Genomic DNA, 66,926 nt, shown 5'->3' with positions numbered 1-66,926 from the left:
GTTAGTTTGAATGGATAAGGTTAGGTTTTCAGATTCTTCATCAAGGAAAACAAAAGACAGTTTTCTAGCAAAGGTTTCAACAACTAGTGATTCATATCTGGAACAACATGTGTTGAGAAATGTGTTTCATCTGTGTTTCTTACAGTTTTAGGAGTTGTTTATATCTGAAACTGTTCTTTCCTCTTAAGACAAGTTTCACCTCCACTTATATTCTTGTCTTTTCAATTGAAAAAAAAATGAAAGACATAAATTTATTAGATTGATATATGCGCACACACACACACACACACACACACACACACACACACACACACACACACACACACACACACACACACACACACACACACACACACACACACACATCATTTCATTAAAACATTAAAAGGGAAATAAATTATGGTATGGCTGATTTGTCTAATATTTTATTGTAGTTGCTGGTCAACAAGTATTGATGAATAATTTTGTTTTTCGAGATGATTTAGTGTCATTATCTCTGGAGTTACTACTTCCCGTAACTATTTCTGCCATGGCGACTGAAAGAGCCACCGCCGATGGAGCCACCACCGAAGGAGCTGCCACCGTGGGAGCCACCACCGAAGGAGCTGCCACCGTGGGAGCCACCACCGAAGGAGCCGCCACCCAAGGAGTTGCCACCGAAGGAGCCGCCATAACCACCACCACCACCACTAGTTGATGAACCAACGAAGCCTCCATTGGCCCGGACGATGGTTGCTCCACCACCACCACGACCACCAGAATATCCCCTACCAGAGCCCTGGAAGGAGCTTCCTGAGGAGCCAAAGCCGCCTCCGATGGACCCTTGGGAGAAACCTCTACTTCCAGAGCCACGGTGGTAGCCACGATCTGCTCTGCACGACCCTACCAGGAGGAGGGCGCTCACGGTGATCATCAGCAGCTTCTTTTGATAAGAAAAAAAATAAATATGTTAGACTCTTAACACATTCATCAAACTCTTACATTATAACAATCATGACTGGCACTTTAGTCATGCATGAAAGGCATAATGATACTTTATTACAGTATATTTATGCAATATTGCCAACTGAACTAGTCTTACCATCGTATCAGTAGTGATAGACTGGATGTGGTCTGTGACTGCCATGGTGTCGACGTCTTATATACCCAGCCATTCCTCCTCCTCCTCACCTCTAGCCTCACCCGACACAAGGTCATCGTAGTGTTTCTCTCTTGATGACCATGAGTGAAATGCGTCATGATGAGTGTGTGATCATTTTGTTGAAACCTTTAAGGAGGTTTCCTCAGCACAGATCATGATAATTCTTTATATAATACTTCCTCTTCATCCATGACCTATAACATTATATATATATATATATATATATATATATATATATATATATATATATATATATATATATATATATATATATATATATATATATATATATACAGTATATATATCATCAGTCCATATGGCACGCAGACATAGTTGGCACGGGCAATCCCAATGGAGGTTCACGGCGCTTAACGAGCACGATGAACACTTGAACAGGCTTTGTGTGGAATATAACAAAGCTTAGGATTGCTTTTTTGACCTTGTGGAGCGGTGGTAGCGATCCCTGTTTACTTGCAGAGGTCCAGGGTTCGATTCCCGACTAATGAGGTATATTATATATAACGATGTAATTATACTATATATGTGCATCCACGATTTCATTGATAATTAATACTATGACTTTTATCTACATATACGTATAATGTAACTTAAAATGCGTATAGATATACCAACATTTTCGGCATCAATATAGCCTAAACACATTTGCCTTCAATTTTGACATTAAAGTTTATTTACCCAATGTCGTGATAGTTCTAAAACATAATAATTTTCTCTGCATTAGTGACATTATTGATTCATCTTCGTATCAAGCTCCTTCAACACCAGTGAGTTCAGTTAAACATAAACTTTTGACTGAAAATTAATAACACTTCATATTGTTTGCACTTTTTCAAATTTTTATTCGAAATACAATTGCGTTTAATTTTGGCTGGAAAAAACAAACAATGAGTAACACCGTCACGCATTTTAGGTATAATTACAACATAACAATAATGAAATATATCTTATTTTGGAGAAGTTTTGAAGTGGTCTCAACCGAGGGACTAACGGGTAAATTAATATAATGACAAACATAAATGACTAACCTTATTTAACCTCACCTTAAGTATACGTTAATCTTGTTTAGATAGGGAAGGGCGTCTTAAGTCATATAGAGTCACTTGCAAGATATGTGCATTATTTTTAAGGGAATTTAACAATATTTAGAGATTATTCCTTGGTCACAAAACAGTTCGTTGGCTCATATAAAGTATTAGACAATCATCCATAAAAAGTGTGAGAGAATTAATATTATTCACATAAAGAAACAAAACCTGGAATATACATAAAACATAAAAGATATTTTTTTTAAATAAAACATCAGAGAAATAAACAGGTTTCGTAGGAGGAAAAGTTGAGTCGCCAAGGCCAGAGTGAGCAGACCAAAGCAGGAGTCTTCTTCCTGGGATGCACTGACACTAAAACAGGTGTGGGTGTGTTACGGGGTTAAAGGGGGATAGAAACTGTATACAGTGAAGTTACATAATTACAGATAAACTAAGATATACACACATACACACGCTGGTTTGTCTCTTTGGAAAAAATAAACTATATAAACTTTGCGTCATCACTTAAAGTGGACACTTAGCTTACAAGCACTCAGTAGTATATGAAATAATATTATTCAACTTGACTGTGTCTATGAAAGGTTGTTCCATCATGACGTCGTCAGGTTTTTTATTTAATCTTCCTTACCCGACCACAAGGAGCTACCAATATTATTAACAGGTGTGGGTACCTCATCACTTATTAGGAGCAGTGTTGTTCTACATTCAACATCTGTCAAGAAGAGAAAGTAAACGAGTATCTGTGTTAATGTGTATCTTCGCGTATATTTGGGTGCGTACCGTCAACAAGCGGATGTTATGATGGGTGAGGGTAGTGATAAGAGAGGCGAAGCAGATAGCATGCAAGGCGTCTTCACCTGATACCATGGTAAGACTTCTGGTGCTTCGGACATGAAAGTCATATGAATAAAATACATGATAATGCCTCTCCTATATGATAGGGAATCGTTGGGTGTGTGGATGTACCCGCTGAGAGGCGTAGATTTATGTAGAAATTATATACTTTCTTGTAGTAAACTTGTGTCTCGCCCCAGGACAGAGTAAACAACATAGGCAGGAATCAAATTAATTACAGTTTATTTCAGGAAAGTTTCAGAAATTCAATAACCCGAACCAAGACCTATCAGGTTAACTCAAAACAGAGGCAGGGGCAGAATATGAAATTGAAAACAAATCGATTTTCAGTATTGCTAGAAGATGAACTTTGATGAACAAGGACCAAGACAACAATTTAAATATTACAAATAATTAATGTTAGAGACTGGGGAAAAACTTAAAGGACATAGGAGGAATGAGACTAAAAGTAAGTGGATGAAAAATTAATTAAGATAACGAAGGGAGGCTTAAATAAAAATTAACAAAGAAATTCAAAGGGAATGCAGACAAGATGATCTAGAAAGGAAATGCAAATAAATTGAAGATGATGACAGAAGGTATAATTATAGGGAAATGTACAGAAAATTTAAACAAACGAACCAGAGAAAATGGAAATGAATGGGGTAGGACAATTAAAGGCAGGAACAATAAGATCCTCCCAGCAGAATTTATCAAACAAATGGGCAAGGAAGGGATAAAATGTTGACTATAATATGTAATTCTATATACTTCAAAGTAGACCTTCCCAGTGATTTAAAAAAATAAATATTTGCATTATTACCTAATAAGTCATTCCTGCAAAGTTATATTAAACATAATTTTTAGTAGAATAAAGTTGAGAATAGAAAGTGAGTTATCTGAATAGTAAAATGGATTTAGACAAGGAAAAAGAACTAGAGAAACTACGGGGTGTCCATAAATGATTACACTAAAAACAGTATGATCTCATGTTTAAATCGGGGTAATCATTTATGGACGCCCTGTATATGTGGTTTGAGAATTTTGAGTGAAAGGTCTTTAGAGATCCAAAGAAATTTGTACATCTGCTTTGTTGATTTTGAAAAAAAGGTTTTAATAAGGTAAAGCAAAATAAACTTATGGAAATCTTGGAAAAAAATATGCATTAAGGAAGAGAAAGTTAGATTTTTAAAGAATCCTTACTGGCAACACGAAGTTACAGTGTTAGCAAACAATGAATTTACTAATTGGTTAACTGTTAGACAAGGAATAAGACAAGGCTGTGTTCTTTCACCAACATTGTATAATATATATTCAGAATTCTTAACGAGAAGAGTTATAAGTGTTAATGAAGGACTAAAAGTTAATGGTAAAGTAATATCAAACAAACACCATGCAGATGATACTGGTCTTATCACAGACAGTGAAGAGGCATTACAAAATCTCGTCAACAGATTGCTGGAAAAATGTGTAATATATGGTTTAAGAGTTAATGGTATAAAGACGAAATAGTTGTTTTCAAATTGGAAATAAATCCTAAAATAAAAATTATGGCAGGCAACAGGGAACATAAACACGCGTATTTTTTATTTTTTTTTGGTATTTGGGAAGTAACATTAGCTGTGATGGTAGATGTACGGAAGAAATCAAAACAAGAATAAGTCAAGCAAAAAATAATAATTTAATAATCTAAAAGACCTGCTGCTGAAATGCTTTATATGGCAAGGACTATTGTATGAGTCAGAAGCGTGGACACTTTCAGCAGACACCAGAAAGAGGTTGGAGGACTTTCAAATGTGATGTTACAGGCAGGCGAATGCTTAGAATAAGCTACACTGTCCGGAAAACAAGTGAAGAAGTACTAAGGTTAGCAAAATCTTCAAGAGAACCAGTTTAAATGAACAGAAAAATAAAATGAGATACTTTAGTCATGTAATTAATGAAGGGATAATAACACAAATATTAATAGGCAAAGTTGCAATTGTGTGTAAATGAGGCAGAAAGTCAGATCATCAACCTGGGACTTGGTCACATATGGCAGCAGGGTCTACCATTAGACAACACATTATGCTTCCAATATCTTCCCAGGCGGTAGTACCTCCCTGTTTGGTAGGTGCCTACTACCTGCTACCTGTAAGGTACTGAGATCCCATAGTTTGACAACCAATTGTCAGCAAAAAACTTGGTTTTATTATCACTACTACAGAGAGGGAATAAATACACTGGGAATACTATAAAACGTATCTTTTCCGAAAGCACCATCAGTATTTCTCATGGGAAATATTAAGGTCATGAGAGGAAAAAATGATTTTCCAAGGGCAGAATGAGTTGACCATATCTGGGACTTTCCAACCAGGTGATTTGCTTATACGGATAAAAAAAATTAAGCTGTAACATTATTGGAGGGAAATGTCACGTGTACGTAGTGCTGAATAGAAATTGGGTTATATAAGCACAGTGAATGAAACCAGAGGGATATATAAATACAATAAAACAGTATTAGGTAATAACAGTACTGCAACATTACCAAATAAATATAAAGAAAGAATAAATCATACGTAACTATATATTAGGCAAGAATTATAGGATCAGTATGACGTTACTAGAGGTAAGAAATATTGGTAATAGAATATGAGGGGGGAGGATAACATGTTGTGGGATAATTGATAAACAGGTGAGAAAGTTAAGAATGAATATACAGATTTACAACGAATTCCTTGACACAATTCTGAGTAAAGGACAGCTCATACACCAGTTGATGGTGGAACACTACACGGCCACCATAACTGATGTCTTCTCTACTCTTATTAAATTGTATATGGTGTCTTGGGACCTCTCTCCCTAATAATGTGAGAAACCCATAAAAGAAAAATTAGGGAAGAAAAATTCCAATTCAAAATGCACAGACCTTTCCTTGCAGACCTTTCCTTGGTTTAAATTATGTTGAAACCCTTGTGTTAGCGTCTGGAGTTTTAACCACGAAAATACATATAAAAATATGCTTATACTCAATTAGAAGCACAAAAATTTTACCATATAGGAAAAACTTTATTTTTATTGCAACAATTTAATGAAAATTAGAGTAGGATGGGTTTTATGGGGTTATATTAGGTCAGGTTAGGTTTTCATGAAATTCTACAATCATATCTATAAATATGAAGTATATGGTTGTTTATGGTCAGTCAGAAGTGTCCAAGAAAGATAAATACATAGAAGTGTAGAAGTGATTGCTAATCGGCAAACACTGACCTGACCCAGTTGGTAAGACTAAAATAGGATGGTACAATATTATTTGCCATGGTAGTAATTTTCCCTACTTAGATGTAACAAAAGTAGCCATAATAATAATAATATTAATATTAATAATAATAGTAGTTAATAGTAGTAGTAATAGTAGTAGTACTAGTAATGTCTTTATCAGTGAGGCTTAGGAAGGTATCTGCAACTGTTTTTGTGTGCATATCAGAAAAAGGACCAACACATTGTTGACCTTGTGTCGAGAGAGGGCAGGGGTGAGGAGGAAGCAAGACGGGCAGTATAAAAGGCGTCGACACCTGTACAGCAGCAGTCCACATCCAGACTACCATCAACTGATACCATGGTAAGACTTCTGTTAGTTGCACTCATGAATCACATATGATTACAGTACATGGTAATGCCTCCATTACATGAAAATAAAATTGAAACAAATATAATTAATATATGTGTGAGTATAATGACTTAATACATTATATAATATTTCTGTCCACAGAAGCTGCTAGTGATCACGGTGAGCGCCGCCCTCCTGGTTGGATCGTGCATGGCAGGTGGTTCCTACCATCATGGCACTAGAGGCGGATTTATCTCACACGGAGGTAACAGAGGCATCTCTGGTGGTATCGGGTTCGACTCCCATGAGTTCATTGGATCACCTGTGATCTCTTCAGGAGGTCATGGTGGTTCCTACTATGGCTCTGGTGGTCGCGGTGTCAATATCGTTCGGGCCATTGGTGGCTTCGTTGGTTCATCAACTATTGGTGGCGGTTATGGCTCCAGGGGCCTTGGTGGCTCCGTCGGTGGTGGCTCCTTCGGTGGATCCATTGGTCGTGGCTCCGTCGGTGGTGGCTTCGGTGGACCCATTGGTGGTGGCTCCATCGGTGGTGGCTCTTTCATTGGTCAGAGAGGTTCCATTGGTGGTGGCCGTAGTTACGGAAGATATTAAGTTACTGAACTAATTATACTGATGTATGATATTTGATATTTTTTTTACTCTACACGAAAAAATACAATAAAACTCTACACCTTAAATATTTTCTTATGTTATTTATCCATTTCCCATTGTGTGTGTGTGTGTGTGTCTGTGTGCGTGTGTGTGTGTGTGTGTGTGTGTGTAAAAGTACTGATTTATATGTATGTACTATGTGCCAGTGTTTTACAGAACACAACTAATCCCGCCACCCACACATTTATCTTCCTCTGTACCCTTTGTCACACCACTACGGCTGCGTGTGTCTATTATGTGTGTCTACCACACGGAGATGAGAGTGGGTGAGTGAATCCTTATGAAACACCAATATTGCAGGTGGTGCATCCACTTTTAACCTTCTCGTGTACAGAGAACGTCATAATTCAAACAATATCTAAAAAACAAAAACAAAAATGCTAACTTAGCTCGCGTTTTTCCATTGTAAAATACACGTTCTTGAATACCGTATAAATACTTTCTAAAAAAGTTATATGCGTGTGTCTATAATAGACATCATTTATGAAGTGAGTTCGATCCATTTAAATTAAAATTCAATTACAAAATTAAAGACGTTAATCTTTTAAATACTTGCATATGTTAAAGAGGTCTAAGACAATTGGTTGAAGGATACACAGAGTCCTTTATATGAGTAAAAAGGAAAAACATACAGGATAAAAATATTTATTGAATAATTGGTGTACTAAACTTTATTTATTCGAGGTATTCTATTCACTATATTACCTAATAATAGACCAGATGGACGCCAGCACCTTTCTCAACAATTGGTACAGACAGACATGAGTCAACACACAAATGGAAAGATATAATAATTATTTTTCAAGGAGAGAATCTCGTTACTCTGCACTTTCCATACAGCTGTTTAAAGCTAAGGTCACACTAGAATTTATACCCAAAATAAATCCACCGTTAGCATTGACTTTTCAACGAACTCCTAAAGTTGTCTCTACAGCAACAACTTATTTCTTGTCGAAAGTGGGACGATACGGAGCGTCTGAAAATCCATGTTACGGTGACTTGAACTTTCCTATGGGCAGTCGATTTTATTAATAAATTTTGCACAGTTCTTATTTTTTCTCATTAATGTTAAAATGTACACAAAAAATAAAAAGTGCATTTCAATAGCAAAATACGAGAAAAATGTCTTCGGAGAAATAAAAAAAAAATCATTATAATAACAATACATCACGACAGAAGTTTCATTTGACTCTTGAGTTCTTGCATCACTTTTGTAAACAAACATCGCTTGGACGCTGAAATTGTTTCTTTTTCGACTTGGTCTTCTTTAACAGGACCACATATCTCACTAAAGCGGACTGGACGCGAACTGGGCGCTTCGCCAATGGTTCTTTTCGCCATTGTGGCTAGTGTGCTTATCATACCGTTCACTTATTGCCTATGAATGAAATGCTATCGTCGATTTGTTGCAATGGGAACTCTAGTTTGACCGTAGCTTTTCGGTGGTGGTAGAACTAGATGTTCTGAAATTGTTTTGATATAAATAAGAAATAGTAATTAAGGGCACAGCTAGAGCCTACACTACATAATGTACATCGTACACATTAATATTCACAATGATAAATTCTTCGAAAATAATCAATTGTTTTCTCATTCGGGCAAAAAGACTTTCTAGTTGAGCTGGGAGATATCATGGCTCCCGAACTTTAAGGAAGAAGGAATTACAAACTTGAGGCTATTTTGGCACACAAAAATATTTCTTTTGGAAAATCATAAAATTTGACAATGATAACAAATAGACAACAATAACAGTGAGTCACTCATTTACACATTTGCTTTTAATTATGAAACAAAAGCACAATTTACATCCTTAAAGAATATTAAGAGGTTATATATCAAAAGATCAAATCACCTCCAAGTCAAGTGGATATTTACTCTACATTTTGTAGACAGTGAGGAACTAAAGAAGAAAATAAACACGAGTCATTATCCCGTTTTAGTGAGTTCACATATTCGTAATGTCATTGGCATTTCGCATTCTCCATCAACAAATTCCAGCAAAAATCACACACACATAAACACACACACACACACACACACACACACACACACACACACACACACACCTAAATAAAAAAAAAAAAAAATATATATATATATATATATATATATATATATATATATATAGGAAGAGATCCACCTGTTTAGAGACATAATTATCCTCTAAACATACATATATAACACAGTAAATATGGGAAATTCCTCATTAGCGATAACTTGTATGTATTTCTTTCTTTGGAAACTTCTGACTGGGCATAAACGATCAAGAACATCACCATTATATGTTAAAATGAATAGTTCCACACGACACTTAACCTAACATAACTTAGCCTATCACAACGTAACGTAACCTAATATGACCTAACCTTACTCTACCTAGTTTATAATTAATTTGCCTATATTACGATGGCAAACTACATCTTCGATTAGAAAATCATTTTGACATACACGAATTAAATAAAATTAAGTTATAGCAATAAAAACAAGTTATCTCTATTCAGCAAAATCATCAGTTGCTTTTGAAGGGCTAACCAGTGATATTGGTATTTACTGTAGAATCAAATATAATAATAATAATAATAATAATAATAATAATAATAATAATAATAATAATAATAATAATAATAATAATAATAATAATAATAATAATAATAATAATAATAATAATAATAATAATAATAATAATAATAATAATAATAATAATAATAATAGTAATAATAATAATAATAATAGTAATAATAATAATAGTAATAATAATAATAATAATAATAATAATAATAATAATAATAATAATAATAATAATAATAATAATAATAGTAACGAATGTCTGTATCAGTAAGGATAATGAAGGTATATACCCTGTATACCTGCTTCTCTTGTAAGCGTAACACAAAAAAGACCAACACGTTGTTGACCTTGTGTCGAGAGAGGGCACGGGTGAGGAGGAAGCGAGGCAGGCAGTATAAAAGGCGTCGACACCTGTACAGCAGCAGTCCACATCCAGACTACAATCAACTGATACCATGGTAAGACTTCTGTTAGTTGCACTCATGAATCACATATGATTACAGTACATGGTAATGCTTCCATTACATGAAAAAAATGAAACAAATATAATTAATATATGTGTGAGTATAATGACTTAATACATTATATAATATTTCTGTCCACAGAAGCTGCTAGTGATCACGGTGAGCGCCGCCCTCCTGGTTGGATCGTGCATGGCAGGTGGCTCCTACCATCATGGCACTAGAGGCGGATTTATCTCACACGGAGGTAACAGAGGCATCTCTGGTGGTATCGGGTTCGACTCCCATGAGTTCATTGGATCACCTGTGATCTCTTCAGGAGGTCATGGTGGTTCCTACTATGGCTCTGGTGGTCGCGGTGTCAATATCGTTCGGGCCATTGGTGGCTTCGTTGGTTCATCAACTATTGGTGGCGGTTATGGCTCCAGGGGCCTTGGTGGCTCCGTCGGTGGTGGCTCCTTCGGTGGATCCATTGGTCGTGGCTCCGTCGGTGGTGGCTTCGGTGGACCCATTGGTGGTGGCTCCATCGGTGGTGGCTCTTTCATTGGTCAGAGAGGTTCCATTGGTGGTGGCCGTAGTTACGGAAGATATTAAGTTACTGAAGTAATTATACTGATGCATGTTATTTGATATTTTTTTACTCTACACGAAAAAATACAATAAAACTCTAAACCTTAAATATTTTCTTATGATACCCTTTTCCCATTATATTACCATGTGTGTGTGTGTGTGTGTGTGTGTGTGCTTGCTCCCTCCTGGGGTTTTTTCCGTCGTTATCAGTTACTCGCCGGTATCTGACTGTATTTGTCCAACCTTTTCTCGCGTCTTAGTTTAATACATATAAAAGAATCCCTCGGGGTTTGACTTCGCCTCCCTTGCTACCTTCAGTTCATTATTCCTCTTTGCCTTTCTTATCTGGGCCCTAACCCTACTGGCCAATACTTTATAATAATCTCGGAGGTAACTTCGCCACTATTTATTCTTCTACTTATAACCTTCCTTTGTCCAATAATATTCCTTAAATAATTGTTTATCCATTTAGGGTTATTGTTGTCTGATCTAAGTTTTCTGTATGGTTTGTTCTGCCTTTGTGCATTAAGTAACTCATTATTTAAGTTGTTGTGGAACTCGTCAACCTCAGATCTCGTGATCAGGTCATCCTCAACCGTCATATTTTGTGAAGATATTGTTGTCAGGTCTCCAGGTAAACATACTGTATCTGTCAACATGAATTTGAGTAATGGCATGTACAAACTGGACAATTTTGTGATTAAGAAGATTTTCTAACCAGGTAAAAGGGTTGGGTCACTCTACCTTATCACCTGAATATAGTGGACACCTGCTGTCCCTTGGGATTTAATCTCACTCTCCTTTACTGTATATATTAGCCTTACCAATAATTTCTCTTTAGTCTGTACTCACCCCTGAAGATGTGAATTACACGACAATATTGGACAATTTTGTGATTAAGAAGATTAGGAACTTCGTGTTTGCTTGTTTCCTATGGGGTTATCAGCATCTATATTGTTACGGAAAATGAGCAATGAATAAGGCAACATAAGAACATAAGAACATAAGAATGGAGGAAACTGCAGCGGGCCTATTGACCCATACTGGGCAGTCCCGTTTATATCCAACCTATGTTTGAAGCTATCATGACAACAACATGACAACACCCAACACAGTATAAATAGCAGGACGTGAAAAATATGCAAATGATTTTTATAGAACATTCTTAAAACACATAAACAAGGGTGACAAATAATGTACTCAGCTGTACTAATGTACGTTACAAATAGCTGGCTAATAAATCCCACTGTTCACAGGCAGAGTGCAGGTAACAGTTGCTCAACTTTACTACAGAGTAGGCAGGGAGAACAGATTCAGATTCAGATTTGCCCCCGAGGGGGCGAGTTTATTGGGCACCCCCTTACATCCTGTGCAAAGTGAAGCGCAGAAGCGTTTACAGCGCCCAACAGGGAAGTATGAAAAGTTCATACTTGCCTTTATGACTCGTACATTAGCAGGGAGAACAAGTCACCGAGGTGGGGAGAGGAGGACTATCCTTTTTTTTTTTTACGGGGATTAGCCCACCCGGGCTAATAATAATAATAATAATAATAATAATAATAATAATAACATCGACAACAACAACAACAACAACAATAATAATAACAACAATAATAATAATAATAATAATAATAATAATAATAATAATAATAATAATAATAATAATAATAATAATAATAATAATAATAATAATAATAATAATAATAATAATAATAATAATAATAATAATAATAATAATAATAATAATAATAATAATAATAATAATAATAATAATAAAGAACCATAAAGAAATACAAAATTAAAAAAAAAATGAAATGTGAGAAACAATTTATGCTTTAAATTTGTTAGCGAATTGTCATAAATTTATAATTATATTATTATTTACAAGTGAAAGATCAGATCAGTATTCAGACTTTGACGACGACGACGATAACGACAATAACAACAACAACACTCAGAACAAGAACAACAAGATCAGAAAGAACAAGAAGAACAAAAAGAAGCAGAACAAGAACAACAAGATCAAGAAGAACAAAAAGAAGAAGTCACTATATAAAACAGTAAGCAAGACTGGATAGGTATCGGGTCATGTTTTTCTTGGTCGTGATAACTTAACGTGGGGATAGGTGAGGCAGGTAGTATATAAGACGTCGACACCTCCACAACAGCTAGACTACCATCAACTGATACCATGGTAAGAAGACTTCCCTTAGTTGATCACATTAATATATCAAATGGAAATAATGTATGATAATGACTCTTATACACAATAAAGAAGTGTGTGAATTTTGATCTAGATATGTGAGAATAGTAATTGGATACTGAGTATATTAGATTCCATGTTTCTCTATACAGAAGTTGTTAGTGATCATGGTGAGCGGCGCCCTCCTGGTGGGGTCGTGCATAGCAGATGGTACCTACAATCGTGGCTCTGGAGGAGGAAGTTTCACACCTGGCCCCAGCTTTCACCCATCCAGGTTCCCGTCAGGCGGTGGCGGTGGAAGATATTCTGGTGGTGGTGGTGGTGGTGGCGGTGGTGGTGATGGTGGCGGTGGTGATGGTGGCGGTGGTGGTGATGGTGGCGGTTTAAATATCGTCCAGGCCAATAGTGTCCTCCTTGGTTCATCAAATATTGGTAGCGGTTATGGCCCCAGGGGGGGTGGTGGCCCTGTCGGTGGCCATCGGAGGTTCATTGGTGGTGGCAGTAGTTACGGGAGGTAATAATTTTATGATGTATTTGTACTGTTGTCACTGATATTATTTTTTTACAATAATGAAAGATTTTCAATAAAATTTCTGGATTTGTAAATTCTTTATATTGTATCCTCTCATAACGATATATGTTTGACTAAACTATTTAACACACACACACACACACACACACACACACACACACATATATATATATATATATATATATATATATATATATATATATATATATATATATATATATATATATATATATATATATATATATATATATATATATAGTGTAGATCCACATTGGTAACGTGGATAAGATAAATCTTGATAAAAACACACAGGAAAAGGGAAACAATGGAGCACCTTAACTTTCGGGTTTTTTTTCCAAGACATCTTCAGAGGCAACTGAATCCATAAGACCTGAGAGAAGAGCTTATAATTATACTATGGGTGACATCACAGTACAACAGGTGGGGCGGGGTGAGTGGGTCCTCATGTTATTTACCTGACTTATGTTTCCATTGCTTTTGTTTTTCGAAATTCTTTTGACTTTCCATAAATGACCATTTAGATTATCACAATACATATAAATAGACAGATCATAAAACAAATAATTCATTCTTATCTTACCTAACCTAAGCTAATCCAGCCTAATCATACCTGACCTTACCTAGCGTGCATAGTAAGAGGAACGAAGTGTTAAATAAGGTAGATCATAGTTTACCATACACAAATAGTTTTAATTGAATGATAAATATAAAATATAAAAGTTATCTTTAATTTCCAAAGAAGCAAATTATTTACTGCTAAATAGTAATTGCTGATTGGCAAAATTTTTTATGTAGTTATCTTTTTCGAAACTTCTGACTGGCCATTAACGACCATGTAGTAAATCATAAAAATACACACAAAACCTAACCTAACCTTATCCACTTTAGGAATACCTTTACTATATTATAATATTAAATGACGATTACAATGAAACAAAGCTAATTTACCAAATATGATTTAAATTCCATTGAGTTCGAGCAATAAAAGCATAAAGTTACCATTATTCAGAAAAACCTTCAGTTGCTTTAAAGGCTTAATCGACAATTATCCCAATTTAGTGTAACACAGACAGACAGACAGACAGACAGACAGACAGACAGACAGACAGATAGATAGATAGATAGATAGATAGATAGATAGATAGATAGATAGATAGATAGATAGATAGATAGATAGATAGATAGATAGATAGATAGATAGATAGATAGATAGATAGATAGATAGCTAGATAGATAGATAGATAGATAGATAGATAGATAGATAGATAGATAGATAGATAGATAGAGATAGATAGATAGATAGAAAGATAGATAGATAGATAGATAGATAGATAGATAGATAGATAGATAGATAGATAGATAGATAGATAGATAGATAGATAGATAGATAGATAGATAGATAGATAGATAGATAGATAGATAGATAGATATTACAGAAACAACCAGACATGAATGCCTCTTTAAACTTTCTAGGAGTCGAATGCATACTATCACAGGTAATTGGGGACACTACAAACCAGATCGTATACGAGTAAAAAGTCAGCAGGAGAACCGGACCGAAACTGTGACTGGAAACTTGCACGGAGTCACTAATTGTAACCGACGGGTTTTAAGACACATCTGGACTATCACTTTGGCACAGAATAACCTTTTAATCATGTCTGTATACTTGATCACCTTTAAAAGGAAAAAATGAAAACGAAACACACAATTACGTGAGAGAAGTAACACACCTCTCAGACTGATGAGGAAGAGCGAGGGCAATGTACCATACCCGTAGTACAGGAGACACATAATATAAGAGTCCTAGAGAAGTTGACTTGTGAAAGAGACTTAGGGGTATTTGTAAGCCCGGACCTAAGGCCTAGAAAACACAGGCCAGAGTATAAGATTAACAAAGGGGCATCACGTGGTGTAGTAATTCCCTCGCAGATGGTGTTATGAGGAACCTCACATGATGCTGTAGCAACTCATTCACTACATGGTGTGTGTGTGTGTGTGTGTAATAATAATAATAATAATAATTAACGGTTTATTGAAAGAGCTTGGCAGCCAGAAGGCTGAAAATATACAGTCACACATTTGGGGAATGGGTTTCGAATTACAAATAATATACAAGTAACATAAGTGATACAAATAAGATATATAATAACTAGATGGGGAAAAGCTCAAACTACAGTGCATTTCAACATAGTGACAGTGCAAGAAGTAGTATTTACTGGGAGTGAATACACTGGTTTATTACAAGTTATTGATAATTTTTACAATGGTGTGTGTGTGTGTGTGTGTGTGTGTGTATCATCAGTAAATGAGTTCATCATGATAAATTTGTGTCAAGATAGGGCAGGGGTGAGATGGAAGTCCGGCAGCAGGCATTATATAAGGCGTCGACATCTCCCGAGTAACACAACACGTCCACACTTCCACCAACAGGTATCATGGTAAGGATCCTCTTTAGTCACAAAACGATTACATTATAATATCAAAAGTTATAATACTGGTTTTCAGATATGATTAGGAATTACTTTTATCATGTGTGAATATAATAGACAGGCTTCGAGACAGAGTACATAATTAATCATCTCTCTATCCCCAGAAACTGTGGGTGGTCCTCGTGAGCGTCGCCCTACTGGGGGGGACCTGCAGGGCAAGTTATGGATGCCTCTTATGTACTGGAGACGGAGGTGACTCAGGGGCGGCTGCCGGAGGCTCAACTGGGCACCATCCAATAGACCACTACTATGGTTATGGTAGGGGACCTTATTATAATGGAGGATCTCACTACGGTAAGGGACCTTATTATAATGGAGGATCTCACTACGATAATGGACCTTATCATAATGGAGGATCTCACTACGGTAGCGGACCTTATTATAATGGTCCATATATCGTTCGGGCACTTGGTGGCCTCATTCGTGTTGATACTGACGATGATGGTGGCCACTACGGCCACACCCATGGTGGCTACCACGGCCACACTCATGGTGGTTACCACGGCCACACTCATGGTGGTTACCACGGCCACAATCATGGTGGCTACCATGGCCACACCCAAGGTGGCTACCACGGCCACAATCATGGTGGCTACCATGGCCATTCTCATGGTGGCTATTATCCCTATCATTAATTTTCTGAGGGATGCATATTAAAAGCTTAAATCCGAAATATGTTGTACTATATTCCTTCCACGTCTTTGAGATAAACCTTCCATAAAGCTGTATATACATACATCAGCAACAGACTCGCCCTTCGAGAAGAGGAGTCTAATGATAAAGAACAAAGCCAACACTTGGCAGAACATCTTGTTTAATTCATGACGACAGTTTGGAAGCAGACTATCACCATCATGAGGCAAACTGCAAAACAAAACTATACTTAGTTTAAGAACTGAGTTGTGCAATATACATGAATTAATTCTAAACATCAGTATACATAAAACAAAATAAACATAACTTACATAAACACTAAACTGTGTGATATTAGTAAAGCAGAAATACTGTATGATAAAACACGAAATCCACACAGGACAAGGAGTGAAAACTTACTAACAAGACTAAGGGAAACTTACTCTATAAACATAAAAGGCTTAAGGAAGTCTCGTTGCTCACTAAAGAAGGTGAGTCTCCTTAACAGTCAACAGAAACACGATGAAGATCTGTAGGCTTGGGGCGGCTGGTGACGACTACAGCGAGTCCAGGTGTGTTTGGTGATAGGCATTATCCACAGGGCCCCCCAATGCGCATTTAAGACGTCTTTTACTATCATAAGATGGGCAAATCATATCTAAAGATTCTTAGGTTATGTTAGTTTTTATATGAAACTGTTCATTTATATGTATTATGATAACCTTCATCATGGTCTATGGATATTCAACGGTTAAAAAAAAAGAAAATAAAACACAATAAGTTGAAGTTATCATTATGAGGCAATTAGTCCTATATAGTGTAACTTTTAATAATAATAATAATAATAATAATAATTAACGGTTTATTGAAAGAGCTTGGCAGCCAGAAGGCTGAAAGTATACAGTTACATATTTGGGGAATGGGTTACGAATTACAAATAATATACAAGTAACATAAGTGACACAAATAAGACATATAATAACTTAGATGGGGAAAAGCTCAAACTACAGTTCATTTCAACATAGTGACAGTGCAAGGAGTAGTGTTTACTGGGAGTGAATACACTGGTTTATTACAAGTTATTGATAATTTTTACAATGGTTGGGACTGGGCTGTTCTTATAGCGATCAGTTGGTGCACGTATGGGCTGGATGCGGTTGTGGTGTCGAACAGCAATTCTCGGACTAGGGATTTCAGGTGGTAGTAGGAGCCGGTGTCGAGGATGGTGTAGAAGCTTCTTACCAAATTTGCAGATGAGGTCGTGGTGATGGTCAGTGAGAGTCGAAAGGGTCAGTGTGTTGAGCGCTTCTTGATATGTGGAGTAGGAAGGGGAGAGAATAATCTTGCATGCTCTCTTTTGCATTTTTTCTAGGTGTTTACGTTGTGTGGCATTTAGGGAGGAAGACCAGGTGGGGGAGGCATAGGAGAGCTTGGGAAGTATGAATGTTGTGTAAACACTGAGGAGCTCGTGTGCAGGAACTCCGAGGGACTTGAGTCGGCGGAGGAGGTGGAGACGGAAACTGGAGGATTTGACAACTTCACTGACGTGTGGTTTCCAATTTAGTTTGTTGTCTATGGTGACGCCGAGGAGCTTCGTGGAATCTACAACCTGGAGTGTGTTCGGACCTAGAGTAATGGAAGGAGGTGGGACAATGTCGGAGGAGAGGTTGATGTGCATAACCATGGTCTTGGTATGGTTGATGGTGACATGGTTGTTGGTGGCCCAGTTTTGGAGACTGTTCAATAAATCCTGAAGGGCGGTATAGTTGGGAGCAGAATTGTTGACGCTGATCCCAATGGTGGAGTCGTCGACATATTTCCAGCGAGCAGGGGTTTCTCTTAGGGCATCATTGATGAGCATAAGGAAGCAGAGTGGTCCCATCTTGGTGCCTTGGGGGACGCCACAGGTGAGTGACTGAAAGGTGGAGACAGCCCTCGGAAGCGTACAGCTTGGCGTCGGTCACTGAGGAAATCTGTAAGCCATGGTATAAGACTTCTCCGAAGCCCGAGGTCAATAGCTTTGTTGATGATTATATTGTGGTCGACTAGGTCGAACGCTTTAGTGAAATCAATGAAGGCGACAGCTACAGACGTTTTTCGTTTCTCGAGATGGCGGTATATGTAATCGAGAAAGCTGACAAGACAGACAGTGAGTGGTGGAGGAAGTTTTCATGTTGCCAAATTGCTGAGGGTCTACGACTCCTGCAATATCAGCATAAGCCCAGTCGAACACAAAACTTTCACAGATTAGGCTGGGTATTGGGGTGATTGCAATAGGTCGTAGCTGATTTAAGGATTGTGGGCTGGTTGACTTGGGCACTGGTGTGTGTGTGTGTGTGTGTGTGTGTGTGTGTGTGTGTGTGTGTGTGTGTGTGTGTGTGTGTGTGTGTGTGTGTGTGTGTGTGTGTGTGTGTGTGTGTGTGTGTGTGTGAATTAAAGTAGAACTTAATGTCAGTCGCAAAGAAAATTCCATTAAAATCCCAGATTTCAGAAAGGCAAACTTCGATGGGGCGATCTGAGGTTGACGAGTTCCACAACAATTTAAATAATGAGTTACTTAATGCACAAAGGCACAACAAACCATACAGAAAACTTAGATCAAACAACAATGACCCCAAATAGATAAATAATTATTTAATGAATATTATTGGACAAAGAAAGGCTATAGGTAGGAGAATAAATAGTGGTAAAGTTTACCCCCGAGATTATTATAAGGTATTGGCCGGTAGGGTTAAGGCATAAGAACATAAAAATGGAGGAAACTGCAGCGGGCCTATTGGCTCATACTGGGCAGTCCTATTAAGACCCAACCCCTATTGCTCATATATATTGCCCCAGGCCACGTTGTGGGTCGTTTGACCTGTGCCGGGTGGGCTAATATGTGTTGAGGTAAAATGTACCAGACAATTAACTCTGATAATTGTTTTTGTTGTTCTGCAGTGAAACAGAATCAGTTTCCAAGTTAATTAATTAGGACTATAAATTTCATCTTATGGGTATATTTTATTAACTACATTGATTACAAATAAACCGCACGATAGATACCCATACCAGAGTCAGACCTTCTCCTTACCTCCAAGACTCTGACGGTAAACACTATCACCGAGGAACAGGAATACTCATTCACTTAACCTGTTTTTCTCTCGTGATAATCGGAGTAAATTAAATAGATATATATACTTTCAACAATGTGTAACGAGACAGACCTGCAGTAAATGATGTATAAATTAGGACGTGTAAGGACATACTGTAGTTGAACCGATAAGACTGCAAGAGTGTGCAATATGGACTCTTGTTGCAAAAGAATATGTGGTGCTCTGAGTTGCTCTTTATTTCACCAGATGATATTATTTCAATTACAGCGTCTTCTAGTTGAGTAAGGAAAGAATTATATACGCTATGATACTGCTAATTTATTAACGACAAAGATATAGTACATAATGAGATAATGTAGACATCATTTCAGGGTGGTCCACTGATGTAGCCAGGGTAGTCAAGTCCTCCAGAAGGGTGAGTTAGTAACCGTGTTCATACCTGGTGGGATAATACCCGTAAACACCACGATAGCCGCCGTAATACCCAACACGACCATTAGAAGAACCGATATAGACGCGACCAGTGAGGTAGTTATCAGCGCCATCGAGAGAGCCGTCAACTCCACCACCAAACCCAGGAACACCGAAGGAGTCATGAACGCCAGCAGCAGAGCCTCCAGGAACACCGAAGGAGTCATGAACACCAGCAGCAGAGCCTCCAGGAACACCGAAGGAGCCGCCAATGCCATCACCAACCCCAGGAACACCGAAGGAGCCGTCAACTCCACCACCAACGCCAGGAACACCGAAGGAGCCATGAACGCCAGCAGCAGAGCCTCCAGGAACACCGAAGGAGTCATGAACGCCAGCAGCAGAGCCTCCAGGAACACCGAAGGAGCCAATGCCATCACCAACCCAGGAACACCGAAGGAGCCGTCAACTCCACCACCAACCCCAGGAACACCGAAGGAGCCATGAATGCCAGCAGCAGAGCCTCCAGGAACACCGAAAGAGCCGCCAACGCCTGTACCAAATCCAGGAACACCGAAGGAGCCGTCAACTCCACCACCAACCCCAGGAACACCGAAGGAGCCGCCAATGCCATCACCAACGCCAGGAACACCGAAGGAACCATGAACGCCAGCAGCAGAGCCTCCAGGAACACCGAAGGAGCCGTCAACGCCACTACCAAACCCAGAAACACCGAAGGAGCCATGAACGCCAGCAGCAGAGCCTCCAGGAACACCGAAGGAGCCGTCAATGCCATCACCAACCCCAGGAACACCGAAGGAGCCGCCAATGCCACTACCAACCCCAGGAACACCGAAGGAGCCGCCAACGCCACTACCAACCCCAGGAACACCGAAGGAGCCGTCAACTCCACCACCAACTCCAGGAACACCGAAGGAGCCGCCAACGCCACTACCAACCCCAGGAACACCGAAGGAGCCGTCAACGCCGTTCACATAGCTAACAGGAACACTGACGAAGGCACCTCGGCCACCAAAGGTAACCGCAGATGTGCCTGGTAAACCCCCATCGACAGCCAATGAATTGTCGAAAGATGAGACCCTATTACCGTCGAAGGAGTTAATGGAGCCACGGAAAAACCCAGATGGATCATGGGATGCCAGTACCCCACCAAGACGACCCTGGCGTCTGTTCAAAATCCCAGCACGTCCGAGAAATGAAGAGCTAACAGTATCGACTTGGTTTCCGTTCAGACTTTCTTCTAGACCTCCGATACTAACTTGGCCTCTTCTCGGGAAACCTCCAAGACCTCCAACGGGAGAGCCGCCGATCCCGGTCGAGCCTCCTGCTGGAAATCCTTTAAGATTCCCCTCAAATGTGCTACTAGCACCAGCGTTGTTTCTTCTGCTCGGAAATCCTCGTAATCTTACATCAGTGACACGGAGATTATTCTGCAAGCCAGAAGTGGCAAGAGTATGAGGGACGTCTCCGTGTAGATTTCTACCAACAGGCTCACGAGGGGACGCACTGTCTGCTCTACAGAAGCCAAGTAGCAGAACAACAACGTTCACGGTGGTAAACAGGAACTTCTGGAAAACAGAAATCAAACTTAGTTTCATAATTAAACTGAGACATGTATAAAGAGAAGCAGTATCATTCAAAATCTTCTCAAAAAAACTAACATTCATAATAACTGTATAACTAAGTAACTAACTACTTCTGACAATAATTGTTTCATGAGATTTCACTTCAGGAGAAACGACACTGACCATGGTTGAATCAGGAAGGTTTCACACTCGATCTGGAGCACCACTAGGTCCTTCTACCGTCTTATATCCTATTCTACTCCTTCACGGTGATGCTTCTAAGTCCTCCAAGGTCACAGAAGTCCTTTGTCCTGCTTGGGGCTTTTTAAGAACAATTATATTAATGACTAATAGGTGCGTATATTGAGCAATTTTATCATTCTTTGTCTCAGTCGTCATATCCTTCGTTAAGTGTGGGATGATTGTTGCTGGTCACTCTCTCTCTCTCTCTCTCTCTCTCTCTCTCTCTCTCTCTCTCTCTCTCTCTCTCTCTCTCTCTCTCTCTCTCTCTCTCTCTCTCTTTAATCTACTACCAGTTAACTTCCAGAGATCAGTCTCCACTATCGTAGCAGCCCGTGAGTGTGGTAAGAGTGTTGCTATTTCAGTTCACCCATTGAGCTACTACACTCTGAACCCTTGAACACAACACCACCCACATCCGGGTTCATTACATAGCCAGGTGAGGTGTACCGTCACCCTTTATATTGTTCCTCGTTGTTTTTTTGTATAATGAAACTATGTTGACTGAGTATGTAAGAAATTGAAGAGAAAGTTAACATAATTATACACACACACACACACACACACACACACACACACACACACACACACACACCTGAAATTAATAAGTGGACGAAAACAGGTCTATATACTTTCTGGCAGGTATATAAGTGTACAATGTAACGTTGAAGATACACCTGAAATTAATAACTAGACAGGTAGACAGTGGAGAGTTGAAGTCACACCTGTGGTTTTGTGGTCAGTGAAGACTTCTCTGGCCAGTAGAGAATTCAAAACCATATTCATGAAGTTGTTCTGGTGTAGGGAATGCCAATGTCACCTGTTCCGAACTCTGTCATGTCATACCTAACAATATATCAATTAATGGTGGCCTCTAAATAAACATGTATGTATGTATGTATGTATGCATGTATGTATGTATGTATGTATGTATGTATGTATGTATGTATGTATGTATGTATGTATGTATGTATGTATTATATGTATGTATGTATGTATATATGTATGTATGTATGTATGTATGTATGTATGTATGTATTATATATATGTATGCATGTATGTATGTATGTATGTATTATATGTATGTATGTATGTATGTATTTTATTCAGCTTTGGGTAACCTCCCACAGCCAAAGGGTTAAAAGCTATCTCGATTAACCCTTTCGCTGCAATTCCCGCACTTGCCATTTTAATCTGGCTCCCGCCATACGATTTTATTTAGCTTTGGGTAACCTCCGCCATAAGAGGGTTAAATCAAAATTGGAAAGTTATCACACACATACAGTATATACAAAGAAAGTAGCGGAAATAAAGTTGATTAGATCCCGGGGATAAATTGTCGGTAATGGCTAGTGCTACTTGTGAACAGGGCTGTGCCATTCTGAGGGCCGAGTTAGTGAAGGTCAAAGAAGAAAAACTTGAAAGTAAAGGAAGTGATAGCGAGGATGAAGGAAGACACGAGACAAGGAAGCCCGTGTCTGACGAAAACTGAGGCGAATGGAAGGTTGTGAGGAAAAGAACGATCAAAATGGTACTGAGAAAAGACACCGAGGAAACGACAACAGCTAAGTGTAAAAACTCTTTTAGTCTTTTGAAGGACGAATTGGACGTTAGCATAGTCAGGGACAGGGCTGAGAGAGAACGTTCGAAAACCTTAATTGTTGGCGATTCCCAGGTATGGTACCTGGATAGAGCTTTTTGTGATAGAAATAAAAATAGAATGAGGGTGTGTTTACCAGGAGCGGGGGTGGGGGATATAGTTGACAGGATGGACAATATCTTGTCTGGTAATGGGAACAAACCTATTATTTGCCTTAGTGCAGGAGGCACTGCTATTGGCCGGTGCAGGAGTAAGGAGCTCCTTGATAAGTTCAAGACAGCTATAGAACGTAATAGGTTGAAGGGAGGGATCCCTAGTATATGTGGTGTCCTGCCTAGAAGGAGAGTTGGTCAGTAGGGTTAAAACCGAGATAAGAAAAGCAAAGAGGAATAATGAACTGAAGGTAGCAAGGGAGGCGAAGTCAAACCCCAAGGGATTCTTTCAAATGTATCAAACTAAAACACGAGAAAAGATTGGACCAATACCGGCGAGCTAACTAATAACGACGGAGAAATGAGCATTAATCTGAATAAATATTTTTCAACAGTTTTCACCACCGAAAATTTGAACATGATAACCGAGGCACCGACTCTATTCAGAGATCGTGAATAAAATAGATAAAGCGAGATAGTAATGACTGGTAACGCCGTTATTAAGCAAATAGAGAAGTTAAAGCCTAACAAGTCACCAGGTCCCAATGAGATATTTGCCAGAATATTAAAGGAATGTAAGGAAGAGCTTAGTGTGCCCATAGCAAACATTTTTAACATGTCCTTAATAACGGGTGTATTACCAGAATCTTGAAGGATAGCGAATGTAATACTGATTTTCAAGAAGGGAGATAGATCACTATCCTCTAACTACCGTCCAATCAGCTTAACATCAATTGCAGGCAAATTATTTGGGAGCAATAATTTCAAACTCTATTCGAAATCACCTGGAGAAGCACAAGTTGATTAATGATTCCAAACATGGCTTCACAAGCGGGCGTTCATATTTAACTAATCTATTTTAAAAAAAATTTCTGTTTTCGAATCAGTGGACGAGGGGCACGACTATGATGTGGTATATCTGACTTTAGCAAAGCCTTCGACAGAGTCCCCCACGAAAGACTAATAAGATAAGTGGAGGCTCGTGGCATTGGAGGAGATATTCTAAAATGGATTAGGGCATGGTTACAGGACAGAAAACAGCGAATGAGCATTAACGGCACTAAATCCGATTGGAGTAACGTCACAAGTGGAGTACCCCAAAGCTCAGTACTTGAACCACTATTATTTATTATATACATGAACGACATAGATATCGGTGTAGACAGCAACATAAATAAATTTGAAGATGACACTAAAATAGGACGTGTTATTAAATCTGACGAGGACTCCGCAAAACTACAGGAAGATCTAAACAAATTTTTCGAATGGTCTGAAAAATGGCAGCTGAAATTCAATGTGGACAAATGTAAAGTACTCAGTATAGGAGATGCAAACAGAGAAACCAGATATCAGATGAACAACGATGTTATAGAGAAAACCGAATGTGAGAAAGATTTAGGAGTAATGATAAGTAGGAATCTTAAGCCAAGTAAACAATGTGTATTTGCTTGAAACAAGGCTAATAAAGTACTTGGGTTCATACAGAGGAGTGTTAGTTACAAGACTAGCGAGGTCATCCTGAAACTATATCTTGCACTTGTGAGACCTCACTTGGATTACACTGTTCAATTCTGGTCACCGTATTACAGAATGGATATAGAATCCCTAGAAAGAATTCAGAGGAGAATGACAAGACTAATCCCGGGCATTAGAAACCTTGAGTACAGAGACAGGTTAAAGCGTCTTAATTTGCACTCCCTCGAGAGACGTAGAGTGAGGGGCGATATGATAGAGGTGTATAAATGGAAGTCAGAGCTAAACAAAGGGGAGATAACAAAAGTACTCAAACTATCGTACCAGGAGCGAACTCGTATCAATGGTTTTAAATTAGACAAATTTAGATTTAGGCGTGAAATAGGTAAACATTGGTTTGGAAATAGAGTAGTGGATGAATGGAACAAGTTACCAAACATCATTATTGACTCGAATACGCTGGATAGCTTCAAACATAGGTTGGATGGATATATGAGCAATAGGGGTTGGGTGTAAATGGGACTGCCCAGTATGGGCAACTACCAAACAGGGAGGTACTACCGCCTGGGAAGAAATTGGAAGCATAATGTGTTGTCTAATGGTAGATCCTGCTGCCATATGGCATCACAAAAATTTTGACCATGTCCCAGGTTGCTGATCTGACTTTCTGCCTCATTTTCACACAATTGCAGGGTCTCAATTGTTTCTCTTACTATTGGCAGCGCAACATACATACAGTATATAATTTCTCACTATTGACCTTTTTTTTCATTTCTGCATCATCATCATCATCATCATCATCATCATCATCATCATCATCATCATCATCATCATCATCATCATCATCATCATCATCATCATCATCATCATCATCATCATCATCATCATCATCATCATCATCATCATCATCATCATCATCATCATCATCATCATCATCATCATCATCATCATCATCATCATCATCATGCATTATTATTATTATCATCATCATCATCATCATCATCATCATCATCATTATTATTATTATCATTATTATTATTATCATTATTATTATTATTATTATTATTATTATTATTATTATTAATATTATTATTATTATTGCTACTACATTTTCGCCCCCAGCCCCGATGTGGTCAGTGACCTGTGCCCGGGTGGGTTAATCCCCGTAAAAAAAGCCCGCTGCAGTTACCTCCATTGTTATGTTTTTATATACAGTAATAAATGTCATGCTCACACTCAAGAGCTCAAAATTACATGAACATATTTAAGTTCACATTTTACATAGTCAAGTTTACACCCAATTAGGTCAGCATATTACTCAACTTATTCAAGCTTTCGGTTAACAAGCTTAAGGTCAAAGGAAATAGTCGAAAAAAATAGATTCTCGTATTTTTGCAATTTTTAAGACATCACGAAAGGCTATGGCATATAGAAGAACACATCGGTATAAATACTATCTGTCTGTTCTTCCCATTCTCTCTCTGTTTCTCAGTCGTTTCTCTGGTGCATATACAAACAGACAGACATAGATACACGCGTATAAATAGCTGCCTGTCTGTCTGTCTGTCTGTCCGTTAATAATAATAATAATAACAATAACTGATTCACTTCCTGCATTAGACGGCAACAAATAGTTCAGAGTCTGGATTCAAATTCAGAAAGATTCTTTTCATTAAAATTACATTCCTAACCAGCTCTAATTAAGAACCACAGTCAAGGGAAATCTTAAATTTAACTGTGTGTTTATGTCAAGTGATTCCTAATATTTCAACTTATGAGAAAATTTTATCGTAAGAATCTTCGTGTATCTGGACCCTTAATACCAGAACTGGATATAATATGACCTTGATAAGATATACAATGTACTACTAGACGAACAAAGAAATTATTAATGAATAATTGCTGGCCTGGCGGAACTGAATACTTGAGTAATATGGCATTTTCCGGTGTGTGTGTGTGTGTGTGTGTAGTCTTAGCAATTTATATATATTTATCAATGTCAGTCTTCATTATTTAGCTCAGCAGGACAACAACCACGATCATTACTTCCTCTAACGTGTTTTTATTTCTCTTCTTTGCTTTTTCCAACTTTATTATATGTTCTCTCTCTCTCTCTCTCTCTCTCTCTCTCTCTCTCTCTCTCTCTGCCTAGCACCACCACGGAAATATACGCTATGACCTCTTGAATTTTGTGAGTACAAGATTTCAACAGCCAGGAAGTGAACTTAAAAGCCGCTCCCCTCCACCCCCATCCCCACCTGACACACACACACACACACACACACAAACACAAACACACACAAACACAAACACACACACACACACAAAGGTACTCTGACCTCACGCAAGTATATCATCGAGGAAAGAGTCCCAGCGGATATAAAACTCTTAAGAACCCTTTTCCCCGTCGCTGTTTCAACTAGACTTCCGACCTGACAGTACCGACAATGGTGCGTTCAGTTTGTTGTGTATAATTTAGTCTCAGAAATTTAGTTCAGGAATTTTACTATGTGGTGATAATATCAGAATTTGTGTGTATAATAATGTGTGGATATCTTGCTCCTCAGAATTTGTGGCTGATCCGTGTTCTTTTGGGGATCTGTCTGGCCAAAGGCGGTAACTCCAAGAACCACACACCAGGAGCCATTGGTAGTGGCTCTTTTGGATTACGTGGAAGATTCGTTGGTGGATCTTTTGGAGGATCTGCACTACTCCCAAGTTCCTCTGTGAAAGGACATGGAGGAATCATTAGTGGATCTGCTGAATTACCCGAGAGATTTGCAACAAGACAAAATGTCATTGTAACTGATTTTGTTGGACGACCCGGAAGCTTACCTAGTAGGGGGCATGGTGGTTACAATGGTTCTCTCAGTACTGGTGTGTCTGTGATCCCTGCAGTGGGCGGTTTCGTTGGCTCATATACGAGTAGGTTTTTGGGTCTTGGATCTTTCAGAAGTCAAAGTGGCATTGATGGTAGTGACATTAGTAGAAATGTTGGTTCTTACGGGGGAAGTCTAGGCTCTTTTGGTGTTATTGGTTTTGGTGCTACTGGTGGCTCCGTCGGGTCTAGGGGCATCGCTGGAAACATAGATTCATTGGGTAGCTCTGGCTTTGGCGGTAGTAGAGTTTCTGTTGAGAATATTGGCAGCAACATCGGTAGTAGTAGTGGATTTAGTAGTAATGATGGCTCCTTCGGGAACAGTGGCAACTCTTTGGGTGGTTTTAGTGACTTCGGGAATAATATTGTCTCCTTCGGTAGTGGTGGTGCATCTCCTGATAGAAGTGTTCCTCCCTCGGTAGAAGTGGTAATTGCTTCGTTAGTAATGGTGGTTCTCTTGTAGGTAATGATTTGGCTGATTGTGTTGGTTCTTTCGGGGGTGGAAGCCTTGGTGGTGGTGTTGGCTCCTTCAGGGGTAGTGGATTAGGTGGTAGTAGTAGTGTTGGCATCTTTGGTGGGTGGTGGCTGAGGATCCACCTGTGGGCCCTTCAATAGCTCTGAAAGTGGCAACTGTCTCCCCTCAGGCATTAGTAGTAGTAGTAGTAGTAGTAGTATTAGTAGTAGTAGTAGTAGTGGTGGTGGTGTCTTCCCGAGGGCCAGAGGATCTCACAGTACAAGTGGTGGCATCATAGTCAAAACTCAAGGTGATAAAAATATTGTGACACTTCAATAATTAACTCATAAGATATTAACAGTGATCTTAAATGATCAACACTGAAGATGAATAGTTACAATATAAATGGTTGAAAAGTTAAAATTTTAGGTGATAAAAGTTGGTCAAAATGAAGCAGTTACGACGATAATAGTGTTACTCGATGGTTGACACTTAAGATGGTAATAATGGCTCGGTAGTCAACACTTTGGTTTCATAAGAGGCTCAATAGATACCTTGTCACTTAAGGTGTTAAAAGTGACTGTTGCAAGTGGCTCTCTGGGTTTATCAGTGGCCATCGTGACTCATGAAAGGATTTAGGTGAATGCTGTCCCAAGAACGAAAAGACAGATAGAATTGAAAACCGACTTGTACAGTCATTCAAATTTTGTTCTATAAAAAACTGTGCTGAGAAAATATGACACAACGGAAGAAGAATTCTGACAACCTTACCGAGACAACAAGAGTAGCAGTGTTCATTCTGAAACTCATCGATCACCCCAAGTACAGATAGTTTTTAAGTGACTGGACAGTATATAAATATTCCAACATTTAAATGAATATATAGATGTATCTAGATATATTAAAATGAACAAATACAGAAAATAAATAGGAAACAAAGGTGAAAAAGGTAAATGGTTTTTTATATAGAATAGAAAGTAATGATAAAGAAAATGGAATCCTAAGATCAAACAATACAAGTTCTCAAAAAGTGAACCTGTTCACTAAAGTCATTGTGTGATAGGAATAAGATAAGAGATTAAATGCAAAAAAAAAAATCATACACGAAGAGTCATAACCACTCAAAAATCTTCTTATTTACAACTTACTTACGACCCATCAATCATTTTACATATAACTGTTCCCCAATTGTTGTGTGATATAACTTTTTGCAAAAACATTTAAGATTTTGATATATTTACAAAGGTCAACAAGTGTTTTCTTATCCTCTCAGTGACATAACAGAGCACAATTATAGCCAACATTCCAGTTATATTTTTAACATTGTCCAGCATCACTTCTCACTAGTTTTTTTTATTATTGTTAACGATATCGCAAAGTAGAGGCTGCTAAATAGGAAAACAAAGAGAAAGGTGAGAGAGAGAGAGAGAGTGAGAGGTGAGAGATAATTAAGAGACATATAATTGGGAGGGGCGGTGGGGGAAGGTTGGGGCTACAATGAGAATAAACTTTCATAATCATTGTTTACATTTATAGATACACAGTACAGATACACCTTAACATACAACTACGGGTATGAATATAATAATACAAGACGAGGAGAAATATACAACACACACACACACATATACAGTTACTGCACCACGTGAACACTACACCACCCGGTGTTTCCATGACCACGTGAGGTCCTTCATGTGGCCATGTCAACATCTAAGGACGAGTTACTGCACTACGTGGCCTACGTGACCTCACACAGTATGGCAAGAGACCAGCCCGGGCCATCCTCTGCAAAATATAATAATTCGTTTGTTCATTTCATGTTCCTTCTTATTTTAGTAATGAAAGGTTTTGTTAACCGACCCACCCACCCCATGTCTTTGTATGTAATAAGTCATTATTGTCTAATGTACATTTCCAGCCTTCGGACTGCAGAACTTTTTCAACAAACCGTTAATTATTATTATTATTATTATTATCATTATTATTATTACACACACACATTTACACAATACTAAGAGGATACTAATTATACTATTGTCGGTGTGAATTATTATACACAAATAAATATAAAACAAAGTGATTTACCAAACCAATCTATAAGAAATATGTTATACGCACCAGTATCTGTAATTATCACTGTCTGGTTATAAAATGATCATGCTATTAAAGAGTCTTCAACTACTGCCGTGAGAAGGATATGGTAACACTGTGACTCCGAGTGAAAGAATTCCATTTTAAAGAGGATAATAAATTCTGGAAGTCAAAACTTTTCATAACTGTAGACCTGGATCAGGTTATTAGGGCCTGACCTGAACACACCTCACCTGATATCGGTACTGTTTGAGTGTTTGAGGCTTTATAAACTCATTACGACTCTTCAAGAAGAGTGAGTTGGTATCTAGGTTTGGGAACACCTGGGTTGGCTGGCGAGTTTTTAGATAAAGCCGTTATCACTGTACATGTTGCTTTCTACTCTTCTCTAGATCTGCCAGTGTGTGTGTGTGTGTGTGTGTGTGTGTGTGTGTGTGTGTGTGTGTGTGTGTGTGTGTGTGTGTGTGAAAAACAAAACACCTTAGATGTTTGTGGATCATGCCTCGTACTTACCAACAGTGCGTAACAGAGACGTGACCGTTCGCCCAAGCGGCTAACGAGCCGATCAGTGGCGAAGAGGATAAAAGTAAAAGTAAAAAAAATAAATAAATTCAGGCATGTGTATGTACGTTAATTATGAACACCATACACAAATATATAAGCAAACAACGCCTCAGAAAACTTTAGAAACGAAAATTCACTTGTCCGTTCATTATAGTTCCCCACAGTCTATTCCTCTGGGATCAACGTTTTCTCTATAGCATTTCAGATCAAACTGTGAATCAGAAACTCAAATATATTTAGGTTGTAAGACGTTGAAGGGCAGATTTATATATTAAGAACGAGTACAGTAACTACTATCTGGTGACATTAACATAAAAATGGTATATTAACTTCAATATGAATAGATATACAGTATATTGAGAAACTGTTATGCTTTGTCATATGATTATATTAACGAAATGTTCATGTCTCATAGTCATCTCGAAGACAGAGAACATACAAAGTTACATTAGTATTTGTGAAATCTACAGACTGGTGGTTGTACACTATCTCTTTAAAACTAAAATACGTATAAGTTGTCCTCACCAAAATATATATCATCTCTTCTGAGTAAAACAAATCGACAGTTACATACAGTACCATTATTGAGATATACAGTAAATAGCATATGTTCAATAAGATCTGTGTACGAAACTGGAATAAATGTAGTAAGTGCTGTGTGCTATAGTTAGGAACTTTAGGATTGGTAATAATATAAGTTGCAACTACCACTAGTAGTAGTGAAGTTAAGAGGAAGGCATCAGGTTCCAGGGTGCTTATATCCCGCCAAATGCTGTCATGTTCGAGAAAATAACAGGAGGGATGGTGTGGGAAAAAGCACTGAAGACTCAGGGAGGGGCTGGCCCTTCAGGCCTGGATGTAGACGGTTGGAGAGTCATCCTCAACACTAACAAGTTTAGTGCCGCAGCAAGTGATCTCTGCAGAGCCATCATCTTCATGCTCTGACGGCCTGCCGCCTCATTACCCTGGATAAAAATCCAGGATGTAGGCCTATATGGGTGGGGGAAGTGCTGAGACGGATCATTGGAAAATGCATAATGGAGGTGGTAAATGATGATGTCAGGGCAGCTGCAAGGAACTTGCAATTATGTGCTGGCCACCAGGCTGGAGGGGAAGCTGCCACTCACGCCATGAGAAAGATATTTGAGCAGTGTAATTGTGAGGCGGTACTCCTGTTTGACGCTTCCAAAGCTACACTGCACAAAATCAAGTTCAAGTGTCCAAGTTTAACAAATGTATTTTGAAAACATCTACAGGAACCCATCAAACCTCTACTGTATATAAGATGCTTCAAGGCCCTACGAGGAGATACCACCCAACAACAGAGGGAACAACTCCGGGGGACCTTATCGCCATGGCAATGTACACACTAGGCCTATCCGTGCTCCAACACACAATGAAATTTGAAACAACCGCGGTCAAGCAAGTGGCTTATGCTGACGACCTTACAGGAGCAGGAAAAGTGGAGGACATCAAAAAGTGGTGGGACATGATAACATCACGAGGTCCACAAATAGGGTACCACCCAAATGCCAGCAAGTCCTTCCTCATTGTGAAGCCCGAACACTATGGACGGGCAATGGAGGTGTTCGGTGGAAGTGAGGTCAAAATAACAAAGGACGACCAAAGACACCCATGTGCGGTAACCGGCACGAAGGACTTCAAGACCGAGAACGTAACGAGAAAGGTATATGATTGGGTGAAGGAAATCCAAGCTCTGTCTGATACAGGGGGAGCATTGCTAAAACAGAGCCACATGCAGCTATTGCGGTATTCACCCATGGAGTCAGGCATCGCTGGAATTACCTGATGTGCACTATCCTTGATATCGGACCCCCTCTACCCTCTGGAAGAAACCATCAGCGTCAATTTTATTCCAAAATTAGTGAAACACTTTCACTTAACCCCAGCAGAAAGGTCAATCCCAGCACTTCCACCGAGACTGGGAGGAATGGGATTGACCAATCCAGTCAAGCTCACGGCAGCCCTCACTGAGCATTTTTTTTTTTTACGGGAATTAGCTCACCCGGGCACAAGTCGAACGACCCACAACGGGGCCTGGAGGGCGAAAAAATAACAGAAAGAAATTAAAAATAGAGAAGTAAAAGCTTATACTGTGTTAATCTTCACCACGAAGATCCAAGAAAACCAGCTTTTTAAAGTGAGACAGATTGTATAAGTATAGAAACACAGAAGGCAGAGCATTCCACAGTTTGGCTGTGTGAGGAAAGAAGGATGTACTATAACGGGTTATTATAGTGTGACCGATATCCACAGAGAAACGGTGGGTACAGCGGGCAAGACGAGTGTTACGAGCCCACGGCCTTGCCGGCGGTACACAGGATGCCAAATCCACCGAACATTGCCCGTTAAAGTACCTGTAAAAGAGAGAGTGAAGCAACATTGCGGCGAAGAGAAAGGGAAGAAAGATTGTCGACTAAATGAGGAGAGTTAATAAGACGAAATGCCTTTGATTCCACCCAATCTAACAGTTGGACAGAAGAAGAGCCACCCCAGATATGAGAGCAGTACTCCAAGTTAGGACGAATGAATCCCTTATATACTTGAAGAACTGCTCAGGAGTGAAGTAGCTACGGCATCTGTACAGCATTCCTAGCTTTCGGGAGGGAGCTTTAGCTATGTTAAGGATATGTGATTTCTAGGACATATACTGTAATAGCTCAGAATGCAATAAGTGAGGTGGATACTAAGGAATTAAACAAGATTCGACGGTCCATTTCGACAGATTGAAGCACATCCAAAGTGATAAACTGCTGCAACTGATGCTGCAAGTGCCAGAGATCTTGAAAAAAAAAGTAGCTATAGAGCATGTTAAACCGGAACAAGAACATGAGCGGCCAACTCTCAGTTTCACATTAAGAAAACTGTTGTGTAAAGAGTCACTTAGAATGACCTACTAATATTGTTTGCTCACATCCGGCCATATATTACTGTAGGTCGCTGGATCTGTCTCGGGTGACTGTCGTAAGGCGCCTCTGTGCGACAACTCGTCTAGGTTAGTAAAAGTTCACAGAAATTATTGACCTAAATTCTCAGTTTTGTCAATTAATCTGAGAATTTATGATATTTTGAAAGGCATCTTCCCCATATTTGCTGTTAGTTGTTTGCCCTAGTTATTTCAATGTATCAGATATGTAAAAACTGACTGAAAAGAACAGGTACTGACACATCAAACTCGTCTCGTGTTTTACTATCTTATCTTTTATAAATTTCCAATTCCGTTAAATCTCTAAAAGGCTCTTACATGGTCTTGCTCACCCATATAATTATCTTGTGTACAATTTAGAATTTACGATCTAAAATATATATAGACCAAATTGTGAGGTATTAAGATATTGCAATGTTTGCCCTCTTTAGATGTAGGTTTGGTAATAAGAAAAGAAAATGCATCTACCTTCGGGTTTTTTTAATAACAGAACACATATTTAACTTATTCTTGATTTACATACACGCTTAATCAACCCATTTCTAAGACTCCCTTAATGCTCTGACGTCTGCGGTGGTTTCAGCAAGCCTGGAACCCAGGTCATTCAAGAACTTTAGGGCCTCAGTGCCCCAGCCTCCCAGATATTTTTATCCTATTGGGAAAAAACAATCTTGGAGGCTCACCACTCATGTTGTAATGCGATGAAGGAAGTGGGTGCCAAGGCAGGAGTACACGTGCAGTCCTACATTAGCTTTTTACAGGTCCTTCCAGGAGGTCATTGTGATTCTTTGTGGACGCTCGTTATCACAACTATAGACCTGTTGTTCCCTGTGTGTTAGGCACCCCACAGCTGTCAGACGCCACCGGATGACGTCATTTACTTTGTTGTACCCATTCGTTTCCTCAGGTACACTGATAAACTGTATGGATAGGGGCAGCAAGGCGAAGGGCCATTCCATCACGGAGGGACTGGGAATCGAGGCGGGTCTCCTGCATCAGCAGTGTTGACTGCCTGCAGACGTGGTCTCGCTCGGTCATTCGGTGCTTTCTCAAGAATGTCCAGGCACTCTTCTCCACGTTGGATTTATCCCAGTGGGTTTTATTTTCTGGCTGGCTGGCTGGTTGCTGGCTGGCTGGCTGGCTGGCTGGCTGGCTGGTTGGCTGGCTGGCTGGCTGGCTGGCTGGCTGGCTGGCTGGCTGGCTGGCTGGCAGGCTGGCAGGCTGGCTGGCAGGCTGGTTGGATGGCTGGCTGGCTGGCTGGCTGGCTGGCTGGCAGGCTGGCAGGCTGGCTGGCAGGCTGGTTGGATGGCTGGCTGGCTGGCTGGCAGGCTGGCAGGCTGGCTGGCAGGCTGGTTGGATGGCTGGCTGGCTGGCTGGCTGGCTGGCAGGCTGGTTGGATGGCTGGCTGGCTGGCTGGCTGGCTGGCAGGCTGGTTGGATGGCTGGCTGGCTGGCTGGCTGGCTGGCAGGCTGGTTGGATGGCACACCTCAGCATTCCTTTCTTCCTTCCCTCACCCTTCCCCTCTTGTCACCTTAAATATAGGTATGTTTTTTCCTTTCAAAAAAAATCTAATTACTTTGTATTTAGGAACTATTATGTAGATATGCTTGATGGAAACAGTAAATTAATATCAATATAGCTAAGGTAATTGAATCTAACCGTATCTAGTGTAACTCAGATATGCTGAAGTTTGAACTTTTATAAGAGTAATCGAAGTGAAACACAGCAAACTCTTCCAAATGTAATTATTTCTATTAAGATATGAAACTGAAAACTAAAAGTGTATCCGGGTCATTTGTGAGGAAGAAAGATTATGAGACGTAGCATTACGTCTTTCTAGGTCGGGGATATACTATACATATTTTCAGAGCTGTCATTTTGTTTATTATTTTGTCACCTCGAACTATACAAGATTCTCAAAAGATCTTACACTGTTTCTTTCTCTAACTGAACACGTAAAAATTATTAACCAGATAACACTGAGACTTCCATTACTTAATGTGTTATCCTGTCTCTAGTCTGAGTAAAAATAACTTACAGATCTTGGCGTCTGTGGGCTCAAGGCTCTTGTTCACAATAAAAAGAGTCAGTAAGTTCGATTCATTTTAAACATAACTTTGTCATTTAAATAGTCAATGAAAGATACAGTTTTCGTGAATATTTTGATATGGAAACAAGCGGCACTGCATCAGATATATATTTCAGGTTAAATAAGTCGTATTGGTCACTCATGTTTCTTATTAGTCTTTAATCATTCAACAGGTCATAATCTTGGGCTATTATACACCTTATATATGTAGTCGATATAGAGTTTTTTTTTTATATTATTAGTGATTTCTATATGATGTGATTTTGTTAATGTTTTGCTCAGATTTTATAGGATATAGTTAACAAGACCGACCGTATAACTAACAACCCTTGAGTCAATGGTGTGGAAGTTAGGATTATAATAAAAATATCAGAACAACATATTTATTTGTTGAATAAATTATACACAAAAATATAGCATATGCTTGTAGCTTCACTTGAAAATATATTTACTCGTTATACTCGTAGAACTTTCTCTTGTACCTGTGTGTGTCAACTTGGTCGGTGTATTACTTGTGATATCTTGGCACGGTGTAGCTGTTGTGTGACACTCCATATCGGCCCCCAATGCCTCCTCCACCTCCTTGTCCACCGCCTAAAACTACGCCACCTCTACCTCTACCTCCAGCGATGCCAAATCCTCCTTCAAAGGAATTATCAAAACCGCCACTTCCATGGTGTCCACCGTGGCCACCGTGATAACCACCATGATGGCCACCGTGATGGCCACCATGATTGCCACCGTAAGAAGGAATAGCAAAGCCACCTCCGAGAGCATTCAGAGGGAAGCCATTACCGGCACCGGGGCCGCCGTCCTGCCTGTGGTAATGGTCGACCAAGTAGGCGGAGGAGATGCTCTTGACGTACTCGTTGGGGAAGAGGCCGTGGTTAAGCTTCCCTGTGCTGTAGGTAACGGTATTTCCGCCGGAAGAGCCATAGCCACCTCCGTGTCCACCACCGTGTCCACCACCGTGTCCACCTCCGTGTCCACCACCGTGTCCACCTCCGTGTCCACCTCCGTGTCCACCACCGTGTCCACCTCCGTGTCCACCTCCGTGTCCACCACCGTGTCCACCTCCGTGTCCACCACCAACGATGATGCCGCCGCCGCCGCTGCCGATGAATCCGCCGCCGCCGCCGCCGCCGATGAATCCGCCGCCGCCGCCGCCGCCGCCGCCGATAAATCCGCCGCCGCTGCGTGCTCCACGGAAGATAAATCCTTCATCAGAGTGGCCGAACCCGTGACTTTCAAAGGAGTCGTCAAAGCTGTGATCTTCAAAGGAGTTATCAGCAGTGGTGAGGACGAGGAGGAGAGCGGTGAACACCGCTTGCAAGAGTGACCACTGTGGAGGGGAGAGAGATACCAATAGTAGTAGTGATGATGATACTAAAGGTGATGATGATGATGATGAGGATGTCTTTAATAAGGGTGATGATGAGGATGATGATGAGGATGTCTTTAATAAGGGTGATGATGAGGATGATGATGAGGATGTCTTTAATAAGGGTGATGATGAGGATGATGATGAGGATGTCTTTAATAAGGGTGATGATGAGGAGGATGATGAGGATGATGATGATGATGATGATGATGATGAGGATGATGATGATGATGATGATGATGATGATGAGGATGATGATGATGATGATGATGAGGATGATGATGAGGATGTCTTTAATAAGGGTGATGATGAGGAGGATGATGGGGATGATGATGATGATGATGATGATGAAGATGAGGATGATGATGATGATGATGATGATGATGTCTTTAATAAGGGTGATGATGAGGAGGATGAGGATGATGATGATGATGATGATGATGATGATGATGATGATGATGATGATGATGATGATGATGATGATGATGATGATGATGAGGATGATGATGATGATGATGAGGATGATGATGATGATGATGATGATGATGATGAAGATGAGGATGATGATGATGATGATGATGATGATCTTTAATAAGGTGATGATGAGGAGGATGAGGATGATGAGGATGATGATGATGATGATGATGATGATGATGAGGATGAGGATGATGATGATGAGGATGATGATGATGATGATGATGATGAGGATGATGATGATGAGGAGGATGATGAGGATGATGATGAGGATGATGATGATGAGGAGGATGATGATGATGATGATGATGATGAGGATGATGATGATGATGCTTCTTAACGCAGTATTTTGATATCCATTTACCTTATCATTAACTTGTGTATGTACAGCGGCAAAAGTTGTCAGAGGCGTAAAATTTGGGGTGTGAGAACCGGTCGAGAGAGAGAATGTGTGTGTGTGTGTGTGTGTGTGTGTGTGTGTGTGTGTGTGTGTGTGGGTGTGTGTGTGTGTGTGGGTGTGTGAAGGATATCATTCACTTTTTCTACTGAGATTCGAGCGAGTGGGTGGAGGCTTCTGGCATAGGAAAGAAAGAGAGAGAGTAGGAATCTCTCTCTCTCTCTCTCTCTCTCTCTCTCTCTCTCTCTCTCTCTCTCTCTCTTTTCTCTCTCTCTCTCTGCTAAACAGCCTCAACACACAACTGAATTCTCCTTTATCAGGTTTCTTCAGAGCTACTATAGCATTCGGTCTACAAAGATATCTTTAGTCTAACCTAACCTAACTTGACCTTACCTAACCTAACCTAACCTAACCTGACTGTTTCTTCACCTAACAACAACAGGCGACCTTTGAGACTGGTTGCAGGTGATTGTTGCTCTCAGTCCTATTCTTATGGGAGACTCAAACACACAGCGGAAGGTCAACAACATGAATTAATGGAAGGCTGAGGTGCTTGGTCACGGCATTTGGTGACTTAACACTAATGGACTCCCTTCCCCGTGTATCACCAATTGAACGAGGCAGCACATGAGAGGTGAAAGTTATATGGATATTCTCCTTTGATTAATATTGTGGTACTATGAACATACATACATACATACATACATACATACATACATACATACATACATACAAGAAACACCAAAGAACAAAACCAATTAGCAGTAACTACGATTGAAAGCATTTAACATTTTTCAAAACAAATAGAATTTATACTTGTTTGAAAAATTAAATAGACTATAATTCTATATCAATTACCTAAGGTGTGAAAAGTGTGGATGTTATAAGTTAACATTACGGAGAGTTGCTTATTTTAGTGTTTATATTATTTGATACAGTGAAGTTCTATTGATGTGATTGCGAGTGACTCATTATACTGGTCCGCTGAGTTCATTATAGAAAGCCATAGGTGAATACAAAAACTGGGATACTTTCGCTTGCTCGTGACCTCATAACGAGAATATGACGAGATATTTATATCAGGGCAAAGGTCAACGGTGTATATTATGAAATGATGTAGGCTGGGTCAAGAACCTCACAAGCAAAGTTAACGGGGGACAAACAATACGTGATATAACATAGGGATGAAAATACCATATATTGAGCTGTATTAGTCAGCCTTAACTCTTGATCCTTGAGTTATATGATTTAACCCCTTCAGTAAAATAATTTAACCCCTCGAGTAAGATGATTTAACCCCTTGAGTAAGATGATTTAACCCCTTGAGTAAGATGATTTAACCCCTTGAGTAAGATGATTTAACCCCTTGAGTAAGATGATTTAACCCCTTGAGTAAGATGATTTAACCCCTTGAGTAAGATGATTTAACCCCTTGAGTAAGATGATTTAACCCCTTGAGTAAGATGATTTAACCCCTTGAGTAAGATGATTTAACCCCTTGAGTAAGATGATTTAAACCCCCTGTTTCGGTGTTTTAATGCTTGTTTTTACTGACCCGGATATGAGGTAAGTTTTTATTCAAGTGTAGTTTAATGTAACCAATGACCATTTCTTTGCCAGTCTTTGTGTTTTTACTGTGTGGTCTAGTGAGGCAAGTACTGAAGGCTAAACACAACTGACAAATGACCTGTAGTCAAGCTAGAATTTTAAATACTGTTGAAAAGAAAGATGAAGGTATTTGGTTTAGTTTTGTGGTAGAAGACGAATGTTTGCGTCTCTTTATGGGATTTAAGAAATGCATTGATATGGGAAATATTAAAATAATTTATTTTTAGTATTTCTATATGGTTACCCGTGAAAACGTTAGAAGGTTCTATATATAAGTCAAAAAGTTAGTTGTGGGAGAGACAAGAGACACGTCCCCCCTCTCCCTAGATGGCGCCTCTACTGCCTGAAATCCACTGCTAATCGCAATTCCGATTATGTCACCTAAAGATGTAAATTTCAGCGCAAACAAATGACCCGTTTCTTCTACTAGTAAAACATAAAATTTAGACCACTAATTAAATAACCAGACGACTGTAGTTCTAAAGTTTATAAATATTTTGTGCTCAGTTAAAAGGCGGCCATAAGGAAAGACAAAATATTAGTTAACTTTTAGCAAAATTGACGATCTCCTTATAATAGTATTTTGACGTAACTATTTAAAGACATAAAACAAATATAGATAAATGTTCGTTTAAAAGATATATATTGTAAAATGAACGAAATAAAAACATCAAATAATTATTTAAATATTACAAATATATCAAAATTCTCCGAGGCTGACACCACGTTAAATAGATAAGTAGATATTCACCACACTTTCACCACACCTTAGTTTTATTACAAACGATAAATAGACACAATCCTATTATCTAAAGACTCATTAAACCTGATATAGACCTAAAGAAAAGTGAAGGTTTCCAATTTTCTTTTATTTTTTCCGCTTTTTTCTCCATTGTTACCAGTGTCCACCGTCTTCTATTCGCCAGGAGGGTCAGGTAGTACAGTGACCAGGTGAGTACAGTGACTAGGTGAGTACAGTGACCAGGTGAGTACAGTGACCAGGTGAGTACAGTGACTAGGTGAGTACAGTGACTAGGTGAGTACAGTGACCAGGTGAGTACAGTGACCAGGTGAGTACAGTGACCAGGTGAGTACAGTGACCAGGTGAGTACAGTGACTAGGTGAGTACAGTGACCAGGTGAGTACAGTGACCAGGTGAGTATACAGTGACAGGTGAGTACAGTGACTAGGTGAGTACAGTGACCAGATGAGTGCAGTGACCAGGTGAGTGCAGTGACCAGGTGAGTACCACTAGGTGGTACAGTGACTAGGTGAGTACAGTGACAGGTGAGTACAGTGACCAGGTGAGTACTGAGTGACTGGGTGAGTGCAGTGACCAGGTGAGCAGTGACCAGATGCAGTGACCAGGTGAGTACAGTGACCAGGTGAGTACAGTTACCAGGTGAGTGAAGTGACCAGGTGAGTACAGTGACTAGGTGGTACAGTGACAAGGTGAGTACAGTGACCAGGTGAGTACAGTGACCAGGTGGGTGCAGACCGGGTGAGCACAGTGACCAGGTGAGTACAGTGACTAGTGCAGTGACTGAGTAGTGACCAGGTGAGTACAGTGACCAGGTGAGGCAGTGACCAGGTGAGCAGTGACAGTGACCAGGTGAGTACAGTGACTAGGTGAGTACAGTGACCAGGTGAGTACAGTGACCAGGTGAGTACAGTGACCAGGTGAGTACAGTGACCAGGTGAGTACAGTGACCAGATGAGTACAGTGACTAGGTGAGTACAGTGACCAGATGAGTACAGTGACTAGGTGAGTACAGTGACCAGGTGAGTACAGAGGACATAAATGAGTGAAATATTCGAGCAAGACGACTAGATACGACCTGTGATAACGACCCAATAAGACACTGGCTGTACCTGTACCTATACCTTTGTACCTGTATCGCTACCTGTACCTGTATCTCTACCTGTACCTGTATCTCTACCTCTACCTGTACCTATACTTCTGTTTGTGTCTTTACGTGGTTTTTGAATCGTTAAAGTTCATAAAGCACACACACACACACACACACACACACACACACACACACACACACACACACACACACACACACACACACACACACACTCTAATTCACTCGAAGACAATAGTTAATCTTCTTCCTTTTACTAATCTCTTGAATATTTCTTAAAAACTCAATAAAAATTAGAATTTATTCCACTATGAAATATAATTATCAAAAAGATTTCTAGAAGGGTTTAGTTCCGATCACAGTTTGAGATTAATAATTATTGTTAGGAACAGGAGAGAAGACGAGAAGCCTTACCATCGTAGAATCGAGAGCACAACTCACTGTGCCAGTCTCTGATCAACCTCTCGTTTATATATCAGCGGCCCAGGAACTAGTTCTTATTGGATGTCGACTGTGGAACGTATCGCGATAGCAAATAAATTTTCTACCATCTAAAGGTTTAATGGCCTTAACACTAGGAAGATATGGGTCTATGGGTCTCTCTTACGATGTGTTTTAATGACTTATGGAATATAAAGATAATTCCCTGCAACGATACCCTGAGACTTAGTGGTTTTCTTCTCAAAACTATCGAGAATGATGAGTTTTTTTTGTGATGAATTTTTGATGAGTTTATTTTCTCCCCTTGACACTCGACAAGAATGACTAAACAGTTTTATTTTTACTTTCGCTTCCCTCTTTTTTTCTCTCTCTTCTACTGACTGTAGTTATACCATCGGTGACCTGAGGAAATTGTACACGATTTGTAGAAAAAAGGAATTAGTTAAACATTGGACGGAAACCAGAACGTGATAACATTCTATCGATAGCTCCCAGAAAACCTGTTCATCAGTTACACTACTAAACGATCAGAGAATCTTACCCGACTTTTCTTAATGAGGAAATGATATCGTTTAGCATTTTTGTTCTGTATCGAAAATTTGATAACATAACATAACATAACCTAACCTAACATAACATAACATAACATAACCTAACATAACATAACATAACATAACATAACATAACATAACATAACATAACATAACATAACATAACATAACATAACAACATAACATAACATAACATAACATAACATAACATAACATAACTTAACATAACATAACATAACATAACATAACATAACCTAACCTAACCTAACCTAACCTAACATAACACAACACAACACAACACAACACAACACAACACAACACAACACAACACAACACAACATAACATAACATAACACAGCACAACACAACACAACACAGCAGCACAACACAACATAACATAACATCAACATAACCTTAACATAACATAACACAACACAACACAACACTTAACATAACACAACATAACATAACATAACATAACATAACATAACACAACACAACACAACACAACACAACATAACATAACATAACATAACATAACATAACATAACACAACATAACACAACATAACATAACATAACATAACATAACATAACATAACATAACACAACACAACACAGCACAACACAACATAACATAACATAACATAACATAACATAACACAACATAACACAACATAACATAACATAACATAACATAACATAACATAACATAACACAACACAACACAACACAACACAACACAACACAACATAACATAACATAACATAACATAACATAACATAACATAACATAACCAATATAATATAATATAATATAATATAACACAACATAACAAAATATAATATAATATAATATAATATAATATAACATAACACAACACAACATAAATACAACACAATATAATATAACATAATATAACACAATATAAACACATAAATATAAAATATAATAAATAAATATAAAAATAATATAACATAAATATAATATAACACAAATATAATATAATATAAATATAACACAAAACACAATACAACATAACAAAAAAATACAACATAAAATAATATAATATAACATAACATAAATATAATATAACATAATATAATATAACATAACATAACATAACATAACATAACACAACACAACATAACATAACATAACATAACATAACATAACACAACACAACACAACACAACACAACATAACATAACATAACATAACATAACATAACATAACACAACATAACACAACATAACATAACATAACATAACATAACATAACATAACATAACACAACACAACACAGCACAACACAACATAACATAACATAACATAACATAACATAACACAACATAACACAACATAACATAACATAACATAACATAACATAACATAACATAACACAACACAACACAACACAACACAACACAACACAACATAACATAACATAACATAACATAACATAACATAACATAACATAACATAACCTAACCTATGATGATTGAAGCCCAATGCAATACTATATACAGTTACGGCAACACCTTTTATCTAACCCATGAGTACAATATCATAACCCCAAGAGTACAATATCCTAACCCCAAGAGTACAATATCATCACCCCAAGAGTACAATATCATCACCCCAAGAGTACAATATCCTAACCTATGAGTACAATATCATAACCCCATGAGTACAATATCATAACCCCATGAGTACAATATCCTAACCTATGAGTACAATATCTTAACCTATGAGTACAATATCCTAACCTATGAGTACAATATCCTAACCCCATGAGTACAATATCATAACCCCATGAGTACAATTTCCTAACCCATTAGTACATTATTTTAACCTCCTGAGTACAATATGTTAACCCCTTGAATACTATATCATCATAATTAAAGTGGTCAAGTCATCATAAACAAAGTGTCCAGACTGTACTAACATGATTTCAATGTACTCAAGAAGTTTCATTCTCACAATTAGATAGTTTACTCACCGGGGTAATTCATTGTACTCATGAGTTGATATCGTACTTAAGCGGTTAGAATATCTGTCTCGTAATAAGATATCGTGTCTTGTAATAAAGAAGTTAAGATATGTTACTTAGAGTACTGAATCATTATACCCAGAGACGTGTTATCGTACTCAAGGGATAAAATCTCTTACTCAGAGTACTGAATCATTATACCCAGAGACGTGTTATCGTACTCAAGGGATAAAATCTCTTACTCAGAGTAGTGAATCATTATACCCAGAGACGTGTTATCGTACTCAAGGGATAAAATCTCTTACTCAGAGTACTGAATCATTTTACCCAGCGACTTGTTATCTTACTCAAGGATTAAAATATCTTACCCAACAGCATACCCAATAGGTTGAAATATCTGAATAAATTTACTAACTCATTATACCCAGGAATTATTATCATACTTAAGAGTTAATAGACACATCATCCATTAAGTATTATATAATCAGCAGGTTTAACACCATACTCGAGAAACTAATATAACATAATTCATACCTTCTACAAAATATTAAATACATCTATGGAGTATCAAATATTTTCAGAGTCGATCACACAGACCAAATAACCTATCTCCTGTGAGGTGAATATTAGGTGGCTCTTCAGTCACCTACACTAACACCCCTTCCTCCTCAATGAACCTTGGCCACCCATCACTTCACCTAGGTCACTTGCTCTTCGTTAACGATACCTACGTGATGCAAATACCAGTTGTAAAGTGTGTCACCTCGTCTGGGTAAAGGAGGTGACCCTTAATCTCACCTAGCATTAAGTTCACCTTTCTATCTCACCTAGCATTAAGTTCACCTTTCTATCTCACCTAACACTTACTTCACCTTCTTTACTAACCTAGCTCACCTTGATTAGCTTCACTCACCTACATTACTTAGTTAAACTTACTTAATTTCCTTCTTTTGCCTGTACCTCATCTTAATTCATCTGATTAATTTCACTCATTTTAGCTTATCTAAACTCACCTAATTCACTTCACTCACCTAACTTCCTTAAACTCACCTGATTTGCTTCATCCACCTAACTTACCTGATTTGCTTCACCCACATAACTCACCTGATTTGCTTCACCCACCTAACTCACCTGATTTGCTTCACTCACCTAAACTCACATGATTTGCTTCATTTACCTAAACTGAACTAGCAGGTAAGCAACCAGGTCGTACTGAACAAGGTGACTACACTCACCTACCTATTCTGACCCTTACTGAAGTCGGTCAACACCTCACCTTCCACACATGGTTCACCTACACTCACATGACCTCACTCAAACAAGTGTAAGAAAGCAATCCAGCAAGTTGTTTTTGTTATAGCCCATTTTTTTTTCTCATGGGATGAACATCAACTCGCTATACAGGATTTTAAGGATGGAGGAGCAAATGTTGCCTTATGGCCAAAGTCGTCGCGTTTACTAGAAAAAGAAAAACGAAAAGTTGACTTAAGAACATAAGAATGGGTGAAACTGCAGCGGGCCTATTGGCCCATACTGGGCAGTCTCATTTACATCCAACCCCTGTAGCTCATACTGTATATCCAGTCAACCTATGTTTGAAGCTATTCAGCGTATTCGAGTTAATGATGATGTTCGGTAACTTGTTCCACTCATCCACTACTCTATTTCCAAACCAGCGTTTACCTATTTCGCGCCTAAATCTAGATTTGTCTTATTTAAAACCATTGTTACGAGTCCGCTCCTGGTTGGATAGTTTGAATACCTTTGTAATGTCCCCTTTATTTAGCCCTGACTTCCATTTATACACCTCGATTATATCGCCCCTCACTCTACGTCTCTCGAAGGAGTGCAAATTAAGATGCTTTAACCGGTCTCTGTACTCAAGGTTCCTAATGCCCGGGATTAGTCTTGTCATTCTCCTCTGAATTCATTCTAGGGATTCTATATCCATTCTGTAGTACGGTGACCAGAGTTGAACTGCGTAATCCAAGTGAGGTCTCACAGGCGCAAGATATAGTTTTAGGATGACCTCGCTAGTCTTGTAACTAACACTCCTTTGTATGAACCCAAGTACTTTGTTAGTCTTGTTTCGAGCAAATGCACATTGTTTACTTGGTTTAAGATTCCCACTTATCATTACTCCTAAATCTTTCCCACAGTCGGATTTCTCTATAACATCGTTGTTCATCTGGTATTTGGTTTCGCTGTTTACATCTCCTAGACCAAGTACTTTACATTTGTCCACTCTGAATTTCATCTGGCATTTTCCGACCATTCGAAATTTTTTTTTAGGTCTTCCTGAAGTTTTACCGAGTCCTCGTCAGATACACGCCTTATTTTAGTGTCATCAGCAAATTTACCTATGTTGCTGTCTACGCCGATATAAATAAATATATATATATATATATATATATATATATATATATATATATATATATATATATATGATAAATAATAATGGTCCAAGTACTGAGCCTTGGGGTACTCCACTAGTGACGTTACTCCAATCGGATTTACTGCCGTTAATGCTCACTCGCTGTCTCCTGCCCTGTAACCATGCCCAAATTCATTTTAGAATATCTCCTCCAATGCCATGAGCCTCCACTTTTCTTATTAGTCTTTCGTGGGGGACTCTGTCGAAGGCTTTGCTAGAGTTAAGATATACCACATCATAGTCGTGCCAGTCGTCCACTAATTCGAAAACAGCAGAAAATCATGTTAATAGATTAGTTAGACATGAACTCCCACTTGTGAAGCCTTGCTGGGAATCATTGATCAACTTGTGCTTCTCCACGTGATTTCGAATAGGTTTTGAAATTATTGAATCCAGTAATTTGCCTACAATTGATGTTAAACTGATTGGACGGTAGTTAGAAGATAATGATCTATCTCCATTCTTGAAAATCGATATTACATTCAATATCTTCCTGGATTCTGGTACTACACCCGTTTTTAAGGACATGTTAACCGTCTTCGAATAAGTAAAGGGAAACATCTGAGGAATTAGGGAAAAATATAGATTATCATTTAGGTTACTTTCAAGAGTCGAGTGTACTAGAAAAAATATACGAGCTCTTTAGGGGAACTAGATTCTTTTAATAATATTGATTAGGCGTCGATATCCTTGAGGATGAATGAGCCTAGCTAGTGTTACTCCCAGCACCTAGCTGTGTTTCTCCCAGCGCCTAGCTAGTGTTACTCCCAGCACCTAACTGTGTTACTCCCAGCGCCTAACGTGTTGCTCTCAGTACCTTGCTATTGTTACTCCCAGCACCCAACGTGTTGCTCCCAGCACCTAGCTAGTGTTACCCAGTGCCACCTAGCTACTGTTACACCCGCCACCTAGCTACTGTTACACCCACCACCTAGCTACTGTTACACCCACCACCTAGCTACTGTTACACCCACCACCTAGCTACTGTTACACCCACCACCTAGCTACTGTTACACCCACCACCTAGCTACTGTTACACCCACCTAGCTACTGTTACACACCTGCCACCTAGCTACTGTTACACCCACCACCTAGCTACTGTTACACCCACCACCTAGCCACTGTTACACCCACCACCTAGCTACTGTTACACCCACCACCTAGCTACTGTTACACCCACCACCCAGCTACTGTTACACCTGCCACCTAGCTACTGTTACACCCACCACCCAGCTGCTGTTACACCTGCCACCTAGCTACTGTTACACCCACCACCTAGCTACTGTTACACCCACCACCTAGCTACTGTTACACCCGCCACCTAGCTACTGTTACACCCACCACCTAGCTACTGTTACACCACCACCAGCTACTGTTACACCCACCACCTAGCTACTGTTACACCCGCCACCTAGCTACTGTTACACCCGCCACCTAGCTACTGTTACACCACCTAGCTACTGTTACACCTGCCACCTAGCTACTGTTACACCTGCCACCTAGCTACTGTTACACCCACCACCTAGCTACTGTTACACCCACCACCTAGCTACTGTTACACCTGCCACCTAGCTACTGTTACACCTGCCACCAAGCTACTGTTACACCCACCACCTAGCTACTGTTACACCCGCCACCCAGCTACTGTTACACCTGCCACCTAGCTACTGTTACACCCAACTACTAGCTACTGTTACACCCGCCACCTAGCTACTGTTACACCCGCCACCCAGCTACTGTTACACCTGCCACCTAGCTACTGTTACACCCACCACCTAGCTACTGTTACACCACCACCTAGCACTGTTACACCCACCACCTAGCTGCTGTTACACCCACCACCTAGCTACTGTTACACCCACCACCTAGCTACTGTTACACCCACCACCTAGCTACTGTTACACCCACCACCTAGCTACTGTTACACCCACCACCTAGCTACTGTTACACCCACCACCTAGCTACTGTTACACCCACCACCTAGCTACTGTTACACCCACCACCTAGCTACTGTTACACCCACCACCTAGCTACTGTTACACCCACCACCTAGCTACTGTTACACCCGCCACCTAGCTACTGTTACACCCGCCACCTAGCTACTGTTACACCCGCCACCTAGCTACTGTTACACCCGCCACCTAGCGACTCTAGTATCATTCCCAGCTCCCAGTTAGTGTTATAACTGGATATAAATGTTAAAACTTATACACTGTAGATATTCCTGTGTACAAAATACTGGTAAGTTTTAATCACTACTACTTTCTCCGGTTTGTATGATAATGTATCACCTTTCCTCTGAAGGTAAATGTTAGTGGCTTTTCCGATCATAGGATAAGGCCTCGTTTTTGGTGAGTTGGTTAATGTTTAGTATTTTAAGTGAGTTGGTTAATGTTAAGTATTTTAGGTGAGTTGGTTAATGTTAAGTATTTTAGGTGAGTTGGTTAATGCTTAGTATTTTTAGGTCAGCTGGTTAATGTTTAGTCTTTTTAGGTGAGTTGGTTAATGTTTAGTATTTTTTCCTTCTTCTTTGTCTTTATAACATTTATTTTCGTGTTAAATTAATCATTATTTACCTTTTGTAGTTTTTATTGACATATGTTTGTTTGTTTGTTTTGTTCACGATTATACTTCCTGAGATGTTCAGTAATATATTTATTTTTCTGTTTATTGTCGATGTTTATTGATTCCTTATTGTATTTATTAATTGTATTTTATTTATCGATATATAATTACTTGTTTTTATTGTTATAATTGAGTTTTATTATTCACGAGTGATTAATTCAGGTAAATATATAACTTATCATTACACTTTATTCATAATTATTTCCGGATAGCTTATTATTAATTCTTCATTTTCGTTTAATCGTTAAAGGTTTCCAATATTGTTTAATTACTTGTTTAAATAATAATTACTAATACTCATATAATTTGTTTAATTTTTCTTATTTATCATTTTATTTTTTATTTATTTTTTTATTTTTCTTTATTCCAATGTTTACTATTTATCCTTCTGTTAGTCCATGTTTCTGTCCGTTCGTCTGGCACCGGTATGGTACAGTATCACCCAAAAGTATCTGCCAGGAGGGTCCGATAACTTCCGAAATGCTACATGCAACTCGTCATGTCCCAGGAGGGTTAGTATGTGTGGCTCTGTGGGATACTGACCCTTTTAGTAACCAAACATCATATTAATTACACCGAAATAAATACACATTGCATTACGTATGTTAAACTATACGGGGCATGAACGCGCATATCCCACTATCAAGCATTGGTGGTGTTGTAATGTTTCAGACATGTGGGCAGATATTTTTTTGAGATACAGTACGTATAATATTGTTTGATTTTTTTTTACTAGATATATTTCCATCTATATATTTAACTTCCTGCGTATTTACTAGTCTATCTCTATAATCTATTGCGTTTATTTACACCCATCACTACGGGGACATCATTTTTATTTCATTTGGCTAACGTCAGACGATTTTATTCAGCTCAGAGGGGACGCCATACACAAGGGGTTAATATAGACTATCTCCACTAATAAAGATATCAAAACGTGACAGCACAGGCCCATTTAACAGACAGCATCCAGTTAAAACAGTGACACTGACAACAGCAAACATAAAGACTTGTAATAGTGAAATGACAACTGTTACCTGGATGTCATACCCGCAGCTAATAGTCAACTCATCATCACAGGTGCGAGAGAGGGGAAGGTAAGGGAGGGGCGGGAGAGATGAGGAGGGAGGGAGAGAGGGGAAGGGGGAGGTCGGGTATGGAGTAGGTATGAGAAGTAGGAAGTGAGGAAGGTGGGGAACGCCAAGCAGGGAGGGTTGATGAGGGAAAGAGGTGGGGTGGGGGGTAGGTAGGTAGGTGGAGCTGGGAAGGTGAGGTAGGTAAGTAACAATACTTGTCATTAAAGGTCAAAAGTCAAAAGGTCAGAACACCTGTTGGAGAAGGCGAGTCTCCGTCTAGTAAGTAGGTCATGATATAACGCCTTATGTAATTTAGAGAGAGAGAGAGAGAGAGGGGGGATGAGGTGGAGGGAAGGAGTGTGTGTTGATGAAGATATATAGTAAGAAAGACAGTTAAAGAGGAAGAGAAAAATACCTGATATCCAGACAACATATAGCTCCCGATAACATCAAATCAGAATAAAGTTTTAACACAAACATAACTTTCCATAATTATATTGACTCCTTTACAAGACATTTTCAACAGTTGACCACAGTAAAGCAGAACAAGATATGGAGGTCAACACTAACATAAGAAAAAAATACAAAAGGTTGCTTGATTATTTTTTTTCTTTGGGCAATAAAAAACATAAGAGTGTTGTGTGGTGCAAGATATGTCGATTATCTTCCCCGTGATGGACTTAATTAACCTGTGTTGTGGTGGGCAGACTGGGGCCTTCATTCTAATATCGTTACTGTGGTTCCTTTATTGTTACTCCCATTTTTATTCCTCTATGATTTCATTCCTCCCAAATTATTATACAGATTTTCACCGCGATGTTTGCCCATGAAAAAACTTTTGAACACAATTGATAAACTGAGTAAAAAAACCTCTTTCTTTAATATTTCTATTATCTTATTCATCCTATTCAACCTCTTCGATAATGTTTTGTGTTAGATTTCACGTTCATAATAATCGTTGTTATTATTTCTTTTTCTTTAACTTTTGTGCCCCAAAATTTTGAGCCAAACGGGGGAGCAGTGACGATGACACGCGATACAGACATCGTACAGTGATTCAGACCAAAGCCGATCATTTCACCTATGAGTCAGCTCTTAAACCAGTTCGTCGCTGAAGTTTAATTCATCTTTTTATGGCTAAGACCCGAGCGGGGAAAAAAACGAATCTCACATTCAACTTTTTACCCACGTTATACATACTACAATTCTGTCTAAAGTGTGGAGTTCCCCGAGTAGAATGGATGTGATTTGGATTAGACTTTCAGGGAATGGTAAGTGTAAGCTCTGGGGTGAAGCGGTGGATATCAGACCACACGTAACCTGTTCTTGGAGAGGCTGAGGTTAGTGCATTCTGTTGTATGTTAGTACTAGTTAATGTTAAGTTCATATTGCAGATAATAATGGTACTACATCTACTTCCAATAATAATAATAATAATAATAATAATAATAATAATAATAATAATAATAATAATAATAATAATAATAATAATAATAATAATAATAATAATAATAATAATAATAATAATAATAATAATATATTATTATTATTATTATTATTATTATCTCCAAATATATAAAATAACTGAAATAAGAAAAAGTGGATTAATTTATTCCGCTGATGTGGAGTAGCACTATTAGTATGTATGTAAATTATTGTGTATATACCGTTGGCCAATATACAATTAGCTAATTTGCAATATGTATTTTTATTTCTGTCTATTTAGCTTCCTATCCAAATTTAAGCTATTTATTTATCTATTATTTAGCTTATTTATCCATATATGTAGTGTGTGTGTGTGTGTGTGTGTGTGTGTGTGTGTGTGTGTGTGTGTGTGTGTGTGTGTGTGTGTGTGTAAATTTATACCTGAAGGCTTATTAACTGGTTGATCGTGTTAAGTGATGGTAAGTCAATGGTGTTTGTGAGGTGTCCAGTCTTCCTGGGTGACTCTCCCTCACAGACTCAGGGAGGGTGTGGCTGTTGTCTCAGAGGCACCTTAGTCCATCTTAAACAAATTGCCCCTTTGATAACCTTAGTGTCTCCCATCCTTCAATATGAGAGGCAAATGTTATAAAATAAATACGTACGTGAATAATTATATAAATCTGTTTCACTGTTTGATTAAAGAAGGCGACAGGCGGTAATTTATTAGTTAATTTGGCTTTCTCACCGAGTTTTGCTCTCTTTCCCTCTTGTCACCTCCACTCCCTTGTTGGTGTGTGAGTTCCTCTCTCCTTTACGAGTGACGGAACTCTGTATATATAAATGATGACTTTATTAACATCAAGACTGTCTTAGTTTACATCTATTTACTTCATTCAAAATAATTCGCAAGAGAAAAGTTGCTTCTCTGTTTTTAAGCTTAGTAAATTATGACGGAATGAATGGGAGACTAATGTAAAATGTACATTACTTAGATGAACAAATGTGTATGTTAAGTAAACGTAAGTAGAATTTAGAACAAAATATTTCCTTTAGAATCTTAGCTGAGATCATTTGTGAACTTGAAAATAACTTTATTTTCTTTTATAAATAAATAAAATAATATTATGATTAATTACTCATAAATTTATACAGAGCGAGTCGTGAGTCAGCAAGTGGATGAGGCAATAAGTGGATTAGTCAGTGAATGGTTGAGGCAGTGAGTGGTTGAGTCAGAAAGTGGATGAGTCAATAAGTGGATTAGTCCGTGAATGGTTGAGTCAATGAGTGATTGAGTCATTAAATGTTTGAGTGAATCAAAATGTGTTGGTAAATCGCTGGCAAGAAATTCATATAAAATTATATTAGTAGTATTAAAGACAAAAGAGAGTTAGTTGTGGTAGTAACAGAAACATTGATAATAACAGTTGTAAAATGGAAGTAACAGTTGTAATAATTTGTAATATCTTCATTATTAGCTCTCCTATACACCATGACTTGTAGCGTACATTAGAATCGTAGTTAACCTCATAACATTTAAAAACCACAACAAAACAAGACCTACAGAATACCTCACACGACTAAGATGACAAAGGTTATAAAGATCACCAAGTCCTACTTTGAGAACACCATGACCCACATTTAAATATATATCTTAATGCTAAAAATAAATCACAATTATAACATATATTTACGTATGATGCGACAAATTATATCACTGAATAAACTTTCTGCAAATTCATACTTTCATTAAGAATGTTATAATGGACGTTTTGTGTATTTCCTCACATTAACAAGATAAACAAAATGTCTTTATGAATTATTTATTAATATCATAACGACAACCATACTTACATTTACTGTACAACTTACACGTAAAGCATTACTAGACAATAAACAAGAGAACTACATAAATAAAGGATTTTTTACGACTCAAATGACAAGGTTTATGACTTAACAATATTATAAAAATCTTCACCTGAAATCACATTATCATAAACCACATTTAGATTATTTCTTAATATTAACAAGGTCTACAAAGCTCCTTTCGTATCAGACAACAAAACCTATAATTGAACAGTATTATATCAATCCTTATCTATACATTTATATAATATCTCGTTATAATCGTCTCTCTACAACACACTGTCTCTCGCTGACCAGTCGAAGTAGCCAGACAAAATCTAGGTTTCGTGGATTACTTTTATGGCATTTACCTGAAGCAAGAACTAGACATTTTCTAGGGCATGTGCTGGTCACTGGTTATAAGGTTAGAGGTGTCTGTGCTTCACTGTGACTTGTCTTAATGTTGGAAAAGTTCAAGTCATACTGCCTAGCTTTTTTTTTTTTTTACGTTTAAATGAAAGTAACTTTGTTTTATGTTGGTAATCATCTGCCTCGAAATTTTTGTCTTAGGAAAATGATAGTTAATAGGTTGTTGTTGTAATTCCTAAGATCATTATATATAGTTTTCTATGTATAAATAAAAATAGTTTTTTTTCATTCTTTTCCTAATCTTTTGTGTCTTTATTACGCTAATCTTAAAAATACTCCTGCATTAGTAAGTTTGTTTAATTACCTCAGACACTTTTTCTTTGTACAAATGAAAGTGATTCTTGTAGGTCACTGTATCCCGTGAGACCTTTTCTTACTTATATGGTAATAGTTCTTCAGGCATCAAGTAGGGGAAGTTTTTAATCTTCACCCTAAAAGTATTTATTGCATGTAAATTGAAAATAACTCTGCTTATGTGCGTGTTATCATAGTTATCTACGTCTTTGTTCCGTTCTGCTGTACATAAAAATATCTGCACTAAATATGTTGTTTGGACTCATACTTTTTATTTGCTTAAAGACGAAACTTGTACTGTTCTGGTATTTGTTTTTCTTGTTAACTACCTTTACTGATCTAGTTCGAAGTAGTTTAATTGTCAGGGTCATTAAACACAGTCCACTAGGTTTTGGTATTAGGTACTTCAGCTGTCAGGGTTATTAAGCACAAGGTCTTAGAAGCTTCCTCTACCAAGTGTCTTAAGTTTAGGAATTTTAGCTGTTTTTTGTGTTAGTAATTCATGCTTGTTTGAGGCTATGGGATATTTAGTTCCTTTGTATTTTCCACAAGATAATGGTGAATTGTCCACACATTAAGAACTGTATATCTTATGTAGAAATGTTGAGATTTTACTGTGAATTTGAGAGTTATCACCTGAGGAATGCTTGTGTTGTGTTCATCACTTTGAGGAGTAAGGATTGTAGAGGACCTCGTGTGGATTTTATTACGTTTCATTTCATTAAGATAATTATTCTTTTTTTTTGAGGGGGGAGGGGGGAGGGGGGAAGGGCTTGTGTCTCTCAGTGAATGTCCAATCGTCTATCACCGAATGGCCTCAAAATGAACACACGCGATACAAAGCGGTGTTCGTTCTTTCTCTATTATAATTTTTTAGTTAATCAAGGATCTTCCCTTTTTAAAAATAAAATTAAGATCGGTTATATTCATCCAGATTATTTTTGTAATTTACATTTATATTTTTATTGTGTTACAAATAACAAAGTAAGTTTCTAGATTATGCATATAATTAAAGCACAGTAGTTATTTGCTTTAATAAATTAATCCATGAATCACGTTTAATTAATATCAATACTTAACTTATAAAGGAATTCTTGCATTATGTATTAATATATTTAATATAAATAAGATATAAAGATCATAGGTATCTGTTTAGCGTTATCTTGTTCATACTTACAAGACCGAGAGAATCGAGTCGAGAAGGGCACCGTAATGCATAGATGTAATTATTTAACATATACAAATATTCATTAAGTCAATCTCTGGTGTTCCTGTGTTTTATAGGATCAAAAGTTCATAGGTCGAGGTTACAGTTTTACTAGCTAGTCTATATAACATATGTATACATAGATATATCCACAGATTTACTTAGGAGTTACACTGTTTATATTAACATTTTACTAAAGTGCAGTAAAGTTTATTTATTAAAAGATTTATTATATATATTATAGATATATAAGTGAAAGTAATTAAGATTGAGTGTTAACCATTTTTTTCTTATCTGGGTTTTGTATTTATATATTATCAGTTTTATATAGTTAATCATTGAAGGAGCTTTGACTTTATAAGTAAACAAAAAAATCTATGTTATATGTGAAAGTTGTTGAAGTGGTGAGTGTTTTTCGGTTTAATGTTGTCGACAGTTCTGTAGTTTAAGCCAAGTTGTGTTTTTACATGTATTAAATCATACTAGTTCTGAATTCTAGTTAGTCGTCTAAACGTTCCGAATCTGTGTCATGAATATGTTTAATAATTGTTCCCGATTACAGCTGCTCCTTATGATACTTCGCATGCATAGTCAGATAGGCTAGTCGAGGCCCATTAATTTTTGAAATATAATAAAAGTAAAAAATTGGTGCATTGGAGATTCGTCATGCACCACTTGGAGATATGTCATCCACCCCTTGGAGATACGTCATGCACCTCTTGGAGATACGTCATGCACCCCTTGGAGATACTGAGCATCTCGAGTACTATGATTAATATCCCTTTGATTATCGTACTCTATGGGATTAAGTCATCGTATTTAAAAGATCGAATTAATGTACTCAAGGATTTTTTTAAGTTAATACACCCAATTAAATAAGCATCTCATTGCCTTGTAAATAATTAAAAAAGATCTTACATAGAACAGTGAATAAGTCATGATTTTAACACCTATCTCTGCAAGTCCAGACGAGTGTGTGTGTGTGTGTGTGTGTGTGTTTTATAAAGATCTATTTCATTGCTCCTGGAGATAAAGAATAAAAGTAAAGAAAAAGAGAGATAGTATAAGAAATAATGATGTATTATGTTAGAGAAAGGAAAATTGGGTAACTCTACAACTTTCGCAATGATTATCCAAAGGAGGTGATGATGAGGCGGTGTCGTTCAGCTTAAAACCAGGTGTAACTCCCTCTTACCTTTTTTTTCGTCTACCTCCGTTGACTTACCTGCCTGATTGACTAGTTAGTCTATCCGGTTACTTAGCAATCTACCTACTGACTGGTTAATCTAGCCATGACTAGACTGGCAAAACCACCCGGTCAATGAGACTAACAGCTTATTTACTGGTTGACTAACTCAATCGCTGACCAATGTTAATACGGATTAATTAGTAAATCTGCCTCGTCATTGACTGATTTCGAAATTTACCAAGTCATCGACCAAGGTATCAACTAACTGACAAACCTATTTACCCAGTCACAAGTCAGTCTAGTCACTTACAAATAGAGTCAGTCACCTAGAAGCCGGCTACCTGTCATACAAGGACCACCCCAGACTACCCCCTCATCCCCACTCTCATCTGTCGAGGAGAGATGACCAGCGGGGAGAGTTATACACCGTAGAACAACATTGATGGTCAGCAAGTATGTTGGCCTCAGGTAGTCCCAAGGATCACATGTTACTTCTTTCTGACTGACTTACTGATTAACGTTTCTGTGGACAAGGTTTAGTGGTAATGTAGTCTGTCTTCAGAACACATTAGTTAATTTACTCTTCAAAGTTTCTAAGGAAAGTTTTTTTTTTCCAATTTCATGAGTAACTTATGAACAAGACATTCATATAGCACTAAAGTCCTTCTGTATTAATGTATATTTTCATATCTTTTATTTTAGGGAAATATTAACTGTACTCAAATCACACACACACACAAACTTTAACAAATCAAAAAATTAATTAAACACAGACTGACAAAGGGTAGATATACTAACACTGAGTACAGAGAGTGTAACAGCTTCTACTGATGTCAGCTAACCAGTGACCAACCCTCGGAGTTCGGTTTATGACGCGACAGGTACAAAACCGACAATCATATGACGGTAACCTGTAGGAGTGAACTAACTTTGTACGATAAGAAAATACAAAATGTGCAATTCATTAATTTTGATTATATAAACATTTGCTCGTGTGCGTGTGTATGTGTGTGTGTGTGTGTGTGTGTGTGTGTGTGTGTGTGTGTGTGTCTGCGTGTGTGTGTGTATGTGTGCGTGTGAAACAACCCTCAGTGATATTTCTGTTTCGTTAACATAATATTTCTGTACATTAATGTTGAAGGAACCAAACCAACAAACATTAGTTTCCTTAACACTAAAAATTCATACATTTTCATCTAGATATTCTGAGTCGTCTTGATCACCTTAAATTATTACCATCATCATCATCATCATCATCATCATCATCATCATCATCATCATCATCATCATCATCACTATCATCATCATCATCATTCGTATTCTCTAGCCACCTATGACACAGCCAGAGTTTCTTCCCATAATTAATACCGACAACAGGTTATATTCCTAATTATGTTGAACCTGTTTGACCAGTTGGGTAACTAAGTAAGTTTCCGTTAGGTGAACAATCGACTGTACTATGCTGTGAAATATTACATAAGAGTAAAGTGTAAAAACTATTAAGATACGATTAATAAGGAGAAATGTGAGGATTTGAATACCTGCATGGAACCAGAATCTGTCTGCCTGTCTGTCTATCTGTCTGTCTGTGTTTGTCTGTCTGTCTTTCTCTGTTAATATCTCTATCTCTTTCTCTCATGTTATTTTTACTGGAAGTGATCTAAGAAATAAAGTCCTTAGGTATAAACAAATTCATGGGACACACTGTAAATAAATAAATAAATAAATACGATTAAAATTATAGTCATAATATGTAATGTGGTCTTGATGATTATATATAGGTGTGTGTGTGTGTGTGTGTGTGTGTGTGTGTGTGTGTGTGCGTGTGTAAGTGTGTGTGTATGTGTGGGACACACTGTACGTAGTGTGTGGTCTTGACCTCTGTGTGTGTGTGTGTGTGTGTGTGTGTGTGTGTGTGTGTGTGTGTGTGTGTGTGTGTGTGTGTGTGTGAAAAGAAGATATAAGCAACTTCTATATAATAATTAGTAATCATCTGTTTGCCAGCATAATCTTAGCTGGGATGAAGTCATAGAAAACTGACTCTACAAGAACTGTGCTGGGGGCCGTACAAATTGCTGGTTCACCGGAGAAAGTCTATGACAAGGGAAGAGAGTGAGTTAGCAGGTGTTCGGGACTACCTGGGTGAAGGTGCATCATTGTATAGTGATATTATAGATCAAATGGGTCACAGGTCTATAATACCCCTTTCAGTAAATAGACCCACCTCACCAGTCAGCTTACGTTACCTCCTGTGGTCTGAGAACTGTGTGACGCACAAGTGAGACTCTCTCTTCCCTATGTCCCAGCACCAAGACCTTCAAAGATACGAATTCAGATCTTTTCATTAACTAAAGACATAAGAACGCTGCTAACTGGTTGACTCAAACACTGACTTATGTATGGGAGAGACAAGAGAACGCTTGGTGTAGGGTGGTGGCCTCAGTCTTAACAAGGAGTTGAAATTGGTTACGTGTGTCATCCTGAACAAGTGTAAACCACTCAGTGTTTCCTCCGAGGTATCTATCGTTTTAAATATTCTTAATCTTCGTCAATTCAGTAATAAATCAGGGGAATGGAGTAAGGAGCGAGAGATGAAAAATTCTTCGTCTTCTTCTTCTTCTTCTTCTTCTGTCAGGGAGGTCATTAGACAAGTCTTACATTCTGGGTCACTAACAAGGTCAAAACTGAATACAAGTAACCTCTTATCGGTCCAGTTGAGGTTTAAATTACTCTTGATCTATTATATCTACGACACACCCAGGACCTCACTGCACCACAAGTTAGTCTTCGTCAGCTCAGTACTATACAACAGTGGCAAAATTAACATGACTACAGAGCTATATTTTTTCCTCAAATCAACTCAGTAAAAGAATCCACTGCTTAAATCCACATTTTCATGCATCGTTGGGATAATTGCAGCAAAGCATCATTTTGATTTTCAATAAAATTCTTAATATCATGTAGATAAATATAAGACAAACTAGACAGAATAACTATGGTCCTCACTTAACTAACTTAACTTAAGTAAAACTGTACACTGATTCTCCGATACACATGGAAGCTGCGTGATCGTCCTTTGGAGTACCTGGGTGATCGAAGAATAGAACAGGAGGTGAGCACTATATCCGCTCCGCCGCTGTAGCCCAACCCAACCTAAACTAATTTTGTAGAATGTTGTTAACTTTTAGACACTACAAAGGTCCTTGTGTGAGTTATAACATACATGCTATAATGTACATAATACAAAACAAATCAGCCGCACAGAAGCTAATAACATAACAAATAAGTTTAGTGTCACTGCTGGAATCTGAAGTTGTGAATACTCCACGCCATGCCGGTCAAACACACATGTTTTGTTTGTGTTTGTGTTGCATAATAGAGAAACTGAGACGCCATTTTAGCTCTGTCTTCCTCCTCTGTGTGACTTAAAAGGAGAATTATATCACGTAGAGGAGTACAGTATATACACCATAGGCTATGGTGGCGGAACCACTCTCGGGTGGACTAGAATCTTGTCAAAGCGGTGAAATAAGGTATTAGCCTCTGAATGCTAACCAACAGAGCGTTGTTGTTGTTTTTTTATTCGAGATCCCTAAATAATTACTATATCTTAGGAGATGTAATAAACTGAACCTAAAAATCTGTAGGAATAACGTCTGATGTGATCACTGAGAAGAATATAAATGTTCTTCACAGTAAAGTAAAATACTCAGTCTAAGGTTCATAGGTGTTGAAAATGTCTTGATCTTCTGAGTGGGAACTTGATGTTTAATATAATTATATAAACATTAGAATAACCTAACCGCACTCATAGAAGGTGCTTATAGTGACCTAGTTATGGTGAATGTAGATGTGGGGTTACCAATTGAAAAAAAAAGATAGTTAAACACAGATCAGGTTTCTGTCATACTCAGCATCTAAGTTGGAAATTTGACCCGGGCTTGTCATCCATTTCTGCGTTAATCATTATTTTGAAGACTGGTTTATGTCAATCCAGTATGACGTCTAGACGACTTTAGTTTTTGTTGCTTACAATCACGAGAATTCAAGAGGCAATGAATCATGTTTCATTCAGGTATAGATTAACTCATACTAATTGTATTGAAGAGGTTAAGTCAGCGTACTCAACGGGTTAAGTCACCGTACTGAAGGGTTAAGTCATTGTACTCAAGGGTTAATATTATCCATCGTACTCAAGAGGTTAAGGTGCTTTCACTTCGTTCTTTGATTCTTAACAGATTCTCAAGTTTATCACATATGGATTTAAATGAATCCAGCTAAATCTAAATGAATATAAATAACTCCTATACGCGGCAGTTCAGATGATTAGTCTGCATTATCATAAGAATCTCAACTCAAAAGTATTGTCATGTTTACATCAACTCTCCTGCCATGATGACGTAATCAGTTTAATGAAGTTGACGTTTCAGCTCTTTTGTTGTCAATATGTTTTTTGTTAATTCCTCTTATTAGTGTTATTCATTTCTATTATTCATGTAAGTCTTTTCCCAAATAGTGCAGCTTGATCGGAAACTGGAACAATACAGTCACTCCCGTCATCTATCCGACACACATTCTCTCTTATCACCTCTAGTTCGTGTGTTCTGTGATGGTGTTCCCCTTCCACAACAAAGTTCAAAGATTTCTAAATACTTTACATAGTTTTAGGTAAAGGTGGATCTGGCACAAACCGTTTAGTATAAGGGTCATTACGTTGATAAAACACCAAAGTCGTTTCGTACACATAACCATTTTTAAGATGATTAGAATTTGCATTTTTACAATAACCTAACTTAACCTCACAGTATATTAAGATGAAATAAGTAATATTATATAAATCGTTCATTCTCATCTTGTGCATAAAATGAACATATCGTTAAGTTACACCTTTGAGGTATTGTCGTAGCTAAGAAAATAATTATTAATATTGGAGACTCAATCGGTGTAGTGTTGGTTAAATGTTATAGTTACATGTACTCTTAAACCTACAGGTATGGAAACATATCGCGTATGCCACCTTGAAGAATTTATATTTGAGTCATAGCATAAGCGAACCAGTTAGATTCAACCTTACCTTTCAAATTTAAGTAAAAAAAAAATAATAATTAAGAATCTTTAGGAATCTGTGTTATTGTAGGATTCTCAGATGTGAGTCTTTAAACTCCAATGCTTAAAATCTTATCGAAATGATTCTCTTCAATTACAATGCGAAGACAATGCGAACGCGACCTTTGTAACAAGACGTTTTAAGAATCTGAGTACCTAGTAATTGATAATGAGCCAAGGTAAACAAGTTTGTGAAGGTGAACTGTCATTAAGTTACTGTTTATTAAAAAAAAAAATACCGGTTAAAATACATCAATATTTCATTTAATCTCTGTAGTAATTTTACACATCTTAACCGAGGGAGATGATGGTGAGTAACTTAAGTCCTATTTCTGGCTAATGATTCATCAGGAGTCAAGGTTAACGAGTCCATTAAGATCACTTGCCAGACAATAGAAATTTTAGCATGAACCTCACTCCTGTTGTTAGGTCTTTGGGTATTCATCCCTTATGTCTCTTTTATTTAAGCCACTGAGACATTTTCAATTTACAGTAAGCCCTTGAGACACTTCCTAACATAGATTGTAAAAAATCCGGATATATGTAAAAAAAAAAGTATATGTAAACAGAATTAACATTGAATCACTATAATTTATTTACATTTTTCATTTACATTAGGCCTTAGAGACACCTCGTAACTCACTGTAAAAAGAAATCCGGATATATGTAAAAAAAAAAAAGTAAATGAATGAAAACAGAATTAACTTGATTCACTAAAAATTATTTAAATTTTCTAACATATTTTTTTTCCCAAGATTACCTAGATATGTGAGAATATACCTGGATTTTGGGGGAATATTTCTCAAATTACCTATAATTACATAGATTGGTGTAAATTTATATGAATATTCTTTCCTAATTAACTTGATTTACTTGAACTCATCTTATGGTTTGATAATATAGTTTTCCGTACTAACTTTATAAATAAATCAAACTTTATATTATAAAAAGAAACTGAAATTAAACGCAAAACAAAAATATGTATCAACAAGCAAAACTTCTTAAATGTTTAAATAATAATGAAATTTTCTGAAGATGGTGAGATGGCGTTTTCTTTATAACTGATAAAGTCATCTTTCTTAGGTAAGAGAACAATGAGTTGGTTAAGTCATAGTTATATCACGTGTAATCCTGATCTTCAGATACTGAGGGTTATGGTAGGCTTAACAGGGAGGACAATACGTAATGTGATAATAATAATAATTAACGGTTTATTGAAAGAGCATGGCAGCCGGAAGGCTGAAAATATGCAGTTACATGTGTGTGTGTGTGTGTGTGTGTGTGTGTGTGTGTGTGTGTGTGTGTGAAACGCGTCTTGTGTGGCAGCATTATGTTAGTGTTCAGGTGCAAGCACTGCTTGCTCCCTCTCGCTTTCAGCTGCCGTCGCTGGCTAGCCCTCTTGGCTAACAGGAAGTAACTTGAATAAGTCTTCCCCTGCTAGTACACAGCCTCCTCACCATCAAGACACCTGCTGTGCCTCCTCGTGGCAACACACGGTAACTGGGTTCCTCGGGGGCCCAGGCTAGAGCAGCAGGAGATCCCGGAGTAGCAGTGGGCCCCAGAGGGACGGCGCAAAGGCCCACTGGCATCTGGACACGTTCTGGCGCCAACAAACCATTGCCCCGCTACCTTGCAGATTAACCTTGGCAGGTATAATGGCTATGGGAATAAACCCCGAACGGAAAATCCGCGGTGAAGCCCCGCACCAGGTAGACATGCTTAAAGAGCTCCAACAAGACCCCAACGGCGGTATAGGCGGAAGAGGTGACCACCATGGGAAATCAACGACTACACCGGCGGACGAAGGCAATGCCTGATGGACAAACTACTATGGCGAAACCCAACAAACTCGGCTATCGGCAGTCCATTGCAACTCTCCCTCTCCCCATTCGTTGTAACACTTGCACCACTAGATCAGGAAAAGGGAGAGCCAAGATGTGTGGTTGCAGCCTGCGCTCCTGCCTCACCACATAAATCAACTCACACGCAGCAATCATCCAGCGCATCATACCTCTCAACATCATCAAAACCCCTATAGCCCCAAAAGTCCTATGGCGACGGACAAGTGGCGACGGGGACAGGCAGAGATGACTGCCGGGAGTCTCCAGTCACAACTCTGCACATGGGCGGCACAGATAAGATGGTCGTTTATGCACTGGGATCTAGGCAACAGTGCAATCCGGCCCTGTCTGTGCGACTGAGCAGTCCCTTCGAGGAGCCACTGCTCACTCCACATGGGGAGGGGCTAGAAAAGGTGCCCGAAACATAGCCTGCCTAAGAAAAACAGCCTGACTGGGCAACCGCACCCAGTAAGGTCATCCTTATTCGGTCGAAAACACAATAAAAAACAAACCATACAACCAATTATGGTCGCTGCATGGAATATCAGGACCCTTCTGGATACTGGCACAAATGAACGTCCTGAAAGAAGAACCGCCCTTGTGGCAAAAATGCTGGCTAGAGATAACATCGACATAGCAGCCATTAGTGAATCCCGGCTCCCAAATGAGGGTCAACTGACAGAACGGGGACTGGCTATACCTTCTTCTGGAAGGGAAAGCCTGCTGCGGAGAGAAACCGCATTTATGGAGTTGGCTTTGCCATCCGCCAACGCAGCCTACACAGGCTAATTGAAATGTCTATTGGGATCAACAAGCGCCTCATGACGCTTCGAGTCCCCCTGAATCACTCAAGTCATACCTTTTTCATCAGTGCCAAATGGGATATTGTAGACACTGTCATGGCGAAAACCTGCAGAGAGACACTCGGTCAGATCAAAAGAATACACCAGGACTGGTTTGATGAAAATGACCCGGCAATCAATGTACTCATCGATGATAAACGTCCTGCTTTAACTGACTGGCAGAACAACCCTCAGTCGCGGACCAAAGCTGATACCTTCCGCAAAAAGAAAGCGGCTGCCCAGCGGGAACTTCGCATTCTAAAGAACGACTGGTTTGAAAATAAAGCATATGAAAAACAAAATTTGCAGATCAGCACAAGATGCACGAATTTTTCAATTCCACTTAAACATTTTATGGGCCAATCACTCGTGGCGCAGCCCCCCTTCGCTCAGGCGATGGTAACTTCATAATTAAAGACAATGACGGCTTCCTTCAGCACTGGAAAGAGCACTACCTTCACTGCTCAACCGAAACACCGATGTGGATGTCTTGACTACCCAGCAGGTCCCTCAGCAACCAGAGCTGACCCACCTCAGCTATCCTCCATCCCTGGAAGAGGTAGCTACTGCCATCAAACAGATGAAAAATAACAAAGCCTCGGGGCCTGATGGAATCCGAGCCGAGGTGTATAAAGCAGGAGGACCTCAGCTTACCAGCCGTCTCCACTCTCTCCTGGAGAATATATGGGAAAAGGAGGAAATCCTCCAAGCTCTTAAAGATGCCTCCATTGTCAATATTTATAAGAACAAGGGAGACCGGTCAGACTGTGGCAACTACCGCGGGTTCTCGCTGCTCTCCGCACCTGGAAAGATTATCGCCCAACTCCTCCTGAACAGACTTCTTGCTGGAGGAGGAAAACTTCCTCCCAGAATCCTAATGTGGCCTTAAACCATCACGTGGCACCACTGACATGATCTTTGCTGCCCGCCAGATACAGGAAAAGTGCAGAGAACACCCTCATCTTGGAGTAGATTACTCCACATCGTAACGCTTGGAGGAGCACCAAACGAGAAGGTGTCAATACTTTCGGGTTAGCCCGATTGTAAACCGAGGCAGACAAGCAGTAGCGTCGGAAAGACGCTGCCACCGCCCTCCCGCACTAGATGTAGCCCTCCACATGTGAAACATCTGTGAACGACTCTGCCGGTCCCATATCGGCCTCTTTAATCACCTCAGAACTCACCAACCTACAGTAGGTGACATCCCGAATAACTCATATCATTGAATCATAGCTGGATGATCGTCATACTTGATTCCGAGTGACAGCAAAGTAGTAGTAGTAATAGTAGTAGTAGTAGTAGTAGTGTGTGTGTGTGTGTTTTTTTTTGTGTGTGTGTGTGTGTGTATTGCAGAGAAAGAAAAAAAATGGAAATTATACTTCTGTGTTTAAGTGTATCAGACATTGTTATCCTAAGTACACTAGGTGTACGTATATTTATCAAGGCTGACTATGGTTATTACAAATTCACAATAGCATTACGTACACTCACGAGCCATAGTTTCGATGCACCCTCTACCCTTACTCCTGGCTCGAGGGAAGT

The 66,926-nt window shown here is 38.6% G+C and overlaps 6 protein-coding genes and 2 long non-coding RNA genes across 8 annotated transcripts; 5 read left to right on the top strand and 3 right to left on the bottom strand.

The window, feature by feature from the left end:
- Window positions 1-407: 407 nt before the first annotated feature.
- On the bottom strand, window positions 408-1,169 carry LOC121862827 (keratin, type I cytoskeletal 10-like). Its single transcript, XM_042361146.1, has 2 exons — window positions 1,082-1,169; window positions 408-922 (listed from the first exon to the last, which is right to left on the bottom strand). Exons 1-2 carry the CDS (start codon window positions 1,124-1,126, stop codon window positions 506-508), a joined length of 462 nt encoding a protein of 153 aa, XP_042217080.1. The 5' UTR covers window positions 1,127-1,169; the 3' UTR covers window positions 408-505.
- A 5,430-nt stretch (window positions 1,170-6,599) lies between these two features.
- On the top strand, window positions 6,600-7,329 carry LOC121862826 (keratin, type I cytoskeletal 10-like). Its single transcript, XM_042361145.1, has 2 exons — window positions 6,600-6,643; window positions 6,794-7,329. The coding sequence occupies exons 1-2, from the start codon at window positions 6,641-6,643 to the stop codon at window positions 7,241-7,243; spliced, it is 453 nt and encodes a 150-aa protein (XP_042217079.1). The 5' UTR covers window positions 6,600-6,640; the 3' UTR covers window positions 7,244-7,329.
- A 2,916-nt stretch (window positions 7,330-10,245) lies between these two features.
- LOC121862825 (keratin, type I cytoskeletal 10-like) lies at window positions 10,246-11,011 on the top strand. Its single transcript, XM_042361144.1, has 2 exons — window positions 10,246-10,329; window positions 10,477-11,011. Exons 1-2 carry the CDS (start codon window positions 10,327-10,329, stop codon window positions 10,924-10,926), a joined length of 453 nt encoding a protein of 150 aa, XP_042217078.1. The 5' UTR covers window positions 10,246-10,326; the 3' UTR covers window positions 10,927-11,011.
- Window positions 11,012-12,985: 1,974 nt separating this feature from the next.
- LOC121862824 lies at window positions 12,986-13,711 on the top strand. The gene is made up of 2 exons (XR_006088289.1): window positions 12,986-13,096; window positions 13,258-13,711. It is a non-coding gene; the product is annotated as an uncharacterized LOC121862824 (long non-coding RNA).
- A 2,319-nt stretch (window positions 13,712-16,030) lies between these two features.
- LOC121862823 lies at window positions 16,031-16,823 on the top strand. Its single transcript, XR_006088288.1, has 2 exons — window positions 16,031-16,099; window positions 16,255-16,823. It is a non-coding gene; the product is annotated as an uncharacterized LOC121862823 (long non-coding RNA).
- Window positions 16,824-20,276: 3,453 nt separating this feature from the next.
- LOC121862847 (glycine-rich cell wall structural protein-like) lies at window positions 20,277-22,160 on the bottom strand. Its single transcript, XM_042361170.1, has 2 exons — window positions 22,059-22,160; window positions 20,277-21,878 (listed from the first exon to the last, which is right to left on the bottom strand). The coding sequence occupies exons 1-2, from the start codon at window positions 22,059-22,061 to the stop codon at window positions 20,277-20,279; spliced, it is 1,605 nt and encodes a 534-aa protein (XP_042217104.1). The 5' UTR covers window positions 22,062-22,160.
- Window positions 22,161-27,883: 5,723 nt separating this feature from the next.
- On the top strand, window positions 27,884-28,681 carry LOC121862846 (keratin, type I cytoskeletal 9-like). Its single transcript, XM_042361168.1, has one exon. The coding sequence runs from the start codon at window positions 27,884-27,886 to the stop codon at window positions 28,679-28,681; it is 798 nt and encodes a 265-aa protein (XP_042217102.1).
- Window positions 28,682-36,732: 8,051 nt separating this feature from the next.
- LOC121862802 (glycine-rich cell wall structural protein 1.8-like) lies at window positions 36,733-42,610 on the bottom strand. Its single transcript, XM_042361118.1, has 2 exons — window positions 42,506-42,610; window positions 36,733-37,705 (listed from the first exon to the last, which is right to left on the bottom strand). Exons 1-2 carry the CDS (start codon window positions 42,506-42,508, stop codon window positions 36,872-36,874), a joined length of 837 nt encoding a protein of 278 aa, XP_042217052.1. The 5' UTR covers window positions 42,509-42,610; the 3' UTR covers window positions 36,733-36,871.
- Between the last annotated feature and the right edge of the window lie 24,316 nt (window positions 42,611-66,926).

This window comes from Homarus americanus, unplaced genomic scaffold (genome assembly GCF_018991925.1).
Source record: "Homarus americanus isolate GMGI-L3 unplaced genomic scaffold, GMGI_Hamer_2.0 scaffold42657, whole genome shotgun sequence".
NCBI classification, from domain to species: domain Eukaryota; kingdom Metazoa; phylum Arthropoda; class Malacostraca; order Decapoda; family Nephropidae; genus Homarus; species Homarus americanus.
Note: the sequence above shows the minus strand (reverse complement) of the source record. Positions and strands in the feature narration are given on the sequence as shown.

Bases quoted from the DNA above. Each gene is read 5' to 3' on its own strand.
- LOC121862827 (XM_042361146.1), bottom strand. From the start codon at position 1,126: ATGGCAGTCACAGACCACATCCAGTCTATCACTACTGATACGATG. The intron at 923-1,081 runs GTAAGACTAGTT...TCTTATCAAAAG, and splicing joins CTATCACTACTGATACGATG to AAGCTGCTGATGATCACCGT.
- LOC121862846 (XM_042361168.1), top strand. From the start codon at position 27,884: ATGTGTGGATATCTTGCTCCTCAGAATTTGTGGCTGATCCGTGTTCTT.